This window comes from Diadema antillarum, unplaced genomic scaffold (assembly GCF_040938485.1).
Source record: "Diadema antillarum isolate AM-2024a unplaced genomic scaffold, OU_Dant_1.0 seq00001018_RagTag, whole genome shotgun sequence".
Classification (NCBI taxonomy): Eukaryota; Metazoa; Echinodermata; class Echinoidea; order Diadematoida; family Diadematidae; genus Diadema; species Diadema antillarum.
The window spans coordinates 531,618-603,706 of record NW_027271853.1 but is presented as its reverse complement, the minus strand read 5'-3'; the positions used below and the strand labels follow the sequence as shown (position 1 = coordinate 603,706).

Here is a 72,089-nt window from a genome sequence, read left to right as displayed (position 1 = left end):
CACATTGTATCATATTATGATGCCTCAAGACAAACACGTTCCCTATTACCAGCCATTCTACTCTCTCTTTCCACATCATCCTCGTACAGTGTGTCCAAACGTAAACATCTCACTCATCTTCTGTCGGCCGGGTTGCTTTTAGACATAATCACCTTCTTGTCGCCGGTAGTTTGTTCGGCTCATCAGTCTTTCAATTCCGAAATCCACATTCGTTTTACGGTTGAAATTTGATTTCTCACCTATAGGACATCACCCCTCTGCCTTTCATTAAAGGGTACCTCTCTCATATCACTCTCACAATCGACTATTATGTCTCAGCACATTTTACTTCTCTCGTTTAATCCATTCCTCCTGCCCCCCCCCCCTCTCTCCCAACCGACTGAAAGCGTTATACAAAAGTGTATTTCATCTATCCACACTGCATCTATTTCCCAGCGCATCAAACTTCTCTCTCTCTCTCTCTCTCCTTCTCTGTCTCTCTTATGAACGAATAATGCGATTTTATTTTTTTTTTACAAAATGAAAAATAATTTGGAAAAACAGGAATTTTTGCTTTATTTGTACAGTGTACTACCAACCAGATGAATCTCTTTTATATGTTTTTATGTTATAACGAAGTCCTCGGGACGGGTAGTTGTCTTTTGTTATATCAAATTTTCGTTGTAACCAAACAAACAATAGAGACAAAACTAGAAATGTCGCTATGGCGACTGGTATGCCTCCGCCATAATGTATGATTCTCCTAATAGGTCTAGATAGTACATGTGGACAATGTGTGATTACATTTTCACAAAATTGGCAAAATAATAAAATGACAAGTTTGTCACAAATGTGTTGAATGTTCACCTTTCTTGACCTAGGTTTAATTGAATGAATAGGAGAGCATGTATTTTGGATTTAAGGATTTTAACTTGACTTTGACCCATTCATACATTTATGCATTGAGTAATTTTCAAGGTATGGAGAAAAAGTGCAATTTCTATATTGAATAGTAAATTGTTACCATTTTCATCCGGCCTTTGACCCTAAAATTCATAAGATAATCACTGTCAGGCAGAACATGCATAAATATGAACAAGTAGTACGTTTCAAGAGAACTTAAGCCACTTCCAAGATATGGAGGAAAAAATTAGTTCAGCACTTTCACTTGATCTTTGACCTTTGACCTTTGAGGCAAAAACAAAAGAAAAAAAAAACCTTTCCAGAGAATCTCTATTAGGTTATACATTCACACATCAAGTGTAAAAAAAAACCAATAATCCTATAAATGCTTTGCATAAACATGAGGGAAATAGTTAAATTTTGAAGTGTTGCCCTTGACCTTTGACCCCTGACCTTTGACCCCATGAACCCTAAATTCTCTAAATAATCACTGCCAGTCAGTATACTATGTTCCATAAAGATACCTTGAACAATTTCCAAGGTACAGAGAAAAAAGGTCAAGTTTTAATATTCTTACTTGACCTTTTGACCTTTGACTTCATGACCCAAACTTTCACCGGAGAATCTTAATTGGGTAATACATTTATACACTAAGTTTCAAGAAAATATCTTCAGGCATTGCACAGATATGGTGGAAATAGTGAAATTTTATGTATATGACCTTAACCTTTTGACCTTTGACCTTGAGCATGTGCACCCAAAAGTTGATAGGCACAACTTCACCCCCTAATACACATACATGCCAAGTTTCATTAGGATACCTCAAAAGGTTTTGATACTTACCCTGTCCACAAAATTCATTACGGACGGACGGACAACCCGAAAACATAATGCCTCCGGCACCACTTTGTGGCGGAGGCATAAAAAGAGATAGGGAGCGGATAACATTGGGGCCTGAATTTTTCCTTCATTATAACCGGAATTTTGTCGTAACCGTGTTCACTAACAGGAGTGCACCTTAATATGAGGAAATTTCAATAGTCCCAAGCAGCTCATTATAACGAGGTTCTCTTGTACAAGTGATACAGTGGATTCCCGTTATGACGAAGTCCTCAGGACTGGCCGTTTTCTTTCGTTATATCTATCAAAATTTCATTACAACCAAACAGATTAAATCTAACAAATGTTGCGGCCTGAATTTTTGCTTCGTTGTATAAACTGGAATTTCGTTATAACCATGTTCGTTGTAACAGGGGTGCACTCACTGTATACTGACTGTACATACACTTCTCTTGTACCTCTTCGATTCTCTGTCTCTCTCACCACATCTGTCACCCCCTTCAAAAAACAAACAAACAAACACACACACACACACACACACACACACACACACACACACACATCTTTCATACACCACACATTCTCACATCAACTATAGTACTAATAATGACAACCTTGTATAAAACCAGAAAGGTACCAATGTACAAGCAAAAGTCTATTCATTATATTCATCTCATCCTTTGCAATATCACAATTCAACTCTGTACACATTAACGCATATGGACCTGGAGATTCTATTGTAGATGTGCACAGTCCAGTACAGGTACACTTTTGTGTAGCGAGTGCCTCATACACTGCATACAGCACACCATCATAGGCACTAAACTGTTTCAATTCTTATTGTAGTACAATGTACTAGAACACTGTATTACTATTAACATCATTATCAGGGACATAACAAATCATGTGTTTGATATGACTATGGAAGTGCTATTCTCTTTTATGAATCATATCCAATCAAGTTTTACACATAACATAGTGTATAAAAAAAAGAAAATACAGTGGAGATCCAGGTATATACTTCTCAATGCAAAAACAAATCCAACTACATTGTATAATTAATATCACAAACAGCAGAAGGCAAATATAAAAAGTAGCAATAGAGTTTAAGTATGAGGTTAAAACATATGCAAAGAAATGAATTACAGTGTACCATGCAGTAGGCCTACATGGCAATACATTGTACACTGTACATTCTACAAATAAACATGGGGGTGAAACATGTACGTACTTTATGCTCTAGCATAATGAATGAAGCCAATTACATGCACAGTTGTATACCATTTACTTTCTTTGGGTTTGATTGCTTAAAACATGAGCAAATCTGAAGGCCAGTCTGAAAAACAAAATCAGTTCCATTAAACACCTATGGTATTAGCCAATCAGAATACTCCAAATGCTGGACTCGCATTATCTGTCATTTCCGGCCACTATCTATCACAATCGTGACTGCAATGCGCCCCCCTGCTTTGTTGGAATTGTGGGCAACTTCTTGGATTCCAATTGAAATGCAGGCTGAAAAATAGGATGACATTAATTTGGATTACACAATATCTTGTAGCCTCAATTTGCAAGCAGCTGCTGCCTTCCAAACCTTGATTTCCCCCTTTCCATCATGTGCTTGTCTTATTCAGCTTTTCCCTATACAGAGTGAATTCAATGCCACAGCTTTCCTCCAAAATAACGTTTCTCCCTTTTAATTCCTTTGTCTATCAAATAGAAACACTCATGACTGCCAAAACATATTTACAGTACATGTATTTTTGTATAGTGCCGCTTCTTCGAAAAACTCATATCACATTTGCTTATCCATGAAGCTGGTTTTAAACTGAATTGTATTTGTAATTAGCAGTTCTGGAGAAAGCTTAACAGCATCAGCTGTTAAAAGTACTGGATAATTTCTGAGAATAGAGTGATCGGAATGTTTGTTTTGTTGAATTCAAGGTGAGAACAGCACTAATCAGATTATCTGATCTTGCAGAAGCAGGGCTATCAAGGAAAATGATTGTCCTCTAGGCATCAAATCTTTGTTTGGTGTTCATATTTAGCCAAGTGTGAATTAAGGCCACCGCACACTTACACGACTTTGCCACGACTCACTGGTCGTAAAACCTTATAAAGATCGGAAGTGTGACATCACCAGTCTTGCCAGAAACCAGTTGTGCGACTGGGTCTTCATGACAGTCGTAGAGATTTGCAATGTCAAATTTTTACGACTGGTCATGGGCTTTCAGCCAATCAGGCTACAGTATCATGTACAGAAATCAGTATGGTCGGAAGCCAGTAGTGTGCAGTGTCGAGTCGCACAACTGGTCATGATGACCCAGTTCACCTCTCTTGGGCAACCCAGTCTAATTGTGTGGTGTACGGTGGGCTTTATGTGTCTTACAAGTGAAAGTATACTTTAATGTAATGTTACATATCTAATAGGCACATAACATGTGTTGGTTAATCAGAATCAATCTGCATACTACAAAGTGCACACTTTCAAGGGGAATACGTCCAATTTGAAAAAAAAAAAAATCAAAGAAGTAGAAATTTAAAAAAAGTTTTAGATAAAAGGCTCATGGTGTGCTTCTTATGCACACATTTAGGTATGGCACAATAAAAGCCAATTTGACCACTGCATACAGCAACGAAACGTAATGAGAACAGCTGTCTACATTCAAAGCTATAGCTTGATTGTACCCAGTGCTGATGTCTGCGATACACTGTACAATCACTGTCAATCAATGTCAGAAAACCAGGGGGAGTGGGGGAGGCTATTGAGAAACGATCCAATAGCAATGAATTTCCCACATGATGGAACAGCAAGTAGAGCAACAGAGGAGTAAGCAAAGGATATCGTATAAACAGACAAAAAAAAAATAGTAATAAAACAAACCAACAGCAACAACAAAATATGCAGCTTGGAGTAGATCTTAAACATCTGGTCAGCATGGCACCACGTCCTTCAAAGTTAGAGTTACAAGTCACATAAGAATTGTTTTAAACCTGCCAGTCTGCGAGTGAGTAAACTGTTTCAAAAAGACACTTGGGCTACTTTAGTTTGACTTAAAAACTGTTGATGTCATTTTTCCAATACACATTGTAATATAGTCTACAATTTTGTGTGCATAAAAAAAGAAAAGAAAGAAATAAGCACAATACAAAATAACTTGGATAGCTTCGTAATTTTCTGAAGTCTGTCTTGGTGCTGGTAATATGTGGTGTGGACAATCTTCAGAAATTTGTTTGGTACGTTTGCATTGTTCAAAGTTTACAAATTCTGCACTCAAAATAGAAAGTGAACCAGATATATTATCTACTACCTGCTTGTGCCATTTGGACTATTATCCATCTTATCTCATGGACCAAAATTTTCATGAGCAGTAACTACACTGAGTCTAAACTGGGGTTTTAAAAAATTCATAATTTTTTACATCCGTAAGTGCTTGAAGGGACAGGATGTTATCCAGGTGTTACAAACTTGTTTTATTTCCTTCCCACTGCGTGGCACATGTGCATACGCAGACCACGGCTTCATAATTCGCAGACCACCAGGAAGTGAGCTGCACAGTTATGCATGTAATCTCAGGTCACTCGTCTGATATATCTGTGCGTACAGTACAACACTCAGAGAGAGGTCTACAAACTTTGCTTTTCTAGCATGTGCATGAAGACGTCTGATTCACCTGTTTCTGTCATTTACGTGCACATGCATGCATTACTGCACATTCCTTTTTAAGTGTACTGTTGATGAATATACAGTACAACCTGTACATTATCTATCGATTCCTTGATGTAGAGATTTTCTTCTTTTTTTTTTGGTACATCATATCTCCTTCACTATGATGCTTAAATATTGTAGGTGAAAATGACAAGAGCTGGGAATCCCTCATCGACTTGTACTAATGATCACACAATGGCAAAGTTTATAGCACAAATGGGTGTAGTGTGCATGAGTAGACAGGATATTCATAAACATTAAACTGCAACATACTGTACATAGTGCCAAATTCAGGTTTGCACTATCAGCACAAGACTGTATACACTGTATCAATAAATGTTTGATGTCAATTAAATGTAGAGATCGACTAGTACCGGGAATTAAGAAAGTATTCCAATCATGTACACAGCACACTTGCCTGCCTCAGTAAATGTTGCTTGACACTGTCAGCAAAAAAGCGTTGCTGTGTAAGTCACTCTCTTAGTCATACATACAGAGTGAAAGCACATTCATTTTCAATTATGTTATCAGATAAAAATCTACTCACAGCCACCATACACGTATGACTCTGTCTGCACAATAAAGACATGACATCACATCGTGTCCAAATAGAACCTACTGTCTACATCATTCTTTTAGCAAAGTGTGATGACCTAAACGAGGCCAACACTAATGACTCTCTGGCGGTAAACTGACCAATGCCACAAGTTCCCAATGCTCTCTATTAAATGTCACACATGCATTGAATGTATGCATAACACTTTCTGTCTCCACCCGTCCTCATCAGACAGGAAAAGGCTGGTATCACCCTGTAGATCGCAAGCAATTACCTCTAATGATCCCATATGCTTACAAGTATTCAAATGAGTGTGAACAGGGTTTCAATCTCTAGACTCCAGCTGAGACATGAAAGCGTGCTTATATCTTTTTATCAAATGAGTGTGAACAGGGTTTTGATCTAGACTTCAACTGTGATACATGAAAGTGTGCTCATGCTCACATGAAATGACTGCGAACTGGGTGCCAACAGACTTCAATAGTAATATGAAAGTATGCTCATTTATATGGGTGTGAATAGGGCTTTAATATAAACAGTTGAAGCCTGCTCATGTCATGAGTGTGAACAGGACTTTTAATAGACTGCAACAGTGATATGAAGCACACACTAACTACTTCTTGCTGTGTATTAAAAAGTGTGGTAAAAGCATCAGTGTTTTAATGACCTTCCCTGTCTTCAACTCTCGACAAGGAAGTTAATTGAGGGGTCCACCATCGACTTTCAGACAGTACACTGTACATTACAAGTAGCTGCTATAGCATGATCACAAACTCATTCGAAATGCCTCTTTAAAATGCTTGCGAAATAGAGGACATTGTGCTTGCAAGAAAGACTGTAATAAGGCCATAGGATATGAAGTACATTGTAAAAGTGGGGAAAAAAAGAGAGAGTGGGTAGGGGTATCAGTTGTGCACACTACTGTATTAGAGAAGGATTTAGCCTGCCTACCAAAGCACTCCAATTTTCACAACACACTACTACAGGGGAAACTCGGTATAACGAACACTGCTATAACGAGATATCGGTTATAACGAGGAAATTTTCTCGGTCCAAAATTTCCTTCCACACAAGTCTATGTAAAATGCTACTCTTATAGCGAGATCGGCTATAACGAAATAACTGCTATAACGAGATAAATTTTGTGACTTCCAAACAAAGAAAAACATAGTAAATCAAACCTGTTATAGCGAGGTAAAGCAAAATGCCTTCGGTAAAGCTTTACTTTGCCTGTGCTATCATCTTCCGAGATTGTAAAGCTTGATGCGCCAAAAACTGTCTTGTACACACATAATCATTTTCTTCAGTGCACTCCAGCTAGCACTGCATGTTGTACGTGTGAAGTGTGTGTGTGCACGCACACTGATACATGCAGAAAATGTGGTGGGACGGCCATATGTATACATGACATCATCATGACGTTTAGCAGGTGTGAGGCAATCTGATGCTGTGATTGGCCTTCTACTTAGGGAATTTCCCGTCTTCACACACAATTACACACAGTCATAATGTACATACAGAATGTATCACATACACACACAGCATTGTGCAGACCATAGCTTTCCACACAACACACACCCATACGATAACCACATACCAATCCACAGACGATCTTGATACAATCGCAAGCTACGGTATATAAATTTACAAATTCAAACATCTACAATTAATAAGAAACACATTCTTGATATTGGATTTCCTTGGCGAAAAAACATCTTCTTACCCATAAAGGTGAGTAATTCCCTCACACACAATATCAAGTTATCAGTATTGATTGAAATATGATGGGTAGTCCCACATGTGCAAATTAATGTCTTTATTTTATGCCTTCTTTTATGCCTACTGATATAACGAGATATCGGCTATAACGAGGAAAATGACTCGGTCCCGACCATCTCGTTATATCGAGTTTCCACTGTATTTCCCTATTCTAATATTATGCAATGAAAGTGACATCATTATCAAGGCACTATTGTACACCTACACGTACATTACAACTTTGTTTTAATAGAAAAAAAAATAATAATAATAACACCTTTTTCACTCAAGATCTGGGCCCTGTTCCCATAAAAGAGTTCTGGTTGATATAAAACGAGACTCTCCTTCCTTTCCATTAGAAGTCCCTTTTCTACAGTATGATTCATATTCTTCAAATAAAGATATTTGAAAGTACATTGGAGTTCCAATGGTTTCTTTTCCACAAGATGGTACCTGAAATGCATACACCTTGCAACATTTGAGGATGTGCAAAACTTTGTACAATGTGCTGCAAATGTACTGATTAACAATTACACAGAGAATACTGTGATATCTACCAAGTTAAAATTATCCACAAAAGAACCACACTCTGCAAGATATGATATTACAATGAGTCACCCGTTCCCATGACAACACCATGACTCGATTCTCTGACTCATACACCTGATAATGCCACATTCCTGGCTCAAACAATACATGTACAACAATTTGTACTGTATTGCATTGTATATTACAAGGACTGAATCCATAAGTGGGAATAGTAATTCTCAAGAAAAGGGAAACTCTACATTTTAAAACAAAAATACATGATTATACTTGATGCATTGTACAACACGCTTTTCCCTGTTAAACACCCCATAAAAAGCAAGTTGTACTGTGTACCCTATAAAGTTACTTCAAAATCTCCAGAGGGGTATTACAATGTAATGTACTGTATTCAATACCCATTGCTTGTTGAGCCTGGTGAGTCTTGAACAAAACAAGAATTTCAGAATCTCCCAAGACATGGGTCGAAAAGAAAACGTAGATCAAAAGTGAACATGACCATGGCTTAAATTTCACTGGATCACCAGATTCTGCCATATAATGAGCCCTGATTTTTCGTGTCATAAAATTGTACACTCCTGCTTACAGTCGGGAATATCATGTCCTGGGTCTGATGTATGGCAGAAGATCAAAATGATATTAAAATACTGTGTATAAATGCAGACACTTCACAATCTTCACAACCGTCTTTGACCTTTTACCAGATTTAGCTGAGATAAAATGCTGAATTATCTTGTCACATCAAGTCATGATCATCCACAGAGTAGGGAGGTGGGTAGATCTACTTTACAAGGCCTTTAATCATGCTACATCAACTCTATAGCTATCAGTATTTCATGAAGGTTAATCACGAAGGATTTCAATTCCATCCTCTGAGGACAGCCATCTCAAAATGGCACTGACATTATCTACATTTTATGTTTTGCTGAATCAATGAGAGTCAAAGCAGTAAACAGTGCAATCAAGGTATCAGTTTTAGGGACTCTTTTGATAGCACTTTTATATCTTGAGTGGAGAGACACTCTCATGACTTGGTTGCTGTTTGCAATGTGTACAAAATTACAGTGAACTTTCTCTGTTTCAACCCATACCATCAATAGTTGTACATCCCTCAGTGACATGGAGTACGTGTACATGTATTTTCACCTACTAAAGTAAACTATTGTATGGGACACTGCTACCAACGTCTTTGGAAATGTACAGAGTATGAAAAGAACAAGCAGTGTGAACACTAACGCACATTTATTGTATCTAGATGATTCTTATCAGCAACAAAAACTTCTGATGCACGCAAGTCAGTTCATCAAACCAGACACCAATGGAAATTGAGCTCTACAAAATGTATGAAATGAGCCTGAGAGTCATTTTCTACAGCACACAAATTAATGCACATCTCACAGTCAACCAATCTGCTTATAGATGGATCGGATGACAAGTACCAGTTGATTGTGTTGATATGGCGACAACACCACTCAGATGATGTTTCATGACTGCACACAGTAGTCGTCACACAGCACATCCTGTATTATTAAATACATGTATATAAAAAAAACAATTTGTACACTGTACAAGTCTATACAGTGAAGTGTCGTGTTCTTGTGGATGATGTTCAAAGTGTCACATTCACACTTTTTTCGGATTATACAATTTTGTATGCAAATCATAAGTACAGTTGTATCCACAGAATCATGATGAAACAACTAGACAATGCCTCTGGCAGCCATTTTGGATGAAGCTGTCCAGTTGTCTAGTCTCTGTCTCTGTCTCTATAGATATTGGCTGCCAAAATGACGGAGTCTCTGGAATTCCACTCAGAAATCAACAGTTTTCTTTGTCCAGTACTGGCTGGTATCTCCCCACCACTCGGACAGGATGTGACCGCGGCCTGTCTGCCTTTGACAGGTGTCCCGCCCCTGGCCTCTGGAAGGCCACACCTACTTTGCGAGAAGTTGTCCCCTCCCGTTTCCGGACAGCGGTCGTCCTCTCGGTGGGGTCCGGCGAATCCTGGATGAGATTTCTGGTGGCGAGCGGGGAGCGCTGGTGGGAGGAGGACGAAGACTGGAATTTCTCCTTGAGGGAGCGACGGAAGCCGGATTTCTTGGCCTTACTGGAGACGGGAGAGGGCGGAAGTTCTGTCAGGAAGACCATCTCTGCAAGAACCAACATGCAATACCGGAGTTAAATTAAAGAAAGCTCGCATAGATTCATCAATACATTGTGTGATTCTGCACATGGTAAATCTGCAACATTGCATACAAATGTACTAGTACACTACTTAGCCCTCGCTCACTAGCCCTTGTTTCTGCATTAATAACAATCTTTCCAATCACCAGAGATTGATCTGGTGTACAAAGGCAAGGCTGCCATCTCAAAATCTTTAGTCTCCCAATAATTCACAGCTACAGTACCTCATGATGCCACAAAGCCTGCTTTTCGCTAGGCTTTGCTCTATACCCCAAACAGCAAACATAAGATGCTATTCAACACTGATACACTGTATTCCCTCTACAAATAAGGGTCAGTCAAGTCTGACTGAAACTCATCAAGGATTCAATGCTTCACTGGGCAGCGGCATAAACACCTACAAGTGCAGTTGAAGTGGATTTAATGAAAAGGCCACGGTTAAAGGAGAAGTCCGGACGATTTTGAAAAAAATCAACCAAAATCTACATAAATAAAGGACCATAATGACTAAGTTTCATTGAAAAAGACCCTCCCAACTCGCCACAATCGATTTTTTAGCATCACTAATTTTGAATCGTAACCGTTCGATTTCTGTACGCTGGCGAGAAAGATCACGTGACAGCGTGACGTTTCCTCCTCACATTGCTTTTTGCTTGGAGCGTCAGCTGGCTCGGGGGAGCCCTGCTTGAGCAACGGTGATACGGGCCAAGCAAGCGGTAGTAGCGTACCGCTCAACAGTCTCTGACCACACAGCGGATGCACGCGGCATGATCTATTGCTTCATTAAACAAGAGACCCGCGGGTCTAGCGCTCACCTGAGTATCGCAAGTTCACCTTTCACGCAGTCACTAATCTAAATTATTTACAGCTCCACCAAAATTTGACCAGGCATTCTCAAGTAGAAGATGAAAATGTACAATAAAGGCCCAATTTTTTAAAGATTCCTTAATTTGGGGGGATTGGGGCCCCCTGGGGCCCTCTGGGTGGGGCATGGTGCCCATTTTGATAAATTGAGATCCTGACCCCCTAGGGATGCTACGTGCCAAGTTTGACAAAAATCCATCATGAGGTTTTCAGGAAGAAGATGAAAATGTACAATTCAGGCCCCCATTTGGACCCTTCCAACCACCCCCCCCCCCCCCACCCAAGAGGGGCACCCCTGGATCTCCTATGAACAAATTTGAAACTACAGTCATTAATGTACTCACTCATAGTATTATCTCAGCTCTATAACTTCTGATTCTAGAGAAGATTTATAAAGATTCCTTCATTTGGGGGGTTTGGGACCCCTGGGGGCCCCCTGGGTGGGGCATGGTGCCCATTTTAACAAATTGAGATCCTAACCCCCTAGGGATGCTACCTGCCAAGTTTGGTGAAAATGGGTCATGGGGTTCTCAAGACGACGATAAAAATGTACAATTTAGGCCCCATTAGGACCCCTCCTCACCCCCTCCCCTGGGTCCCAAGGGGGGCACCCCTGATTCTGCCATGAACAAACTTGAAACTACAGTCATCAATGTACTAACTCATAGTATTAACTAAGCACTATCACTTCTGGTTCTAGAGAAGAAGATTTTTGCAGAATCCTTAATTTTGGGGGGCTTGGGCCCCCTGAGGGCCCCCTGGGTGGGGCATGGTGCCCATTTTAACAAATTGAGTTCCTAACCCCCTAGGGATGCTACCTGCCAAGTTTGGTGAAAATGGGTCATGGGGTTCTCAAGAAGAAGATGAAAATGTACAATTTAGGCCCCATTAGAACCCTTCCCCACCCCCCTCCCCTGGGTCCCAAGGGGGGCACCCCTGATTCTGCCATGAACAAACTTGAAACTACAGTCATCAATGTACTAACTCATAGTATTAACTTAGCTCTATCACTTCTGGTTCTAGAGAAGAAGATTTTTACAGATTCCTTAATTTTGGGGGGTTTGGGCCCCCCTGGGGGCCCCCTGGGCGGGGCATGGTGCCCATTTTAACAAATTGAGTTCCTAACCCCCTAGGGATGCTACCTGCCAAGTTTGATGAAAATCGGTCTTGGGGTTTTCAAGAAGAAGATGAAAATGTAAAAAGTTTACGCACGACGCACGACGGACGACGGACGACGGACGACGGACGACGCACGACGGACGACGGACGCCGGACGAAGGGCGATCGCAATAGCTCACTTGAGCCTTTGGCTCAGGTGAGCTAAAAAATGCCCATGTGTCAAGTGTTAGGGTGTTGTCAATACTTCAACTTTACTAGTAAGTCTTCAAATTGAAGAAATATTTCGATTTTAAATTGATATCTATCCACGATACTACCTTTACATGATCCTGAATGCTACAACACGCAGCCCGATTACGCTGTGTGTATTGGGCTGCTGGTCGTAGTTATCGGCGCGGCGCGGCGGCGGTACCAAGCTGGCGCTGGCGTTTCTTCCTCGCTTCAAGTTACATGTATACTGTCGTATTTTATCACCGTCAGACACACTTTTCAACAGTCTCGGACAACAAAAGAGGCAATAATTCTGACATTGACAGACTGATTTCAGATTGTTCACACTCAGAAGTCGAAAAAACGATCGCGGATTGTGATAGCACTTGGCAGCAGCAGACGTAAATGTATGCCTGCACAGCCCGACAACAGCTAATGCATTGTAAGTGATGGGGTGGACACTAATAAGTACGGCAGTATTATAATACATACATATTTCAATTTAAACGAAAATGTTATAGCATTGCAACTATTTTACATTAATCTTTGGAGATTTTATATAGATATATAACGAAGATTATTTGAATAAAGGAATACAGCGTTTGGCAACAGCACTCCTAAATCGGTGTACGGTCTCCTGCAGTAGCGCCGACAAGGCACACCTATGCAGGCATGCAGATACCGCCCGCAGTCAGCAGTGCAATGGGAGATCGATGCGTAGCTGGGCTTCGCTCGCGGTGCTCTCAGCTGAGGAAACTGCGCCCGATACGTCACGCGCAATGCATCCTGGGACAGATAGTACGAAGGGCAGCTCGCGACGGATTCGAACATGAAGAATTACCTTATTTAAAAAAAAAATCATAGTAAATGTATCTGATGGTCTTTTCTCGTCGGGAAAAGGGTAATAGGTTCATGAAATATTGTTCTTTACACACGAAACGGCTGATAATCGTCCGGACTTCCCCTTTAACAAGCCACGAGTATCTCAAGAGTCTTGTCCATGTGAGTGAGTATTCCCCAGCATCCCCTTGAGTGCTCTTGGGAATGAATTCAGTTACAGCAAAATATAACACTGGAATCAAAAAAGAATTTCAAACAAAATCCCCTATATTTCTTGATTCCCAAAGCCAAAGGTCATACAGGAGCATTAAGAAAAAAAAAAAAAACCACTTTGAATTTCCAAGATTGTTCAATTTTTTCCCCCCAACAAATCTCGTTTTTATCCAAAGACACAAATTCATAGAACAGTACGTACTGTACAATGTACATGTACAACTTGTACATAATAAGAATATTCCAAAAGTGGACACTCATGACCAATCAAGAGAACATTGTGGTGAAATACAGTGAAATCAGACTGCATATCTAAAAACTTTTGTGTAATAATCATGCAGAACATCACTGAATATGACATGGTGATGAAAAATCTATCAGATAACGACATTGACGTAAAGTGCTGTACTTATGATTTGAACATCAGTACAGTACACTGTATTTCCGCAATCAGAACATTACAGTGTACCACTGACCACTTTAAAGTCAAACACCATCAATAACGACAGCTCTAGCATCAACTGAACGCACGATGTCCTCCACATTTGCCTCTAACAACGATTCAAACAAGCTATAGCATGTACAAGTATTCTTTTCTGAGTTTGCATCCAAGCTTTAAACACATCCTTTGTCCAAGAAGTAGGTGCACATTATACAGTATAGTGTATACAGTAATGTACAGTATACAATGTACAGAAATATCCCCTAATTTATGACTGTTTCCATCCATCACGTCAAGTGGGTTGTAAAGTTTTGCATTGACATCAAGCATACTTTTTATGCCGTACACTTTCCCTAGATGTACAATGTATAATCTTCTCACACTTTTTTATCGTTCACTCTCGTTGCCGTCATTTCCATATGAGACGATGAATTTCAGTGCTGCAGAATTTAAACTAGAAATGTCGCTGTATGGTTATACCCCCACCAAACATTTCATAAGCTTTGGTCAAAAAACTGAGGAAGTAGTTAAATCCGCAAGATCTTTCCTTGATCTTCTGCCATTAATATGCCGTTACCATGGCAACGTACTTTCGGGTACTGTCGAAAAATGCGTCTTGCACATCTACAACCAAAGGCACACATCTGTACCAAGTTTCATGGAAATTGGGCAAAAACTGAGGAAGTAGTTTGCAACACAAAATTTTCCATCATTTTGGCTCATAATATGTGAGCTGTTACCATGGCAACAAACTTTTTGTCACTGTCAAGAAATGTGTCATGCTGACCTATATCCTAAGACAAACATTCAATATGAATTCCATGAGAATTGGAAGAACACTGATGAAGCAGTTTTGCCATGAAGCATTTTGCCCTGTATTTTACCAATAACATGCCGTTACCATGGCAACGCACTTTTTGCCACTGCGGAAATATGTGTCTTGCACATTAACATATTCAGATGAAGGGCAATTCCGCAGTTAGGTGGACATGACATGGATAAAAGAAATGTGCCTCTTTACCTTACTCTTTGATTTAGGTATCAACTAATGCCATGGATGTTCACCAATCACTAAGGTCTTTCAAATTCAGTAGATTTTATTTTTCGTATTCATTGATTTTGCAAGATCTCAAACCATCATCTAAAATGTACATGTGGGACTGGGGATGCTGAAATTCACTTAAATGCAAATTACAGTGGGTTCCTTTGAAATTTTTTCCTAAAAGCTTTGCTAAAGGGTAAAAGATGAATACATTTAAATACTCCAGAAGTCATGTGACATTTTGTCGATTACAAAAGGGTGAAATGACCTGCGGAATTACTCCGGACAAATGTAACGTTACTAACCGTAACGTTACTAACCATGCTTTTGGGGGTCTAGCTAAAAAATTATCGGTCGAACTGTTAAAAAAATTTGCATGAACATTTGTCATGATGCAATAATTGAAATTAATGCAACACTTTGTTTGAAGTAACTTGAATTTTTGCACACTTTTCGTTACAAGACATTGATTTTTTTGTCATGTCCTTTTTTCGTAACGTTACTAACCAGCCCTTTAAGTTGCCATAGCAATTCTAATATTTCTTGGATTGTATTCATTCTTTTCTGTATCATAAACATGGGAAGGATGAATATGTTTTTGACATAATTTTGACTTGAAATGAATAAATGGTAATTTTGTAGTAAAAACAAATATCTAAATTTGTTCAAATGTAACGTTACTAACCGCGGAATTGCCCTGAATATCTGTACCTAATTTCATAAAAATTGATCAAAAACTGTGGGAGGAGTTCGCGACGCAAGATTTGTACCCATTTTTGCCCATAATATGCCATTACCATGGCAACGTACTTTTGGGTACTGTCAAAAAATACGTCTTGCACATCTACAACCCAAGGCACACATCTGTGCCAAGTTTTATGGGAATCAGTTGAAAACTGAGGAAGTAGTTCGCGACGCAAGATTTGCAATGGACCGACCGACCGCCCGACCGACCGCCCGACCGACCGCCCGACCGACCGTCCGCTGATTCCTATATACCCCCTTCAAACTTCGTTTGGCAGGGGTATAAAAACACACACAAGGAAGAAAAGAGTATACATTCTGTAGTCTGCGCAAGTGTGAATTGTAACGAGACAGATTGTCATAATTTGAAAACAGAAGAAGGCGTCAACATTTAACAGTTGTGTTGTAGATTATCATTTGCCAGGGACTGTAAGAGCTTGAGAACTCCCCAAGCGCGGCAGTGGAGGATTAATCACGCATGGAACTGATTCAACAATGATGGGAATGTCGCAACCTGCCCAATGAATCAAGGTTCCTCGGAAGAGTGTGAAACCGTCTGCAAAAGCCCACTATTGTCATGCAAAGGCTTTGTGTGCGATACCAGGAAAGCTTGACAGTAGAAAGCGGATTCTTTGTTTTTGTTTACAGCTTGAGAGTTGTTGTTTTTCTTTTATTTCTGCTGTTTTCATTTTCTTCCCCTGATGCAGTTTCTCTGGTTCTAATAATCCTTGAATGCCGGGACCAACCTTCAAGTTAATACAAAGAAATGGATTCAAGATTTTAGAAATCGTTGCTGCAGGTGTTGGGGGGGGGGGGGGGGGAGATGCATGTACAGTTATAATGTTTAGAGGAATGATCTGGACGCACACACAGCACTCATCTCCCAGAAGCATATCCTTCCAATACACGACCAACAGAATGGCATGGAAAGACTTCACTCAGAAACAGAGTCACTTTTAAGCCATATTTTCACCCACACTACGTGTACACTGTCTATATCTAACTTTCATACTGGTACAATGGCACAATGTACACTGTATATTAAACACGTTTACAATTAGAACCGAGAAGTGAAAGTTTGCACAAGTGAGCAAACTGTCCGCTATTATGAATGGTTTGCATGTTTACTCACAGTTGCTACACTGTACAATGTATCAATGCCTGATAAATAAACACAACATCTGCTTTTGTCTGAAAAAAGTAAAATTTTCACCATGAATACAGAACATGAAAATTCTATGAAACATAAAAAGCAACAATGTACTAATGCTTGTCCCATAACAAGCCAGTAACTACTTTTCGATACTACAAGATTGTACATGTAAGCCTACTGTGGGGCGGCACCAGAGAAATCTAATTACGGCTACCTGTAACCATCCCATATTCACACAAAGCCGTATGAGATGACGAATCTACTAGGCTCTCTACTGTGTTATTCAATTACACACGTGATTGTTGTGCTTTATGTCACATGTACATTGTATCCTAAAATAACTCTTTGCTGTTATAATGACTACAGTGCACAGCATATCTTTTTGTTTTTAATCGTCATCATCGTGGTTTCACTCAGCATTTCCCTACAAAAGAAAATGAAAGTGAAAGATACTCATAATTGATGTCACTCCCACGCTAAATGTGTGTGTGTAAAATTCAGCTCCAAACTTGTAAACTTGTATTAAGGCACACTCTTGGACTGTACTGCAGCGGGATGCCCCATGTGTGTCATTGATGAGTCAACTTTTTACAATTTTTGTAATTTTAGAGATATGAGGAAGTGCTTGAGTACACTATCTGGTGATGAGAATAGCATCATACTGTGCACTGACAGATTTTTAGTGTCCTTTGTGAAATGGAAGAGATGGTATGTTGACATATGATTTGCATTGAAAATGCATCCCACATACCTGTACACTGACTGTTTGTACAGTACGTACAGTACAAATGGTACGTCAATCAATACCAAACAAGTGAGTAGGCTATGCTGTGGTTACTGAGCTCTCTGAATACACTGTACAGTATGTCATCTGATGAATTGATGGTATTCAAGGAAAGAAATGAACAAAATGAAACAACACACACAGTGACACACACACGCACACACATACGGGAGTGCAATTCCGTTTTTCTTTCATGAGCCTGTTTCCTTCAACAATGACTTGTAGAGCCTGGTAACTACAATGTGTACAACGTAGCTGTTCAAGAGACAGGTTTGTAAACTGCTTGAATGATTGATTAATACTCTACATCACAATTTGTAATTGGAACCATTGTGGAACATTTTAGATTTTACATTGGTGCCTGTGACACACTCAAGCCATGCTCACAGTGTTCAATGAGTAGCCAATGTCCAACTTCGATAAGACTTCGGTCACTTGCATTCATTCAGCTTGTTACTTGACAGCGGGTTAAAACATCAATTTGGCTCAATATTATTATCCTCAAAACAATGAAAATATCTGTTTTTAACAAAGAAAATTCCGCACAAATAAAGTGTAATATAGGAGTTTGTAACAAAGAAAATTTCTTGGTAAGCTGCAAATTTTCAGAATACCGGTACACGTGTACATAATGCAGTAGACGAAGAATATTAATTTTAATTTATTTTTTTGAGATGGATAGATGTACACTGTATACATTGCATCTTTAGATCAACACTTTGTAAATTCTGTACAGCCCCAACAGCAGTGAGAGACAACACACCAGACAGAATTAAAATTGTAAACATTGGGGACAATCCATGCAAGCAACTATAAGTTCATTTTTTTACTACGTGTACAATGTATGTGTATTAGACAGAGCTGATCACATGGCTACACTTGTACATATAGCACTGGAACTGAAGCACATCACGATTAAAACTAATTTCAAAACTTTGTTGACTGCTTGCTTTGCAAGTTCTCAACCAAAAGTGAATCTACAACCAATGCTCAATGTTTGATGTCAACATGTGATCAGATAACCGCATGCTACAATAGACTACTTCATAAAGAGTTTTATCTCGAAAAGCCTTGATACACATGGCAGTTTGTACCTATGTATAGAGTATTCACCTCATTACATAGCCTTCATGACTAACGTTCAATATTACAGACCATGATTAAGTCAATTAATTTGATGTCAAGCATGCGGCTAGCTACAAAATTAATGACGTCAACATAATCTGCACAAAGGCGGACAGTGTGCTATTCTTAATCATGTGACTTGATTAGTCCCAACAAGACTTGATGAAACACTGTACAGTTCATGGATTGAGTTCATAATACACTGTAAGTCCATGAATGAATAATTTCTGAACTTCTGATGTTGGAAATACAAGTATTTCTGTTGTATGCAGATTTAAGATGAGACGAGTTGCTTTGAATTTCATCCAAGACAATAAATTGTAATTTCCACTCTCTATTATCACTGTCCAAGTACATTGTATACTACATGTGGCATGTTACTAGTAGTTTGCTCAATTCTGCTTTTAGATTTCAAAATCAACCTGGAGATTCGTACGCTTACAGTGTAGCAAGCAATACACTATGTTCAGATAATACAAGTTGCTTGTAAATTGTAATGTACAAAGTGTCTCATACGAATTGTACAGTGTACACCTGCTGACCTGTAGCTGGGTAATTCCATGAAGTTGGGGCAGTGTCCATGTAGCATCGTGATATTTGAAAAATACATTTCAGCATAACTCAATATTAATTATGCTATACATTTATTGTTTGTAGGCTTTACATTTGCATTGAGGCCACACATTTTCCTGGAAATTTTGTGCCATTCAGACTCAATTTTGATGAAGTTATTAAACAATATGTAACGGTGTCCTGTAGCATCGTGACGTGTCCATGTAGCATCGTGAAATTTTAACATTTGGTCCTAAGAGACAAATTATGGCAATTAGCTTGACCAAAATTTGATGCAATATGCATATTTACTAGATTAGTCAGATAGCTAAATATCCCAAATTTCCTGTACACAGTTTTAATTTTAAAAGAAAATTACAAAATGTATCACGATGCTACGCGGTGTCCTTTTTTGTTACATTTGGTAGGACACCGTGTAGCATAGTGACACATTGTGTAATTTTCTTGTAAAAGTAAAACTGTGGAAAGGAGAGTTAAGATATTTAGCTATCTGACTAATCTAGTAATTATGTATATTATATCAAATTTTGGTCAAGCTTATTGCATTAATTTGTCTTTTAGGACCGGATTTTAACTATCACGATGCTACATGGACACGTCACGATGCTACAGGACACCGTTACTTTTTTTTTTGAATAACTTCATCAAAATTGAGTCTGAATGAAACAAAATTTCCAGGAAAATGCATGGTCTCAATACAAATGTAAAGCCTATAAAGAATATATGTATAGCATAATTACTATTGAGTTATGCTAAAATGTAACACTTTGTGCCCCAACTTCATGGAATTACCCACCTACAATTGTACTACACAGTAGTGTCACAATGAATTCAGAAATAACTAATATTGTTTAACCATACAGTAATTACAGACTGTATTTGCAAAAATCTGAACTGTGTCACCTACAAGTTCCAAAGTGCTTTCAACTGATAACAAAGAGATATTTTGAGACAAGGAGATTGCTAGAGAGAGTATGATACAACAATGGATATTTGTACAAAATAGTGTGGGTAGATAGAGAGAGAGAAAGAGATATTTTGTAGTGTAGAGATGCAATGAAGATAAATAGATACAGTACACTGTACAGACAGGAGACAGACAGAGTGGAAAGGACAGAAAGAAGGGAACTTATGTCTAAAATTCTTTCGCTTTGTATTCAATTACAATGAGAACCTTTCAGTGAATGACTGAGGCCCCACTCTGGTGGACAATGTATACATTACACTGTACGCACACACACGTGCATTGCACACATCTGCAAGCTCCTGTAGGCAAGTGAACAGAACACCAGGGGGAGGTGGGAAGAGAACACTGTATGCATTGCAGTCTCTTCATTTGCAATTCTCTAATGTACTGAGTGTTAAAAGGGATCGTACAGTTTTGGTTGACACCTAATTTCAGGTTTCTAAACATTTTTTGGTGAGATGAGAAACCTCTTATGAAATATGAAAGAGCATGTAATTCTTTAGACGAGGAATTCAACGTTTATTTGATGAAAATTGGCTTTGAAATGGCTGAGATGTCCAAAAAAGAGCGATTCTAATGAAGTGTGGGACCCACACTTTATTACAATGGCTTTGTTTTACAAAGTTGTTTTTGGATGTTTCAGTCATTCCAAACCTGATTTTCATCAAATAAACTTTGAATTCCTCTTAAGATGGTACACTGTATGCTCTGTACTATATCAGTAATGTTTTCTTGGTATCTTGCAAAAAGTTATAAGCCCAATTCTCATCTCCACCAATACTGTACCATCCCTTTAATGTGTACAACAGAGCCATTTTCCACTGACTCAGTGGCCACCATACAACTTGTACATGTGTGGTGTGTAGCTAATAGACAGGGCATGCATTTTTGTGTTCCAATAGCTATTGCATTTAACCAAGTCCTTTTAGATGCTTTTTAATATCAAAAATCCTTTTTACATTTAAAAAAAAAAAAGTTCAGTCAGAGTCTCTGTTTCAATCTCAATGAACATTGTTTGTTTGTTTGCCAGTATGTTTACAGTACAACGGAAGCAAATTAAATTAAATTTTGCATTGGGATACCGGTACAGGAAGTTATTTATTCACTCTTGTGTGAGAATGTACCTTTCGCATTCAATCTTAAATCGCAAAGCTCAATGTGTCCATGAATGTTGATGGCATGTACGTGTATACTGCACAGAGCAGAAGACAGGGAGTATATCATGCAGTGAGGAATGTAAGAATCTGAAAATCCCCACAAATTTCCCAGCTGTGAATATGAGCTTCAAAGCCTTGGGGAAAGTGAAATCTCAATACTATGTTGCAAAATGTCATGTTTAACTTGCTGGTACAATGAGGTGTCCAGAGAGGCGGCAGATTGAATTTACCCTTTGATTCGCATCCCTGGAACATTTTGCAGGGACCCTCTTAAATTACAAAAACAATTACTACTGTATCACAGCAGCAAGGCCATGCCCCTGACCAGTTTCAATTTCTTTTGAGATAGAGACATTGGAATATCACATGAACACATGTTTTCTTTCAGTGGTCACATTGTATACATTGTACAGGTTACGTGTATAAATTTAACTGTGCGGGAGTCAGTGCCCTGTATTGAATTTATTACGGGCTGAAGGTGTTTCTGAAGAATTGATGATTAACCTTGCATCTGTACAGCAGTAAAATTCACACCTCTTCACAAAAATGTAAAACTACCCAACATTGCATAGATCCGGGCTATAAAGTACGTTGTGTATGTAGTTTGTAGAGATCACAGTACAATGGAATTTATAAGGGAAAGCCTGACACTTCATGCTAACTTTTGTGTAGCAGTTTTCTTCGATAGTAGTGTACAGGATTTAGGATACCATTTGAAATATTGTTCATCAGCTGAAATTGCTGATCAAATTTGAGTTGGAAAATTATTCCAAGCATTTTAATTAAAAAAGTACAGCACAGTGTACACGCAGTTCAAGTACACCATGCAAGTTTGATAAAATGACTGCAGAAGGCGTACTTTCTGTATCAATAGGACCATCCATGGCCAAATGGTGTTGCACAGATTACTATTCAATCTATAAAAAAAAAAGAATATTACAAGATTCAAATAATTTGAGCTTCAAGTTCCTGCACTTCAAAGGCATCAATGACTATTTCTATTACAAATGTACACTGTATTGCAAGTCTGCATTCTGGACACGTGAACATTGTTCTTGCACACTATAACAATTTTGGCACAGCGAGGCACAGTGGACTTGCACTGTGCATCATCACAAAATGTACATTTTGGAGCTCGGGGCTTGGAGCATGATTACCCAATTATGCATCCATGTGTGAGGAAGGTCACATGAGGTAATGTGGCATTGTAGTAAACTTGTACATAATATTAATACTGCACTGCATCCATTGGCACCGTCAGTGGCAAAATCTTGCTCTTTGCCATCCATGCTATTTATGGACGATACCGGAAGAAAAGTGGTGATAGTTATCAACCCACTAGACGCTTCTACAATATTATCACTCTCTTCCTTTCACCCCCCCCCCCCCATCTCCTTCCACCTTCATGTTTCCGTCTCAATCTTTCTTTCTTTCAAGTAGTCTCCCGTGGCTGAACCGGGCGGGAAGAGAGTGGATGGGCAAAGTGGCCATCAATGCGGAAGGTCTTCTTCCATCAATTTCCTGAGCCACTTCCTGTAGAGACATGCTGTAGGGTACACTGTAGTCAACAGGTTTCTTTCTCTTTTTTGTTTTGTTTTGTTTGTTCTCCTCATTCTTCAAGTATATAAACAAAACAACAACAAAAACCTACTTTAACCTGTATTTCTGCAGGCTAGAAGAAAAACATGTTTCAGTTGGGGTTTAAAGACCAAAAGAAGAAGAAAAAAAAAGTCAGAAATGTACGTAGAAGTGTACTGATTAAAAGGGAAGGACACCATTAAAATATTTTTCATTCGAACCATTTGGGACAAAGCCCTGTAATATAAAGACTGACAGATTGCCTTTAATAAGAAAGAACTACAAGTGCAGCATGATGTCTGAATTACAGTAAATAGAACGAATTTGAACAGTCTGTGTAATAAACTCAATGCTTAGAACTGTACTTGTGTGTACATATAATATTAAATGATTTAATATCATAGTCAAAATCAATACATCAGATTACTCAAGGAATTGCAATGTCGTATCTATCACTTTCACTCTAGCTCAAGAATGAATCCTCGCCACGCATTATGTCATCAGCCGTGGCATTCAGCTTCCACTGCCCTCCCGTCTGAGAAAACAAATCAAATCAATCAAACTCTCATTCAACCAGCTGAGGCCTTCGGATGAGAAGCCTTACTGTGTACGTCCGGATCAAGGCGGTCTTATGAAACCCGAGCAGTCACAACACTGGGAACCATTTCCACTGATGCATCACGCTGGATTTGAAGAATCGTGCGTAAGCCGGCATAATTGGATTTATATGAATGTGGGGAATCTTGGGGTAGGCGACTTCAGCGAAAGGGAAGCATGATCGCTGATGACAACTTTGCTCAGTCTAAGGAATGTGTCTTAATCATACTATGTTCCAGGATATGTTTGTCTCAATGCAGTTCATCATCGAAGTGTAAAGCCTCATCCCATATTCTTGTGAACTACAATGTTCATACAGTATTACAATGTAAATGTTTTGACTATAACAAGCTACACAATACAGCTGTAAAATTCATTTTTCACAAACATAGATGCTCTCAAACAATGTCATTTCAGTCTTGGGTCTTCGTGTACAATGTACTTGTGTAAAGCATTATTCCTTGCAGCCATATAATTACAGTAAACCTCGCATGAGTCGAAGCTCTCGGGACTGGCAAAAATGCGTCGACTTAAGTGAAATTCGACTCTCGCGAGAGTCGATTTTTTTTTCGACTCACAGTTATGTACATGTATTATAGTACATTTGCATGCACGTGTGTGTGTGTGTGTGTGTGTGTGCGTGCGTGTGTGTGTGTTTGCATTCAAATTTGTCTGTTCTTGAAGATAATGTTCTTATTTTGTTCTAAATTGAACATGGAATTTGTATCAATACTAGTAGTTAAACGTAGTTCTGAGAATGTCTGCGCTAATGTGGCAATGTGCATATGCTATGTCTATGGTGCAACATAGGTAGCCATCTCTGTCAACCTACCCTGAGACAAACACTCTCCCAGGCCCATCCCACCTCCACTGAACAAAACTATACAGCCAGCCGGGCACGCACAAACAAGCTCCGCCCACTTGGCCTGTCACTAAAATATTAAAGCAGCGATTGGTTGACCAAGGAGTTCTGGCTTGACATGGATAAAGTATGGATGTGCTGTGTGTATTGATAAAGTATATGGATCGATGTGCTGTGTGTATACCCTACATGTATACATGTGTACGTATTCGACATGCGTGCATACCGGTACGGTGAGTGTGCATGCTTACCTGCAGCATGCAGGCCAGGGACGGGGTTCTGCGACATGCCGATTTTTTTGTTCTCCTCTAAATGTCATGAGAATGCCAGACAAATCTTCTTCGGCTCAAGTGATGTAAACTACGTGTATTTTGTACAAAAGGGACTGAATGTTTTACTTCGACACAGCCGAAATTCGACTCTCGTACTTCGGCTTATCCAAATATTTCTTAGAGAAAATGCATAGGGAAAAATCGGGACTTTTTATTTTGCTTCGAGTTAAGTGATTTTCGACTCACTCGACGTCGACTTATCCGAGGTTTACTGTATTATTATTATTTTTTTTTAATTTTTACTAAGGAGAGCTTGAAAGTAATTCTCTACTTTGTATTTCCTCTTCTTTCCAATGCAATGGAAGTATGTTAATTTTCCCATAATGTCTCCCCCCCCCCCCCCACACCATTACTCTTGACCCTGGACATGATTCTTTAATCTGGTTTCCTACTATGTACTATACTTGTATTAAAAGGGCTTCATCAAAACTAAATTAATCAATAACATTCACTAGGATGTCTGAAAGACAAATCACTGAAATAATTAATGGCAACAGCTCCATCTTGTTATAAACTAGCTGCCTATAGTATATTTTATTTTCATACAGCTGTATATGGTATATCTTTTTTAAAGGAAACATCAGGTTTCACTCTTTAAAGAACACCATGAGGATCACCAAATCCGGTTTGTGTGGTTTTGTTTGTTTGTTTTTGTGTTTTTGCTATAATAGCCTCTACTACTCATATCCAAATGATGATCTCACATACTCACATGCATCCAAGTCAGTTGACTCTTATAGCACACATCACATAACTCATTCACAAAGTTACATTTTTGTATTTTGTGCTTTGAGCAGTAACTCGCTTGTTTGAAATTCCTCTCATTTATTATTTGTAACTATTTTTCTTCACCCCCCCTCCCCCAATATGTACAATACAATTAATCCAATTAAATCGGTTATATAAATATTGTCTGTGACATCATGCAGTGGAAATGAAACAAAAATTGTATGATGTCTTGATAGATACCTGCTAATGTATCACATCACGAGGATGTCTCCTTACCCCTGTCGGACAGAACCAAAGTGGCATGGTCCCGGTCTCCATCCTCCTCATTGGCTATCGTTTGCTTCTTCACCATGTCGGACAGTTCCATTTCATATTCTGGGGTATAATTTGCTTGATTTCGTCCCTCTTGTCCCTCTGCCTCACTGGCACACTTCTCGATTTCATTGTCTTCATCATCTGCCACCAATTTGACACTGTCCGTTTCAACCTTGAATACTTCCGAATCCGCTTCCTGCGAAGGGGAATGATCCCCAGCTGGGCATTCCTGCGAGTCGTTGTTATTGCTGGCGTTTTCTGCGCTGTCACCACCCTCGGGCTGATGTACTTGAACCTCTTCAACACTCACATCTGAAGAGAGAAAACAAAATACAATACAACTTTACGTTATACAGCGCAATTGCTGCCCTGAAGGCAAATTTAAAGTTAGAGAAAAAAATATCCTTTCAAGAAGTAATAATATCAACAAAAATACGTAACTTTGTCTGTCTTTGCTACTGCAAGGAACACGAAGAACATCTAGCTTACTCTTCCCATATAACATATTAAATGGTGATTAGGATTAGATTACAGACTACAAGGAGAACTACAATGTACCTCACTTTCTGAATGAATGCATCTTTCGTCAGCAAATCCCCCACCCACCTCCCCCCCAGTAAAAAAGATGATGTCACTTTAAAGCTGGTGACTACATCATCTAGTACCAAAGAAATGAATCCAAAATAAACTTCCTCACTTTTTGGCGCATCTTTGGTGAGCGGCGTCCTTGCGATGATGCGAGACGGTGAGCGCGGATCTTCTGAGGCGTTCGGGAAAACAAAGGGTCCAACTTCTCTTCCAGCGGATGGAGACCTGGGATCAGAATCGTCAGGAATGGGCGTCCTGGCGATTTTGGTGGTCGGAGACCGCGGGTCTTCAAAATCCACAGTCTCCCTTTGGAGCGGTGTACGATTGATGTCGTCTGTTGGAGACCGAGGGTCAATGAGCTTCTGCACCCGCCGGTTCGTCACCGGGGTATGAAACTCGTCCTCCCCTTCTTCTGGTCTGTCACCGTTCGCTGCTGATTTTGAGCCTGACAGTCCCATTGTGAGGCGCAGATTTGGGCGCTTTATCTGTACAGTTTCATGGAAAATGGGATAAAGTAACAGAATATTGACATTTTCATCGATGGGAGGCCCTACTTTGTACATTTGTACATCACATGCACAAGTTATATTATGAAGTTTACAAACAATTTCGCTACATTGATGTATTTCTAGATAGCCAGTTAACATACCTATGTAGGTCACCCCAGCAAATTAATACAATTTACAAACAGCAACACTTGCCTTTGACTGAATAAATCAATCAATAAATAAACCAAGTTTAGTGGCTATCGAGCTATCACTTGCACATATTGCTTTGGATATTGATAAATGGGTAAATCGTAAAAAAAGGTGTTAAAAATGTCGAAGTGAGAACTTTTCATACAAAATCAAATACAGTAGATGCAGTGTAGATCTTTCATTCAAGACTGACACAACTTGGGCAGTTGGGGCATGACAAACAGAACAAAATATCAGAAAATATCATTCCGACATTCACACAAAAACACACACACACAAAAAAGCAAAAAAAAAAAAAACCATAACCATTCGGCATTGTACCATCTCATCTGGCATTTCTTGAAACCCAACTTCTGTTAGCAAAAAAAAACACAAAAAACCATTAAATTCACTTAAAAATTAAAAAATACAAATGTCTAGTCTAGAGTCTAGCTGTGCAGCCTGTGGCTTTATTTTCGTATTTAATTACCTTTGTGAATCCTAGGTTAGGCATTGCGTCTCATCAAATCAACTCGAGTGTGAAAGAGAATATCTAATAAAGGAAAACTATAATATAAAGAGCAATGGAACGTGGACGTTCACTCAACAACGACGGTCAACGTGTCCACATGAGCACAGAAACCAGTCAGAGCATGAAAGGCAGCTCGCGGCGCACTCCTTATGCTGAGCAGCTACGCCTAAACTTCTGGGCAGACAAAGCAATCAATGCATGGAAGGCCGCAAAAACCAAACACGAACTACCAGCTTCATGCAGTAGGAGGAGAAATCTAATTGCGCAGTGCGGTGAGTGGAGAAAAGAAAGAAACGGAGGGCTCTTGTCCAGTAGAGCTACCGCAGCCAGAATGTGAGGTGACCCTCGTACCATTCATTCATAAGAGAATATAGTATTACTCACTCGTCTAGATGAACAAGGTCGTCTTTGTCATGCAGTAGGCGTAATTCTAGAAACATTTTACCGCACCTGTAAACCAACAGTCAACAGTGGGCAGGGAGAACATAATCAAGTTGTGAGTCATTGCATTACGCGCGCACACTACACACAATTTTGTATGCTCTACACGCCAACACTAACAAACACAACACAGGTTTTTCGACGTTCGTTCTATTCGTTATGTAGGTTAGGTGGTTTTACTCACTCAACCGAAATGAAGACGAAAAGAAGCGATGTCTGGATTGGAACTTGATGATCTCCTCAGCTTCATGAATCAACCGGCATGCCAGTCAATCAACCGACTTGCTGATGATTCCAGGGGATGTGTTTTTTTCTCTGTTTTGGTGCAGTGGAGAACACCAGCGTACGTCAACTCAACACACAGAAAGAGAAAATTTGCATATTACCGTTCAAAAGTATTTTATCCAATCAAAGAGCAGTAAAGTGAAAAGTGAATATCAAATGAGTAAACGTCATCAGAGAACAACGTTGTGGTGACATATTATTAACGCGTATTGCGAGATTTCAGACCAGCTCATACGAGATCAGAGAATCAAGATGGCAGCCTCCAAGTTCCACGGGCTCACTGATCGAATCCGCATACCCCAGGGTGGGGAGAAGGTATACAAAGACGAATGTGCATACTGCTTCGACAATCCGGTGAGTTATCTCTGGATATGCATGTTAGATTAAATTTGTTAACATCGCAAAAGTAGAAACTGTCGTTATTGTGTAGTAATTTCATGTAGCTCCGATCGCCGCTGTACACACATGTAGTAACAGCTAAAACTACACATGTAGTGAGGTGCCCGCACCTCGTCAGGCCGCACACGTCTTTTACGTGCTAAGTCTATGGGAGCGCTGGTGACGAGTTGCGGGCCCCTTCATAGCGCACAACTATTCCGCATCGTTCGCGTTTGACGACGATAGCTGCAAATTTTCGATATCGATCAGTGAACTTGTGATTCCATTGGAATTTTCAGTATTTTTCCTGTATGTGAGTTGGATTTCAAAGAATTTCAGTGGCGAAAAATGTGATTCAAATGTGCCCAAACATTAACTATGACGAGGTGCGGGTACGCGGGTAACCCAAGTATACTGGTACAGTGTAGACCACGCACTATATCCACACAGCTACTGTACCACTACCAGCCAGCTGCAGCTGCACACACATCTGCACACACATCATCACACTATTCGCAGTTTTTTTTTACAATCTTTACGTACAGTTCATGTGGGTCTGCAATGTAAAATGGAGACCGTGGTATTGTTTACTACACTAGCTTATAGAACCAGGGCCCTTTTGCATAAACAGATGCAATCAAACATAATAATAATAATAATGATAATAATAGTGAGACTCTTATAAAGCGCACATTTCTACCTAAAAAAGAAAAAGGAAATTTTTTATTTACTGTCTTTCACCAGTGAAAGACAGAAAATCTTGTCTTTCACTGACATACATGTTTGTAAGTCAGAAAATCAATTGTAGGGAAAAGTGTTGATATTGGCGACAGTGACGTAGTATATGAACTTAGTTTTGCACCACCTTTGTCAAATCAAATGATTTCTCAACTTCACAAACTCGTCTTACCTAGAGGACCCTACATCCAGAGTTCTGGACTCTACAATAGTTTATTCACTCAGACAGTGACCTGAAACATATCTGAGTCTCCGAAGTCGGATAGAAATTACTTTTTAACACTTTTACAAGTACAAGTGACAGAAAATCTTGATCGCTTGAAATGCTGCTCTGCACACAAGCAGTCGGTACCTTACAAATACGTTCAGTGCATGCCGTTAATTTTAATGCCAATGGTTAATTAATTGTTTGATCTTAATATTTTTAGCAATCACAGCATTTTTTTCTGTGGTGTCTTTTAAAAGCTAAAATTTATTTTCCCCTTTTCTTCAGCCAAGTCTTGTGGTGGCAGTTGTATACACAGCGGCTGAACATGTGTGTGTGCATCCCCTTTACAATGTCGTCTCTTTCTTTTACTATTTTTCCTTCTTTCCTTCCTGTCATTTTAAGGTATTCCTAACTTTTCCTTTCCAGGTTTCCTCTTGTTTAACTTTGCTCAATTTCCTATCCAATTTCATTTTCTGCCATCTGTTCATTGTTTCCTTCTGGTTATCTAAAGTTCCCTCCATTTACCTTTTTTCTTTCTTTTCTTTCCTCTCCAATATCTTTTTCTTATGTTTCCTTCTGACATTTTTTTTTTTTTGCTTTTTATCTCTCTTCAACCTGTCGATCTTTTTCTTTCCTTCCTATTCATATTTCCTTTCATCCAGTGTTGTTTTATACAAGCTCATGTCTGTTTTTTTTTTAATTTTCAATATCTATTCTTTTTTTGGCTAATGAGATCTTTGTATTCTTTCCTTGGCTAATGAGATCTTTCTTTCATTTATGTTTGTATGTTTTTGCACTTTCTTTTCAGGCAAGAAAAATTCATGCTTGGGCAAATGTTTTGCAATTTGAAAATCTGTTTGCCCAACCGAGCAGAAAAGAAGTTAATGACCAGTACATATAGAGTTGTGTGCATCTCATTTCAACCATGAAAATTAAATTCTTTTCATAAGCTGGTATATTGTAGAGGTAGAGATTCAGACCTTTCCTCAGAAGAATAAAACTGGAAACTTCTTTATGATGGGGAGGGGGGGGGGGGAGGACAGAGCTTGTACATTCCAGATTTGTATTATTTGTAGTGAATTAATTTGAAATAAAAAAAAAGACTTCTACATGTAGCTGTCTTTTTCAGTGCAAAGGAGGTGTATGAGTAACATGGGGCTAGTTCTTCATTTCTTTTATAAACACTTTGAGGTGTAAATACTGTAAGATTTCAAGTAAGATTTTGGGAGACATTATTCTTCAACCATGCAGAATTGTGTGACATTGAAAAAGGAATACATTGGGAGAATAATGAAATATGGCTTAGGTTAACAATGTACCATTGTATGTTTTTATTTTTTTCTTGTGTATGACATCATCCTTGTCCTGGTCTTGTGAAATGTATCTTGCCATCTATTCTTTTATGTTTAATCTGACTGTAATTCTCTGTGTGTTTGTCTGTCTGTTTATTTCAGGAGTGTGAGACAGGCTTGTATGTGTGCATGAATACTTTTCTTGGCTTTGGGAAGGACTACGTTTACAGATACTATGAACACACCAAAAACCGTGTTTTCCTACATCTGAAGACAATCAAGAAAAAGGTAGGACATATCCTGTCTCCTGTCTTTTTTTTTTATTGTGTTTTTTTTTTTCTTTTCCACAACACGTACTGTGTAACACTGGCAATAGTCTGACAGTCCCAGATGGGTAAAAATCACTTTTGGGCCAGTAACTTTTCAGGAATTGCGAAATTTTCTGGTCTAACATGAAAAAAAAATGACATTGTCTGGGCCAGTCAGAAAAAAAAAAAAAAAAATCAGGTGAATTTTTTTATTGCAATGGATTGACAAATTGCCCTATACAGCAATCTAGATAAGCACCAAATTAATCAGTGTTCATCAACTCAACACTGAAAATTTCATGAATTTGAAGGGCCAGTAAATTTTAGGTTCAGAACAGTAAAAGTGGAAAACTGGGTACATGCACTGGTCTTACAGGGACAGGTCAAACCAGAAGAAGAAGAAGAAGAAGAAAGAGATAGGGTTTGTGTGCAGCCCTGTTTTCCATTATCCAAAAAATTAATTGAGCCTCTCCGTAGTATGATTGTCGCTGGAGTGAATTTTTTTTTCTTTGTTGTCTACCTGTAATCTGTAGGTGCCATCAAGATTTAAATTTCAAGGTGCTTAACTTTTTTTAGCACTTGGCAGAGTAAGATCAGTTTTGCCACTTTCGAATTTTGGAGAGGGTCAAGGCATGATCTCAGCAGAGATTGGAAAAAGAAGAATGAAAAATAAATGAATTGAATTGAAATTGAAATTGAACACGGACCATCAAACCCAAGTTTCACATTGTAAGAGATGGGAAATATGATACTCATGATCATTGTAATGAGACATACTGTATCTACAGCAGTGTTAATGCTAAAATTTGATGAAGTACCACATAAAGTGCCCTGATTGTTTATGCAAACATAGAAAATTCATGGTTATGATAGTGTTTGCAGATCTTTTTCTGCGATGTACATGGAAACTAAAGAAACACACTACTTCATTTCTAGTATTAATATTCAGTAAGGACATTCATAAATATATTTAGTTAGGATGTGCTTGTTACTACCAGATGGTCCTTTTAGACTACAGTGTAACAATAATGAGGGCTTAATCTGTATGTAATGTGTTGTTGTTTTGCTGTTTTATTGTTCTTTATCTTTCTGCATTTGTTCTTGAATTTTGTAGAAACCTAAGACTGAGGAAGAAAAGGAAAAAGAGAAACCAACAAGACTTGCCATTGGTAAGACAAAATGAAGTCATATAGAAGGCATGATTCTATGCATTTTCTTACATTAGGCACCAAATTACATTGTATGCCAAATGCTTGCTTGATAGCTTCCAATGAACTCTATTTTTAACCTCATTTTCAATTTCTCGTCTCATGCAATGTGCTGGCTCATCAAAGTGTTGTCAATGCATTCTCTTTCAAGTTCAAATACCATTGCTCATTGTCAGCTGGTTTATTCACTGTATACAAGGGAATATAGTGGTAATTTTGTTTGCCAGTTGAGATTACATTATGCACAGAGCTACCAAGTCTCACACATTCTGTGTGAGACTCAAGAATTTAGGGGCCATCTCACGATCTCACGCATGACACCCATTTTTCGCACGCATAGGGCGAAGTCGGCAACTTAGGCCTATAATAATGAGCATAGCTCAAAAGATTAAAGTGATAGTTGCAATGGAAGGTACATTTCCCTTCTGTCTTTCAAAATAAGTAAAAAATAATCACTGAAGTGTGCACCTGATCGCACCATTAAAGGGACTGGGGAGGAGTGTTGGAACCCAAAATGCAAAAGTGTTATTTCATGAAGTGAAACACGCAAAAACAAGGACCAATGCCTAAGAAAGGACTAAGCAATGAAAAAGAATCGATGAAAAATACGGCATTATGAAGATATCTATGATTTTGTGAAGAGCGTTACATGTAACGCTTGTCAAAATCACGGGGGGTCGGCTTAGAGGCTCTCCGTTCAAGTGTTGTTTTTGCCTCCCTCTTTTGTCCGATTTTGGCACAGCGTTGATGTATTGCCTTCTCCTCGGCGAAAAGCAAGCCCAAGATACATCGCCGCGATCGCGAGGCAAAACGCGTGTGCCTGTTCACTGGCTAGCGAGCGTTATCGGTGCATTTCCCGGGATCCGTCCGGCAGCTAGCCAGCACGGGTCCACTCGAACTCTCAGCTGGCTGCCTACTTACCGTACCACTCCATCCACACAACAATGGAGCCGCAGGAGGAGAGCGAGAGATCTGTCTCCAAGAAGAGGAAGACCATGAAAACCAGTGTGGCAGTGACAGAGTATGGAGATGGCGACAGAAAAATAAAATGAAGTCAGTCCCAATCCCCCTCAAGACACTAGACGTCTAGAAGATAAGGGGCTGCACGACAGAGATGTCATTTCACTTCTGCAGCTGGATCGGTAATAAATTTGTGAAGCTCGGAAGACTTCATTCAGTTCAGTGACAGTGTGAGTAGGACCTGCTGTTGGTGTAACATTGCTGATAGAGATGTCACTTAGAGGATCTACACACACTTTACTATTATTAGTAGGCCTAACGTTAGATTAGTAGTTTAGGTGTCCTAGGCTATAGATATGCCACACCCTAACATTTTTCTATTACGGTAAACTAAAAAGATATATCAAAATTTGCCTGAGATTTTACTCACATGTGAAGAAAGGCTACGACATGCAGATTCACAAAGGTGTACCAGTATTCAGAATGCGATTGAGGTATAGAGTCTAGTCTAGACCTACATTTTTATGGTAGGTATCCTAGACCTATGTTCTACCACTCCCAGTCCGAGGCCCTTTTTCTCTGCCAATATTAGATAACTGGAAATTTTTTTGCCTAATGACATCCCAAATTTGGCTCAACATTTCTCCTTTTTGAAATGTGCTTCTGGCAATTGCACATAAAATCGCTGTTCACATTAAGATATGGCACGCTAGCCCGACCAGATGCTGTTACTGCGCTGTCGCTACGTATCTACGTACAGCGACTGGGCTGTGTATAGTTAATGGCACGCTAAAGTGTTTTGCATGTAAATACGCGAATTCCTATTTTACCATATTCTGGATTATGTTGCCCTATTCTACCTTCATGTCAAATTATGGGTCTCAAAATGTAGAAATAAGAAAGTTACGACACTCATCAGAGCTGATGTTTGTTACAAATCGGCGATACGGGAGAAATCCAATTTTACGAAACGACACTGAATGAGTGAAAGTGTCAGCGAAGAGCTGCGTAGAGTGATCATCTGGTCACTCTCGGTTTTTACAAATAGTTTGTGGAGAGTCAGCAGTGTCTATGTTGTCACCGCAGCTACGATTGGACCAAAAACGTGAATTCACATGTTTGGTAAGGTACCTAATTATTGTCTCCGGTACACATGGCATTGCAAAAATGTTGATTGAAGTGTATCTATTGTGCGTATACATAAGTGGCTAATGGCGTATATGCATTGTAGCGCAGTTCACTCAGTCCCTAGTGTAGTGGTTAATGGTGTATGCTTTGTAACACAGTAGGTGCTATAGTTGTTGAGAAAGGTCTGTCAGATATTATTGTGGGTATCTTTTGTAGGGCAGCAGCCAGCATCACATTCAAGGACCATCCTGACTAGGCAGCTCAGTGAAGCCAGTGACATCCCCTCTCGTCAGTTGAGGTCAGCCCTCCCAGCTACCCAGCTTGATGAAGCCAGTGAAATTCCCTCCCGTCAGTTTCGACCGGATACCCAGCTCGGTGAAGCCAGTGACATCCCCTCTCATCAATTGAGACCAGCCCTCCTAGCTAACCAGCTTGATGAAGCCAGTGACATTCCCTCTCGTCAGTTTCGACCAGCTATACCCAGCTTGGTGAAGCCAGTGATGTCCCCTCTCATCAGTCGAGACCAGCCCTCCCAGCTACCCAGCTTGATGAAGCCAGTGACATCCCCTCTTGCCCATTGAAACCAGCTCTTGCACTGGTACAAAAGGTTTGTACAAACTAACTTTAATTACCTGGTACTATATTTGTTTTAATACACCTAGATCCAACAACTGTTTTGAACCTACAAATGAAAATTAATGTTGATATTTAGTACTGGTAAACAAAACATCAATAAATTGTTCGATTTAACTCTGTGTTCTCAAACGATGCTGTTATTATTCTTGCTGTAATAATTGATAACATTTTTTTTTTAACCCATAGCTGTGGTAGTAGTTAATAAGATTATGGTTGTCTTTATCATTACTTTTAGGGTTACAAGTTACATACATTAGTTTGTACATTGCAGCCACGTATAGGCCTACTGTATGATTGTATGTGGAATTACAGACCCCCAAATCCCATGCATGTGGCTGGATATAAAGACATAGGCCCTATATGAGTTTGTATACACAACATATAAATAGGGCCTACTTTGTATGTAGATGCACAATGAGAGGCTGAGGTCATCCCGACGTCATGTGCAGTGTCAACTCATCAAAAATTTGGCTAGGGTCTGAAGGTCTTATTTTCCTTTTTGCTATTTAACTTCTACAGTAGACAGTCTATTTCTAACATATTTCATGGAGTTTTCTCTGTTGCATATATGTGAGCACTACAAGATATAGCTACCTGGTAGACTCTACACTGAAATAAATGGGATAGCAAGTTCTGTGACTAAATTTACAGATTGGTGAAGAACTAATGGGACTATCCTAATTGTAAGTCAGTGTTAATGCCTTTCATTGTGTCTGATATACAGATGAACTCGGAACAGTCCAGATGCCCCTGTGAAATGGAAAAAGGACAAGTTCGTGAATGCCGTTGCCTTCTCCAATTAGTTGTGGAGGAAAATGCTACTTTGAGCAAAGGACTTGGGTCAGATTGAAGTGGATCAAAACCTGGTGAGAGTGCCGACAGATATTGATTTTATCAGAGCCTGGGCAGATGTTAGAAGATAACGGGTTAGATGATGAAGAAGTCCCTTTGGCATGCATATTTGGGAATTTTTATGTAAATATCATAAATAAAGTGGGCTTTTTTCATTGGACTTTCAGCATCTAACATAATTACTTTCATTAGTACTGAAATTGTCATTGCTTGAATGATAGTCATTAAAGAGAATATTTACTATGTGTAATACTGAATAGTTAATTGAGTCTATATGAGTAGTAAAGTAATTTTTCATTGTAAATGTGTAGTAGTTAGTATATTACCAACAGTCAGTCATTAGGTGAGAGATCAATAGAATGTGCTTGTTGGCCTCTATTGCAGTGGAACAGCTAGCATCACATCCAAGTGCCATCCCAGATATCCAGGTTGTTGAAGCCAGTGACACCCCCTCTCGCCAAATAGGCTACGCAGCTCGGTGAGACCTGTGACATCCATCTCGCCAGTGGAGACCAGCCCTCTCTGCCACCAAGCTCAGTGAAACCAGTGACATCCTCTCTCATCAATCAGAACCAGCCCTCCCAGCTACTTAGCTCCATGAAGCCAGTGACATCCCCTCTCATGTTCTTCTTTGTGGCTGGCAAATGTTTGAAAACTGAACTTGGATGACTTCAGTATCATAATTATGTTGAGTGCATCCAAGTGATGGCAATGATAATACGTGTAGCTCTGACACCAGCTCTTCCTGTAGGCCTACTGTCAATTTATGCCTTCATTGTGTATAATAGCAAAAGACATGTTAGTAATGAAAAAGCTGCACCTTTGTACCAGGATTGTTGGGGATTCTGATAAATGCACATTGAACATGAATAACATCAATTCCAATCATAGACTACATTCACGTGATGGCAATGATAACTGATTTGACACTACATTTATATCTCTGAACTCTCTATTTCTGTCTTTTCTGTGAGGTAACAACAAACATGTTAGTACTCAAATGTGTGAATCAGAATGAAACAGTGAATTGATTGCATAGAAAATTTGTTCTTGCCCCATGTGGCAAGTAGGGAATATAAATCCTGTAAACTCCAAAATTGCATGTGCTTAAACTGTTACTGGAAACTGAAAGGGCTGCAATATCCAGGCACAAAGTGTTTTGTCCTTTTTTTATGCCTCCGCCAACGAAGTGGCCGGAGGCGTTATGTTTTCGGGTCGTCCGTCCGTCCATCCGTACAACCGTCCCGTTTTGTTTTTGTCGATATCTCAAGAACCGTGTGGTGGTTTTACATCAAACTTGGTATGAGGGTATATCCTGGGGTGATTATACTTTGTTTGGATTTTAGGGTCACGGGGTTAAAGGTCAAAGGTCACAGGTTATTTTGTGAAAAAATAGGTTGAAATTTCATGTTTTTCTCCATATCTCGAAAATGGTTCAAGGTATCTTCATGGAACTTAGTAGAAATTATATGCATGTACCGATGGGCAGTGATTATCTAGGGAAGTTGGGGATTATGGGTCAAAGGTCAGGGGGTGAAAGGTCAAGGTCAACTCCTCAAAATATCACTACTTTCCTTATATTTATGCAGTGCCTGAAGGATTTTTTTTTTTTTACTTGATGTATGCATGTATTACCCAATATATATTCTGTGGGAAGTTTCTTGCCAAAAGGTCAAAGGTCAAAGGGTCAAAGGTCAAGTGGAAGTGCTAAATTGCACTTTTTCCTCCATATCTCGAAAGTAACTCAAGGTATCATCATGAAACTTACATATTTATGCATGTTCTACCTAACAGTGATTCTCTTTGGAACTGTGAGGTCAAAGGTCAAAGGCCAGGTTTAGATAATACTATTTTACCATTAATTTTGATACTGAAATTATACTTTTTCTCAATACCTTGAAAATTACTCAATGCATAAACTTATAAAAGGGTCAAAAGTCAAGTAAAAATCATCAGTTCCCCAAATACCTGCACTCTGACGTTTTAATCATTCATCCAATTGAACCTAGTTCTAGGAAAGTGAACATTCAGCACATTTGTGGCCAACCTGTCATTTTAATATTTTGCCAATTGTGTGAAACTGTCATCACACATTGTCCAGACATTGTACTATAGACCTATTAGGAGAACCATGCATTATGGCGGAAGCATACCAGTCGCCGTAGCGACATTTCTAGTTTTTTCATTTGGTCTTTTTTCCCCCTGTGTTTCCCAGGTGTTTCAGTGGTGAAAAGCTACAATTACTCCGTTACGATAGAATATTGCATCAGTGTTTTAAAGTGAAACACAAATGGCACAGCAGTGTACATCACTGGAAGGGCCTTTCACACATTTCATTATTGCTCTAATTGTTATTATCATTATTATTATTATTATTACTATTGTCGTTGCTGATGTTTTTATTACTATCATCATCTTCATAATCATTATTATCCTCATCATCATTTATGTGATCACTGATATCATGCCATGTGTTACATTCAAGTAGCACAGCAGGTCCTACACAGTAGCATTGTCCATCAGCATTTTGGGAGACACTTTTTCAGCACATAATTTTGTGATAACTCTATCGAATCACATTATTATGAGGACAATATTTTTGTGGTAAATGGAGTTTGTGCCCTTGTAATATTCATTGCATCTATATTTCATAGCAAAAAAAAAAAAAGTATGAATTTTGATGTGTTGGAAGTACTTCAAACAAGATGTTCAGTTTTCATTCGCATAGATATAAAAATACATTGTAATATACATTTTGGTAAGTCCCTACACGATTTTCTACTGATATGGCCCGAATTCACGAAGGTGGTACAAATGAAACCATGGTTTAAACCATGGACAAAAACCATGGAGCGCCAAGTGTCGCACGGAATATTTTGTTACGAAATTGGTCATTTCTTCGACAAAATGACCATTTCGTTAACGAAATTATCATATCTTGGACGAAATGTTCATTTAATTACAAAATGTCATTTCATTACAAAATAATCATTTCATCAACCAAATGACTGATTTCGTAACGAAATATTCCATACAACACTTGGTGCTCCATGGTTTTTGTTCATGGTTTAAACCATGGTTTCATTTGTACCACCTTCGTGAATTGGGGCCAATGTGTTTTGGCAATGCAATAATATGTAGAAGGTCTCCACACTGAAATATTATAGTGTTCTTTGTACTTGAAGTCATTAACCATGTGACATTGATTCTTGGACTTTCACTTCAATATTTCTTCCCTGCAAATGTGCAAGTTATTTGAAAGTGGTTGCATTTGTTAGGTTTTTTTTAATTTACATGTTATAGTATTAGTATCATAATTGTTCAATATGATAGGAGTATAATGTGTAGATGCCAAAATTGACTAATGACAGAATGCTGAGCAGTTTCTTATTTTTTTCAAATGATTACCTTACCTGTGTAAATTGGAAATCTTTGCTATACAACTATTTTTATTATGACATTTCATATTTAAAAGATATAGGCCTACATGCAAGTCTTCAGCACAGATTTGTTATCTCTACATTGTATATCACATCACATTACTGTGAGAGCAGTTTCTAAATACATGTAGCACATTTGCAATTAGAACCTGTGCTCACGATGCAACACCAAATGCAGATATACATGCAAAAATAAAAGAAAATGTAAGGTCAGTGTACCCTGGTACACATAACTTTTAATGTAGGTCCCATGTACACATGCAATTTACATGTACACATGAAATTTGTATGTATGCATGGTAGTATAACGTAAGTGTAGAGATTTATTTTGAACCATTTATTATAAGTGTATCCCCCCTTCTGTTATAACAGGTACCACCCCTCTACACATAAATACGTCAACCCACACATACACACATCCACATGCATCCACGCACCCCACCTATCACAGACGCACCACATATCACATGACATTTTCCACTCTTTCACTTCTCACCCATTGTTCTCTATAATATTGAAATCATGCCTAAATCACCAAAGCTTACACATCATTTACATATTATGAATATTTAGTTTTAACCTTTGTTTCCTTATTTGCATGTTTTGTTATGTTGATTTTGTGTATGAATATCAAACCCATGCGAAATTATGTGAAGAATAAATTGGCTACAAGTTAGTTAGCCAGGGGACTCCTTCCAAGTAACACATGTGTGCTGCCCAAGTTTGCTTTTAGTGTGATGAGTGCTAGAGAGCTAAGCGAACCCGAGCCCTACATAAGTAATGTGTTTGATTTTTATTCACTGAAATATCAGAACAAGATATTACCTGTGTATAGGCCTAATTGTTAAAGGACAAGTTCACCTTCATAAACATAAGGATTGAGAGAATGCAACAATATTAGAAGAACACATCAATGAAAGTTTTAGGAAAATTGGGCAATCGATGCAAAAGTTATGAATTCTTAAAATTTTTGTGTTGGAACCGCTGGATGAGGAGACTACTACAGCTTGTGAGTCATATGCGTACAACAGTATAAAGAAAATGTAAAGAAAATTCAACATATTTTCACTTTTTTTCGCATAATAATAGAGCACTTGAATTGCCTCTTTCTAAAGGCAGGGGGAATAATATTACCCATAACATTTGTCGGTAACGAGTCCGGGGAATGTGTACTTTTTTCAAAAGATGAAATTTTGGGAAATTCTCTTTATATTTTCCTTATATTGTTGTACGCATGTGACATCTAAGTTATTCACACACTACAGTAGTCTTCTCATCCAGCGGTTACTGCACAAAAACTTCAAAAATTCATAACTTTTGAACGGATTGTCCGATTTTCCTCAAACTTTCAATGATGTGTTCTACTAATATTGCTACATTCTCTCAATCATTATGTTTATGAAGGTGAACCTGTCCTTTAAGCATCAATTTACCACTGAGAAAAAAAAAAAATGTGTTCTATTGATAGAAACCTAATCAGGGTTCTAGATAAAACTGAGTGAATGTTGTTGGCCTATGTGGAAATAATTGACTTTAACAGATTATTCCTTGTGTCTTTTCTCCTTGTAGGTGAACAAGACATTGCATCATGCATGGTGCACTGTATATGATAAATAAGAAAATGTATAAGATAGCCTCAGAAATTGTTGGATTATAGTTATTAGACTATTACAGGTGTCACATTATCCAGTCTAGAAGACTGAAAATGATGTGATTCCCAACATTTTGTGTGTATCTGTGAAATAATTCCAATTAACCCTATTCATACAGAAAATAGGTATAGGCCTAAGCCATACCAATGAAATGACCAACTTTCTAACCTATTAGTATTCAGTGCATCTGCATGTGTCTGTTGTGAAGAAAATCATCCACAATAAATGTTACAACTAAGTCACATTTGAAATTACGAATGCATGACAAGTTGTACCGGTATGGTACCGGGTACTAAAAATGAACTATTGGTTAGATCCAATGCAAGTTTAGATATAACATGGTACTTCTCTATCCATAGCCTATTTCTTGTGTTTCAAGCTAGTCTTTGAAGACCTTGCTATTTAGTATCAGTATTTAAAAAAAAAAAAAAAAAAAAAAAAAAAAAAGGGTTTGCCATGAAGATTGCATTTCTTGACAATGACATGTGCATGAAAAGTTTAAGATATGTAAATAACATGTACATGTAATAACACAACCCGTTTGTGTTTCATGTAATTGTAATCAATAATTGAGATTTTTTTGATTTTTTTTTTTTTTTTTTTTGCTACGTAGCCCGACCAGACGCCATGCGAAGCACGGTACTGTAGCTACTGCGTACTGGGCTGTGTCCTTACCCGGAAAAGTACGTACAATGTACATTGTACACGCACAGCAAAGTCGCTGTATAAATAGCCAGGCGTCTGGTCGGGCTACGTATAGTACCGTACCACGCGTTAACCTATCCCGCTTTCGGTACTTCTCAATGAAGAATCTTGTATTCTAAATGGAGTTCGATGGCTTTTAGGATACGTAGCCTACCGAATCTTCCGACGATAGAACTAGCTCTCATAGTATCTTGGAAGAAGGACATGTGAATCAGAATCGGTGGAGTCCTTTGATTTTAGGTTAGCGCTCTCATCAAATGAAAACACAACGCGAACTCTGTACACTAACGTTGTGTACGTGTGTACGTGTACACATGTAGTCACAGCATGCAAGATCGTACATGTAGTTACAGCATGCGAGATATGGCAAGTGAAGTGCGGCCAGCGCTCGCCGCGACCATAGGCACAGCCAGAGCCGTAAAGCTAGCTTGCTCTACGTATACTAGTAGTTTCGCAGCTCACTCGGCATTTTGGCTTGATTTCGCTGTAAGTTGGCTTGATGTTCGCAGTCAACAAGCAGTGCTCCGCAATTGAAATACGTATCGCCATCGTATCGAAGGATCTTTTTCCAAAAAAGTATGTTTTGTTTTTCGCTTTTTAAAACATTTGAGAAGATTCCGATTTCCAAGATATTTTGACACATGTTAAGTTACATATCTACCTTTCATTTTATACCCAAAACACCTTCTCTTTCGCATGTTTTGCACAACCGAACACTCATCCCCAGTCCCTTTAAGAGCTAAAAATTGAAAAAGCTCCCTACCGTGGGAGGCCACAGGGGGGAAAACCCCTCCCACACCCTCGCTCGCACGCACATTCGAGCGCCGAGATGCCGAGTCATGAAAATCTCACTCATAAAAATTTTTTGAACTTGGCATCCCTGTATGCAGATCATCCAGTCTTACATGAGGAATATGATCAAGTTTCCTACCGTATTCAGGTTTACTGATATATTTTTTGTGTGTGTTTTGATGGTGAACAGACTTTCCCATCCCTTTACTATGCATTCATGTCGGAGCTTAGACCCAAGTTTGTGTGCATTATTTGTTACTTTTGTCAGGAACCACCATTGTTATTAGACTTGAATATGATTGGCCTCAAGAAGGGGCTACATGTACCTGTAATTAATATTATTGTCATAAATTATGCTAGTAGTCACATAAAGATAATTCTTATCTTTATTATTATCATCATAATTTTTATTATCATTACTATTATCTTTATAAAGATGATGATGATGATGATGATGATGGTGATGATTATTAACCCGTTGAGGACGGACTGATTTTGCTACAACACGCATTTCCCATAGACATCTGCCCGAGTATACTCGGGACTTGTCCTCAACGGGTTAGTAGTATTAGTAGTAGTAGTAGTAGTAGTAGTAGTAGAAGTAGTAGTAGTAGAAATCTTGGAATTTATAACGTACCAACTCTACCTATAGTATAAAAAATTGAAAGCACAGGAATGTACTATCTGCACACAGTTCAAGAAAAAAATAGACAACCAGAGAAAACATGAATGTATTCAAAATTGACAGTGACTGATTACACACATTTGTATACCTCCGAGATGGACCTTGGAATATTCTACAGATAAGATACGTACAGTAATGTTGTATTTTGACTTGTTTTGGGAATTCATTCCATTGTGTAAAACAGCCCTTTGATATTGTATGCTGAGGCCCCATCAGCCTATGAAATTTCACTGTCAAGCAAACTCCTTGAAAGTCAGGGTTCAATGATTATAGAGAGATTGTAGTAAGGGATGCTATCATTCACCATGCCGTGAATGTAAAATATGTATTTAATCGCATGGAGTAAAACTTGTCTGCCATTTTCGTGATATCTTTTTTTTCTGCCTTTTCTTGAAGGTGTCGCGGGAGGCTTTGATGTGGAAGATGAGAATCAGTACGAGTACGAGGAGCATAACTCGGTTGTCATCCTCCCCGAGTTCACCACGTTCCCGCTGCCAAATGCAGAGCTCCCGCTCCAGGTAGATGCATGCTACATTTTGTTGTAATACGTATCAATTTAATTTCAGTTTGGTTACTCCGCGTACACACACACACACACACACACACACACACACCAAAAGACGCAAGATAACAACAACAACAACAAAAAAAAACCCTGCACAAAACATTATTTGAACTGATTTTATTGTATCAAAAACAATCACAAACCTTGGAGGAATACGCACAGCTGTCGGTACATGTACAAATACAATACATGGGGGAATGCAGGTCTTGTATTATGGCATGGAGACGACCTGGTGGTGACTTAGTCGTGCTCGTCACAAAAATGTCTCCACGATATCTTGAGATTATTTGGGTCTCCAGGGAGTCGTGAGAGAATTGAATGTGTTCAATATTTTTGGAGACTTTTTCCAGTCTGCAGATGGTTTGAGAGACATTCTGTGACGTCTATGCGACATCTCTTTTAGCATGGCCACATTGTGGAGACGAATTTTGTCTGCAAAATCTCCAGAATATTTCCGTGACCTTGTGGAGACCAACAGTGACCTGCGACCCAAGGATGGATATGTTGTGACCCTTTTTGGAGGCAACCCAGATATCAGCCTGGAGTTACCTTCTTGGTGAGAGCACAAGCCATTGGTCTTGTGTTGCACTAGTCATGATGACGTCTCCTTCAGCGAGATATGCTCGTTACCCTCCAAGTCTGCAACATCATTCAAACAGAAATGTATCAGTTCTAGGCGCAGCTGCAAATGATTTCTCATGAACAGACCTGTTTGGCATTCATAAGCTAACCATTAGTCAGCATTTGTTCATAGCCAAACACAGACTAACGCAGTGTTCTATTGTGTTGTTACAATATTTCGCCTGCACCTTGAATACCTTGCCACTGTCTCTGCCTGCCTGTTGCCATTCAGTGCATGTTTAAGTATGTTGGCACCTTGCCACAGTGCATTTTACATGGAGACAGGCTTTATGGTCCACTGCAAGTTGGTCATGCAGAGCTGATACAAATATGGTATTTATTGCTGACATAGTCTTGAAAGTAGAGAATATATACCCCTCCCCCCAACACCACCACCACCCACCAGCATCAACTTTGCAAATAAAGGCTGTCATGCTGGTTATGCTGTGAGATGCTGATCCTAACAGGATGTGACGCTGCGCCCGTATCCTGCCTGGATTTCCGCCGTGGCTCGCTGGGTGACAGTGGATTGACCTCGCAGGGCGGATATCTAGTATGCAATGCCGCTATGATCTAAAATCCGCCTCTCCTGCCATGGGGCAAAATTTGAGGAGTATGTGAACGTGATCGATAAACCGGAGTGTCACCTGAATTTTCCACGTGCAGGAAGACAAAAGTAATTAAAACCTAACTTTCCAGCTTGACCCAGTTACGCGACCACTGCCTCAGCAAATTGCAGACTCATGACTCACGCTATGAAACAATGCAGTTTTTCTTGAATGCTTGACGGAACAGACAGAACACTACAAGTTTCAAATTGAGTATTTAGTCTGAAATGAAAGCAAGAGATTATTAAGAAGAGGGGTAAGATATGATGTAAGAGTTCTTCTTCAAGCTGTCTGCCGTCTGTACAAGTGAAATTTAAGATTGCAACTGCTGATCTACATGTTTTTTAACCCGTTGAGGATGGACTGATTTTGCTACAACAGGCATTTCCCATAGACACCTGCCCAAGTATACTTCGGACTCATTTTCAAGGGGTTAATAAAACATGTCAGAAACGGAACCAGCAGGAATCGAACCTGTCATCTACTGCTTTCCAGGCAGCGACACTACCACCAGGCTATACCTTGTTGCCGTCAGTAACATAATGAACATGGAACAAATACCCAAGCTCCGTAATTCTGACATTCTTATGTTAAAATATGTAGATCAGCAGTTACAGTCCTACAAGTTTCATTTGTACAGAGGGCAGACAACTTGAAGAAAAACTCATACATCATAAGATTAATATTTTCATACTATCGAATAGAAGATCAGTTAAAAAATTATTTAATCTGAAAACACTGAACTACACATCAGCTGTGTGAGTATACTCCAAGGAGGTTCTCGCAGTATCGGAAGAATACAAAGAAGAAGATTTGTTCCAATTTTTAATTGCCAATCTGCAGGGCACACTTAAGAAGTGGATCTCCATAGATCTTACATTATCTCAGAATCATTTACATTCCAGTATGTAATTAGGTAAGAGTGGTTAAAGGCTGGGAGAAAAAGGGCATAGATTGCAACAGGTTGCAGGTTACTCTTGTGGTACCCCTTTATAAAATCTCTCTTCATGGCTTCAAAAATTTTAAAGTGCTATGCCACACCATGGTCAAGGTTCTGTAAGCCCTTTCTGTGCCACGGACATCAGACAGGGTGTACAATGCTGTTGAGTTTTTTGTGCCAATTGGCACTCAAACACACAAATAGTTCATGAATAGAGTAAATTCATACAGAGTGGCAAAGATTTCATTTTGAACCTAAAATACGAAACATATGGAATTGAAAGATTTTACTTTTTTCCACGATAAAGCAGTGATATCAGTCACATATGCAAATGAGATGAGGCACTGATGTCACAGCCTCACAAAACTTCCCATTGACCCACATGCAAATCTTTACTGATTTCCTTATATGGACATGAGAACAAAAAGGACAATTCATATCCTCCTCATCAAACTTTAGTTGTGTTGTAATAACCTAATAATAATCACTTTAAAGGGGTAAGAGTTACAGTTGCTCTGTTGGAAACAAAAATCCAGAGATTTATTTAATAGTTGATAACTAACATTATTCCCTCAGCTAATGGGCTTGTGCCGAAAGGGTGGGTTGGGTGGTGGCGCGTCGCGTTAATGGGAACACCACCCTTCGTCCAAAGCCCCCCGGTTTTGCCGAAAGGGTGCGTTGGGAGCGTTGGGTCGCGTCGCGTTGACTGGAACCCCACCCTTCGTCCAAAGCCCCCCCGGTTTTGCCGAAAGGGTGCGTTGGTACTTTTTCTCATGTAATAATAAAAGACGAGTTTTGAATTTATATTTAACCTTCAAACAACCATTTCAAAGAGGCTATCGTCCGGATCGGTTCACACTCTATTATCACTTGGTCTACAGCCAGTTGGTCTGGCACCGTGGGGGAGGGGCGAGGGACCCTGAACTTTACCCTAATCTTATTTGATGTGTATGAACATCTGTTTTCTCCCTCAATGCAGGGTCAGAGGGTAGTCCGTAGTCGTAGAAAAAGGCCACCCCCCCCCCAAAAAAAAAGAAAGAGATAGCCCAGTTGTTCATATAGACGAAACGATGATTGGACCAAATGGTACCTGATTAGACCAGAAGGCTGGCTATTAGACCAAATGACAATAAGATCAATGGTTATTAGACTAAATGGGTGTAGACTAAATGATGATACACATGTAGACAGAGGCTAGACCAACTGATGGGCAATGGACCAAAATTAATGATGTGTACACCAAATTTATATTGGACAAATTTGGTTTTATTTTAGACCATTTGATGATTAGACGAAATGGAATTAGACCAACTCATAATAGACCAAATCGGTATTTGATGATATAAATTGGTGTTAGACCAAAAATAGACCAAATGGCTATTATTAGACGAATTGACTGTAGACCAAATAGTAATTAAACCAAATAACAATTGGACCAAACAGTAATTGGACAAAATGATGACTAGACCAACTGGTTATTAGACCAACTGATATTAAACAGTCTATTAGACCAACTGGCTGTAGACCAAGTGATAATAGAGTGTGAACCGATCCGGACGATAGCCTCTTTGAAATGGTTGTTTGTAGGTTGAATATAAATTCAAAAACTCGTCTTTTAATATTACATGAGAAAAAGTACCAACGCACCCTTTCGGCAAAACCGGGGGGGCTTTGGACGAAGGGTGGGGTTCCAGTCAACGCGACGCGACCCAACGCTCCCAACGCACCCTTTCGGCAAAACCGGGGGGCTTTGGACGAAGGGTGGTGTTACCGTTAATGCGACGCGCCACCACCCAACCCACCCTTTCGGCACAAGCCCAGCTAATGTACAATTGTGGTTGCAACTGTTACCACTATGTGGTGACTCAGGAGAAGGTCTAAAATTTTGCATCTCTCTTCTTTCAAGTCCAAACGGGATGAAACTCTATGCTTTATTATACTCCATTTTTGAATTCAACTTCAACATGCAGTGGCATTGCAATTTTACTGATCAATTGATTCTGTTTTCCAGGTGCAACTTTCAGTCGCAGGAATCCTGGCAGCAAACTCTGCCTCCAAGACAGAACAGATCCAGGCCTGGGAGGGGGATGCAAAGGTCGTCTCAAAGTAAGTGGGGTCAAAGGTCAGATTTGGCAGCAGGCGACTGTCTACATTGTAGTTTTCAGCCGAGGGTGATAGCTTTAAAGCTTGTAATTGTTCACAAAAGTAGGAAAGACTTTCAGCTAAATGAAAGCTTTCAATGTCTGTATATATATGATTTAGGTCAGATTATTGTTGCTTCTATTATTTGTGTTCATAGACAGTGTATGGTGTTGTATTTGTGCGTTTGTGTGCACATTAGATGGTAATATCTTAATAGATTTTTAAAAAAAAAATTATCTAAATCTCATTTGGGATTTTCACCAAACAAAATATTATGCTCAGTTTTAGTGCTCATTTGAAAGTATGAATTCATGTTGGTGGAAGTCAACATTAGGTCCATCAATTGAACATTGCCATCTGTTCTTTCCATAAGATGATTTTTAACTCATCCCAGAATACAGCAAATTAGAATGGACCAATGCACGGATACATGAACAATACATGTATATGTTTAAAAACAAATCGATTGCTATTAGATAGTTACAGATCCTCGTGATATATAGAAAAGAACATGCATGGCAGTTATTATTGTTGTTGTTGTTGTTGTTGTTATTATTATTGCTATTATTTTGCATAGCTCATTAGAAGCAGGAATCTGCTACTGTAAGATCAGAAAAATTCAGGACATGAAACTTTCTCAAATTGGAACTGACAGCCTTGTTCGCCGCAGGAGATTTTTGCCTATTGCCACAGGCATTCAATACAAGGTGTAGACAAAACCTTTTGCATGCATGCTCTTTGCTTTCGCAATTCTTGCTCGGCTCCTTGCCAAATTCGCGAAAGTTTCGCGGAATGCACGCAAAAAATTTCTGGTTTTACAGTATTTCAGGTAAGAAGCCACAATTTGAATGTTTCGTAATCGGATTCAGTGCTGAGATTAGCCATAGGGTAGGACTGGAAGAATGCATTTAGTGATGTGAAAACACACACACACACACATACGTACAGACACACACTCATTTGATGAAAAAATGTTCAAGTCATATGTCTTTCACATCATTGGCTAAAAATAGCACAACATTTTGAGAGTGTGATGGCATGATGAGATAATCAGATTTGGATCTGCAAAAGCTGTAATTCTCTGGGCTCACGTACCAGACAGTGATTTGTCCACATGGGCAAGGGTTGAAAGCGCACTAACAAGTCTCCAGTGTGAGACATTATCGGAAATTACAATTCGGGGTTTGTGCACCAGTAGAATATCTACACGTAGGAGTCCCAGCTGGAAATACCAAAGGTCATTTTGTTTGGCAAACTTTTCAGTCATTTTTGCCCAACTATTGGCTCACAGCTGATGTCAGTTTGATCCTTCAGTGCAGCTATTTAGATCTTTTACATGGTCAATTAAGTTATTTGAGTTACATGGTACCCTACTGCAGTGCCCAAGTAAACATGGAGCTACTGTAGCTCCATGCTTAAAATGAGACAGACCTCTGTGGTGAGAGATAAAACATCAATCATATGAAATGAAAGGAACAACAAAAAGCAGCACTTTTTCTTCTTCTTCACATGGTACAATATATATCAGATTGATACCACTTCGGTAATTACAAAAAATGTATCTATTTCCAGTTGCAGGGATGTACAATGTGATGCAGATGTCATTTTCAGACAGCCTACAAAATGTAGCTGGTCTTTAAAATCGGAGTGGTCGTAAAGGAGAGAAGTTTACAAACCATACAAACTATAGCTTGCCATTGTAATCAGCCACACAAGCAAACCAATGCTGATTTAATCCAAACTGTAATCAGGTTGTAAAGAAACTATGATATAGATCAAGATATCTTTGCCATGGACTGTTCACTCCAGGCACGCAGCCAACTTGCTCCAGTTGGACAATGGGGTGAAGGTGCCCCCTAAGGGCTGGAAGTGCTGCATGTGCGACCTCCGAGACAACCTTTGGATGAACTTGACCGACGGAATGATCCTCTGCGGTCGTCGCTACTTTGACGGCACCGGCGGCAACAACCACGCGGTCGAGCACTACGAAAAGACCAAGTACCCCCTCGCAGTCAAGCTGGGGACAATCACGGCGAATGGAGCCGGTAATAAGCGGCAGACCATTTCATGCTTTTCTGTGTAAACAGTTGTTGATGTTCAACAGCAATCAACTCTGTAAGATGATATACACATAATCCCAATCATACAGGCTATTAGTAGAATTATCCACTCGAGAGCAGCTTTGGAATAGTCATAACCACATAAAGTGAAGCTGAGTGTGTTTTGAATTGATAAAAAAGTTGCAGAGAGTGGATAATTTGAGTAAATCCTGACTAAGTATTGTGCATCATTTGGTTTATAAAATGTTGACATGATTTAGATTTTATGGCATTCTTTTTTTGCAAGATTCCCATGCCAGCATCAGCTTCAAACTATTAAACTGAACTGCTCATTAAAACATTGCAAAACATTATTTTGTAATATGCAGGCAATACAGCTACAGACGAGCGGTCGTTAGTACCTGTCAGTAGTATACTGTAAAAGTGGTTTCTTTCACGTAGAGAAACTTTCACGGTTTCCATCGGTGCCGACTTTTTCGCGTGTGTTTAAATTCGCGGTCGGTAATGATAGCGTTGTAACAAGCGACGAGTTCAAAATATTTTCGCATAATGTTAAATTCGCGGTTCAACCTCAAAGCGCGAAAAGCGCGAAAATAAAACCACCGCGAAAGAAACCACTTTTACAGTACTAATGCCCAGTGAAAGGTGAAGTTTGGCCTATAGACAATGAAAGACCAATGACATGATACCTCTCATCCAATCGTTCTATTAGGGTCCACATTACCTTTTATAACACTATGTATTAACTGGGCTTGTATTTCTACCTAATGCATTCAGACAGAGGTAGTAGCCCTATACTCTTCTTTTTTTCTTCTTTTTTTGGTCATGATTTATTCTGCATCATAGAAAGCTGCTAGTGGCTTTTCTTTCTAATGTATCATCAAAAGGCCACTATACATAACTTCATTAATTAGAAGTGTGTGCTGTGTCTTACCCCCAAAATGCATTGAAATTCATTTTGAAATACCTCTTTTAACCCTTTTAGCCCCACAAGCTCAAAATGGCATTAGAGTAATATACATTTCATCCATGTTACTAGCAAAGTTAACTGTGTGTTTGTGTTTGTGCTTTGTTTGTTTGTTTGGTTTTGGTTTTTTGCAGATGTGTACTCATACGACGAAGACGACATGGTAGAGGACCCTTTCTTGGCAAAGCACCTCGCACACTTTGGCATCAACATGATGATGATGGAAAAGGTAATAGCACTGCCCCAGTGCTTCATCTATTAAACCTCTTACCCTGTACCCTTTTCTCAGCAAGCAGATCATTTATCTGGCAAGACCCCTTCCTCCTCCCTCTGCCCCCTCCCCCCTCCCCCCTCGAAACAGAGTCCAGAGTGTCGATGATGGTGCACAATGATGCTGCTATAGGATGGTGTTATAATAAAATCCTGCCTATTTATTTCCATATTTCATTCTCTCCTTTTCCGACGGACCCCAGACTGACAAGACCATGACAGAACTGGAGATAGACCTGAACATGAGGGTTGCAGAGTGGGACACTATCCAGGAATCCGGCTCCCAGCTCAAACCTCTCTTTGGACCTGGACTAACTGGTCTCAAGAACCTCGGCAACAGGTGAGTGGTGTAGACTACTATGGCCATATGGCAATGCCAGTATTGCAACCGATTGACAAAGTGCCCTTCATCGACGTAACTAAACAAATAGTCAATTAGTCACATTTATAAAACAACTCAACTCGACGACTTGATCACCTGTCTTGGTTGGTGCACAATTTATTTAATGAACCCGTTGAGGACGAGTCCTGAGTATACTCGGGCAGGTGTCTATGGGAAATGTGTGTTGTAGCAAAATCATTCTGTCCTTAATGGGTTAAATCAAAAAAGAGTATTAAAAGAGAGCAAAGACCACTTATCATGTCAGTTCCTGTAGAGGAGGCTCTTTCTTGTGCTTCTGAGCAGTGCACCAATATTTTAGATCGCAAGAAACAGAGAATTTGATAATTGGAGACAGATGAAAAAATTCCTGCATGTCGTACTCTTCTGCTCCATCATGTTTTATGAACTGGTCATGCACAGAATATTTTGCTGTGTGTTTGTTTATTAGTTTGTTTGTTTTTTGTTGTTGCAAATTTTGTGAGTCGACAGGTACAATGTATACGGACAATTATCAGCTTGCAGACATTGCCTCTCATTACACAAATGAGCTGTACCTCTCCTAGGTGGGAAATCACAAATTTTTCTCTTCAAAAGGATAGATATTTAAAACAATGTTTATCTCTCATTCCATCATTCTTGATTGCGAATTTTAAAGATAATAAAAAGTTTTGGTACCTCAAAAGTTTCCTTGAATTTCCTTGTCTTAGTTTGTGTTTCAGGTTAAAGTACCTTTCATATAACTAACACTGTGAGACTTACTCGCCCCAAAGTGCACTCATGTCTTAGTAATCATGCAATTAACTGCGACCAGCAGTCCCTTACGCATAGCGTAATCGGGCTTCGCATTGTAGCATTCAGGATCATGACAGATTTAGTATCGCAGGATAAATGTCAACTTTAATAAATCCCAAAAATTCTTCAATTTGAAGACTTACCAATTAAGGTGAAGTATTGAAAACAGGCTTCGGGCAACGTTTGGTTCTGCCTATAGTCCCTTTCTGTTCGAATTGATGACTGAATGTGACTCGGTCGAGAGGACCTTGGGAGAGCTACCATACACTGAATACTACAGCCAGTGCATGCGAACACATCACATGCGCACAAATTTCAAATCCATCAACGGATAAGATGTTTGTGTGCGCATGCGCTGGCCGTAGTAGTCAGTGTAGTAGCTCTCCCAAGGTCCTCTCGACCGAGTCACATTCAGTCATCAATTCGAAAAGAAAGGGACTATTGGCAGAACCAAACGTTGTTCCAAGCCTGTTTTCAATACTTCAACTTAATTGGTAAGTCTTCAAATCGAATAAATTTTTGGATTTTAAGTTGCCATTTACTCGTGTTACTAATTCTGTCATGATCCTGAATGCTACAATGCGAAGCCCCATTACGCTATGCGTATGGGGCTGCTGGTCGCAGTTAGCTATGCGTACAATGGGCTGCACGCTACTGGTCGCAGTCAGTGGTTTCGTACAATATTTATCGACGCCGTACGGCGACGGCTCTGTTACGAAACCATTATTGCATGATTACTATTACATGAGAGCACTTTGGTATAAACTCTCACAGACAACGTACTTTAACGTGAAACACAAACCAAGACAAGGAAATTCAGGGAAACTTTTGAGGTACCAAAACTTTTTATTATCTTTAACCACCTGTGAATTTGTCTGACAAGTTTCCATTGGCAAAACATTATATATGCGAATTTACTGGCATATGCAGTACTCTTTGCTGTGAAGTCTGCATTGATCCACTGTGAGATTCTGCCCTGTTGCCTTCCTATTAGTTGCAGTGATATATTGCTAGATATGATCTCCATTGCATTTTCTCCTGCCTTGATAGATTTTGTACATGTTGTGTGATGTAATCATTATTTGTATGTGTATTCTGCAAGCACATCATAAATGATATATTTACATCTCTCAATTTTCTTTTCATTTTTTTTTTTTTTTTGGCAGCTGCTACTTAAATTCTGTGATGCAAGTCCTTTTCAGTGTTCCAGACTTCATCAGTAGGTAAGATAATCATGACTTCTTCATGTGCATTTACTTTTCATTATTGGTGTATTCCTGTAACAGTGAGTCCTGTCAGATTTGGGTTGTTTCAAAGGTGAAAAGCGCCTCAATTTGTCTTCTGGCATGCCTTAATTTATTACAAAATGCACCATTTCTGGAGTGTTAAACATGTGCTGCATCTAACAAGTTGATATGCTAATGTTGATATACATCATTAATCCTCATCCTCTACCTCAATGGATTTTGAAAGATACTAAAAATATCAATTTGAAAAATGCCACTCTTTGCTGGTACATATGTATCATTGCTTGATCTATGGAGTAGGCCCTACATGACCTTGGTATCACAAATTTCATGTACTGTATGAGAAAATTGATTCATTTGGTTCTGCCTTGTCTCGTTAAAGTCACTATATCAGTTATCCAGGCACATCATGTTTAGCAAAAGAATTAGATCTTTTTTATTGCCTGCAAACAAAAGGTAACCCTATGAGGTACCACGTGTACATAGGCCAAATTTTTCATAAGGTTTTAATTTTTGCGCATTTTGCGAGTCAGGTGCTATTCACAACATTAAAGGACAAGTCCGCCTTCATATACATGTGGATTGAGTGAAGGCAACAATGTTAGAAGAACACATCAGTGAAAGTTTGAGGGAAATCGGACAATCCGTAAAAAAGTTATGAATTTTTGAAGTATCTGTGCAGTCACTGCTGGATGAGTAGACTACTACAGTGTGTTATGTCACATGCGTACAACAATATAAGGAAAATAAAAAGAGAGTTTCACAAAACTTTACTTTTTGAATAAAGTGCACATTTCTTCGACTTGTTACTGACGTATGATGAGGGTAATATTATTCCCCCTGCCTTCTGAAAGAGAGAAGTCGAGTGTTCTTTTGTTATGCGAGAAAAATGGAAATATGTTGAATTTTCTTTATTCTTTCTTTATATCGTTGTAGTCATGTGACATCACAAGCTATAGTAGTCTTCTCATCCAGCCTGGAGTGAGCAGAAACTTCAAAAATTCATAATTTTTGAACGGATTGTCGGATTTTCCTCAAACTCTCAATGATGTGTTCTACTAATATTGCTGCATTCACTCAACCCACGTGTCTGTAAAGGTGAACTTGTCCTTTAAAGACAGGCAAAAAAAGTGACTCTGATCCCAACATGAATGTGAAGTGCATGCATGCATTTCTCCATTCAGTAACTACTCCACGATCATGAATTTAACCACTCAGGAATTATCAGGAAGTTCTGATTCATGAAAGCTTAGACGAGTCGCTTACTCAGTGTTTTGGGTATCTTGTTCCTTCCAGATACGCAGCAGCATCAGAACAAATATTTGCATCGGGAGCTTCTACCAGAGATCCAACTGGTGACTTCAACACACAAATGTAAGTTCAAGATAATATGAAGTTTAGGTACCTCAAAAGTTTCCCTGAGTTTCCTTGTCTTAGCTTGTGTTTCAGGTTAAAGTACCTTTCATATAACTAACACTGTGAGACTTACTCGCCCCAGAGTGCTCTCATGTCTTAGTAATCATGCAATAATTGTTTCATACTAGAGCAGAGCGGGCTCTGAAAAATTAGAATGAGCAGTTAGTTTGACTCGACGCGGTACCGCGAGAATCAATATACAGGTATTGTACGAAACCATTATTGCATGATTACTAAGACATGAGAGCACTTTGGGGCGAGTAAGTCTCACAGTGTTAGTTATATGAAAGGTACTTTAACCTGAAACACAAACTAAGACAAGGAAACTCAGGGAAACTTTTGAGGTATCAAAACTTTATATTATATTTAAACGTGAATTAGGTTTGTCTTTTTTTACCTGCGACAAGTTGTGAAATCTCTGTTCAAAGCAGCAATATCTGTCCAAGTTCTCTATCTCTACAACCTAGGTACTTAATATCATCTTCTTCTTTTTTTCTTCTTCTTCTTTTTATGTCTCCTCCACCGAAGTGTCGCTGGAGGCATTTTGTTCTGAAATCTTTTGAAGACCTGGGGACCGTTTCATGAAACTTTTTGTCGGTGATTTACACTGACAACTGTTAAAAGCTACTGAAATCCTTGCGTCTGATTGGCTGATAGCAAATTTGTCGGTGAAAACCTCCGACGAACTCGTTGATGAAACGCCCCCCCCCCCCCCCCCCCCCCCCCCCCCCTTATAGTGTGGGGATTTTGATTCCATGGAGTGGGAAGGCAAGTTCGGCTCGGATGTATTTGAGAATCCCTGTAAAGAATTGTGTACAGTGTGTTATCCCTGATCTCTATGTAAGTATTGTACACACACAGCCATAGAATCTCAACTGGAGTTGACTGTTGGCAATTAACACACGCTTCAATGTACATATTCGCTGATGGGCATTATTTGTGATTTTGGAATGTATCCCGGTGGGCAGCGAATTAAGATTTAATCAGGCCACCCATGTCTCCCCACACTCACATTTTTAAGAAGCCATGTAGCATTTTATGCTGTATGAATATGCTGTGTTTTTATGTTTGACAAGTTGTATGTACAGGGGTATGAGTCTGCCTTCTTGTATAAATTAGTACATTTACTCTTGCATGCACTGATTTCATGGCCATTTAGGCACAGGAGATGCAGTATGGTTTATTTTTACAGAAATTATATGTTTCTATTGTCTTTTGATAATCTGGTGCTTGAAGGCATTCTCTAGTGAACTTTGTTTTCTTGTGTGAATTGCCTTCAGGGCCAAGCTTGGCTTTGCCTTAATATCAGGGGAATATTCAAGAGAGCCAAAGACTGAAGAGGGTGGGGACCAGACAGCACCCAAGGTGAGACCCATTTCACACTTAGAAATTGATAATTTAAAAAAATTTTAAGACATTATCTTGTAGATTACAACATGGGTGTTGTGCGTGCCAAACTTCGTCGCGATCGCACCACTAATGGCCAAGATGGGGGGGGGGGGGGGGATGTGGAATCAACCCCCCCGATTTAGCATAGCCAAAAATGCCGACCTGTTTAGGGTTAATTCTCTCATGATCACTTTCTCAAAAATGCTAATGCTGTGGTGCATGATAAATGTGGCTTGTAAATTTGATAGGGTTAAAACATCCAGATTTCAATACTAAGGACAAGTTGTCTTTAAGTTCTGTCATTGAGTTCCTCTTGGTGCTAGTGTTTGTGTTTGTGTTGACCTTAGGGTCAAAAGGGCATTGCCCCCAGGATGTTCAAGAGCCTCGTGGGAAGGGGTCACCCAGAGTTCGCCACTAACAGACAACAGGATGCTCAGGAGTTTCTACTACATCTCTTCAGCATAATTGAGGTAAGGAAGATCTATGCTGTCTGTGAAAAATCCAACTTGGAGCCCACCATTTCAAAGGATACATATCTGTTACGGCTTATCAACATGGAGTGTACATTGTATTTTTATTGGACCCTTATTGTAACCTTGTCACCAGCATAGGCTGCATCACCTCATACATTGTATTTTACCACTACCTGAACTGTTTCTACTGTGCAATGAAATACACAGTAATGGAGGGTAGAGCAAGGGAACTTGCAAAATGCAATGAACTAGGATCAATTAAATAATTATCAATTTAAGAAAGTGCTGAATCTTCTGGTAAGAATTTGAGACTTCCAGCATATCACAAATTCTGTTACTCTCTCTGTTTCTACCGCAAATTGTTCCTCGCATTACCTCACTTTAACCACCGGAAACAGTGGAAGAAAAATCTCCTCGCATCACCTGGCAAACAAAACTGGGAGGGGGAGGGAGGAAAATTTGGTTTGTGTTTTGATTCTGAATGGGATCTCCTGGTTTTCCTCTCTCAAGAGAAACAGTAGAGGGCAGGAGAACCCTTGCGACAGTGTTCAGTTTGAAATGGAGGAGCGCGTCCAGTGTTCGCAGTCCGGTCAGGTCTCCTACAAGAAGAGGAAGGACTACCTCCTGGCTCTACCGGTCCCCCTGGAGGCTGCCACAAATCTAGGTGGGTTTAGAAAGGGACCTCATCACACGAAATTTCCCATGTTCATGTATGAGAAGTGGTATGCTTTTCAACATCATGAATACAACTTATTGTACTTTAAAACACAATATTATCGCGGCATGAAATTTTGCGAATTGGAGCCGATGGCCTTTTTAATGGCATGAAATTTTCGCGAGTTGCCTCTAACATTCAGTGCATTGATAGTGTAGACGAGAACTTTCGCGTGCATTTTAATTTTGCAAATCTTGGCTCGCGAAATTCATGAAATTAAAAACACACGCAAACATTCCTCGTTTTGCAGTAATATAGGGCTACGAATGCCTAGAGCACGCTGTTTATTATGACATCAAATTTGCTCTTGAAAAATAAACGTTGCATTGTCTCTAATATCTCTATTAACTGAACAATTATTAACAAGACATTGCAGTAAGCTGCTTATAACATATAATACGTAATTCTCGCTATCGCCAATGACGTAAAAAATACCCAGATTTTGATTTAAGCGTCATTTACTGTGCATTATGGGATAGTTCGGGAGCCAAGTCACTTCCGTTCATACGTGTGTGATAATACGCGAATGCTCTTTACATACTACGTTTACAGAGTACGCATGTACTTACTGTTTCCTCGACTAGAATTTTAGCGTTCATATGATTTGAAATTTCTCCATTCTAGAGAAATTGCTGTAAATACGACTATGGGTCGTTACTACAAAGCTGCCATATATTGATCGCACGACAATAAACGAACAAATCTACAGAATATCCCTGGCATGCGAGGCGCGACGTGGGTGAAGTGTCCGGGTGACTCTACAGCGCGTGCGACTTGCTTGGAAGAAATTGCTTCAGAGACAGGATAAGTTCGAGATCACGGTTCGTTCTCAATTGTGTTCGCGGCACTTCGACAGAGAACAAACAAAAAAGATGGGCATTCCATGACGATATCCAGGTTGGTGAATATTTTCCAGTATTATTTTCAGCGTATGCAGAGATGACTGATGTCCAAGTCGATCGCAGTGATCAAGCAGTACCGGTATGTCTGCATGCTATATGCAAAGCTAGCTGGCTTAGGGCAATGCGTGGGCTATAGCTATTTGTACAGTATGTATCACAGGCCTGGCTGGCTCGGGTACAGCTGCCTATCAGTGGCCGGCGCGGCACTAGGTAGGTACATGTACATGTACGCGCATGCTAGCGCTGTGCGAAATATGCCCCGCACTGGAAGTGCCCGAGTCCCAGAAGTGCAGTAAATCTTGACGAAAAAGCCACATCCGGGTAGTTTTTACGTCATTGGCGATAGCGAGTATCGGATGTGTATGAAAGTGAAGTCGCAAAGTGTACAGAAAATGAATGTAACTGCTCAGATTGTAAGGTTCTTTGTTAGGCAAGCATGTAACAAAGGAATGTACACCATTGTGAGCAGCTGAAACCAAGTTAAACAAACTATACGAAAGCCAACTACACTGTATATGTTGGCTGAACTATGTATAGATGGCTTCAGGATCAATAACTGTAGCCTGCCCTCACTGACTCCCCTCTCCTTACAGCCGAGGTGACGGCGTACGAGGCCAAGAAGGCCGAGAAGGAGGCGAAGAAGGAGAGGGTGGACCCCAAGGAGATCGTTCGTCCCATCATCAGTCTTCAGTCGTGTCTAGAGAACTTCACGGCCGAGGAGCGAGTGGAAGACTTCTACAGCTCGGCCATCAAGGCCAAGACTACTGCACTCAGGTGAGGGCGTGGTGTGGGATCAGTCACCTCAAGGAACAACTCCAAACCATGCTTTATTTGACTGTACCAACAAGAGTTCAATCTTACAAGAGTACAATCATACAATAGTTCAATCATTCAATTTAATTCAATTCAATTTAATTCAATTCAATTTAATTCAGTTCAATTCAATTCAATTCAATTCAATTCAATTCAATTCAATTCAGTTCAATTCAATTCAATTCAATTCAATTCAATTCAATTCGATTTTATTGTCCGTTTCTGGAAATTTGTTTTGTTTGCATGCAAACAAGTTACATCGATACATATACAAAGCACACGTATAACATAGCTCAGGGTGGTCCACAACTTGAAAATTTAGCATGTTGCAAGCTCAGAATCTGAGAATATTGCAGAAATTGAATATGCGCAGAGCGCACACGATGAGTACGTACATTGTAGTTTGCAATATTTTGCTGCTTATCTCTCTTTGTGCTGCTTACATTCAATGTTCTCTCTCATGTTTTGCACAAAAATATTTAAAGTACCTGGAAGTTTGATGTTTCTTATGTTATGCACATGTTTTGCACATTTTTTAATACTTTTACTTTGAGCTTGGTGCAAATTCTTGAGGATGTTGCATAGCATGTTGCTGGCTTTCTAGGATGTTGCACAAGAATTTTAGCATGTTGCAGCGACATGCTAAAACCCCTCGTGGACCACCCTGTAGCTACATAGATATGATAGACACACAATCATACCAACAGAACAGTAGAAAGTCCCAATGAAATCAGACTTGGTATAGAATGTTGAGGTTTGATGTGTTTAATCTTTTGATTGTCAAACCTTAACAAGAAATGCAAAGCTGGTATTTTGAAATTTAAAAACTAACCTTGCATGTCTTACCCATATATAACATTTTCTTTCAGTTGTGTATGTTCGAGCAATTTCTGTCTCAAGTTGTATTTTATACATACGTGCATAGTGCTGTGGTCTGTGGTAGAATCTTTATGCTAACTGTAGACAGAGTATTCTGTTATGTAGACGTACATAGAAAGATTTTTATCAAGATTAAGATTATACCCATTCCTCAAAAAGTCTAATTAATCTTTGCGTAGCATGCTTTCGGAAATAAGATTGTCTTTTCATCGTCTGAGATTGTGTGTCAGCCTGTCGGTCCTCATGTCACAGACTCCATAGCAGTGAGCCTCCGTGATACAGGATGAGACAGAGAGAAACAGTAGACTGGTGGGCACACGCCCGCTGGTCTCATGGCTACATTTGGGTTGCCTGTCTCCAAGATTAAGAGACGGTCAGTTAAGGCGTAGCCAGACATTCCCAGACATTCCCATCATTTGTCATAAGTTTGTCTTGCACAATTGGTATGTGGTTATGGGTGTGTGTGAGATATGTGTAGCTAGATAGCTGGATAGAGCTAGATAGATAGATAGATTGATGGATGGTTGGATGGATGGATGGATGGATGGATGGATGGATGGATGGATGGATGGATAGATAGATAAGACAGGTAGAGTGATAGATAAGCAGGTAAGCAGAAAGAGGTAGATAGAGTCACAGAAAGGTGGATAGATAGAAAGAGAGAAAGAAAGAGAGATATGTAGACAAACCTCTGGGTGTATTTTGTTTGGACATTTTCAGATTACATCACAATTCCAAGTATTAAACTGAATTGCCCAGGACTGCATAATCGTGTTGAAATCATGATCTCAAAATAAAAATTAAAAAAAACCCTCCTTCACCTCATTTGAGACATAATTTTTAGATTGCCGTATTATGTACTATACAAATGTGCCTTAACTTGTACATCACGTCACCACAGCACGAAAGAGAAAGGAAATTGTATGTTGTACTGTACGTTATTTATGGTAACCTTTGACCTTAGCTTTCATCCTGTCGTGCAAAAAAAAAAAATGCCTCTTCACAATCTGTCAAAACTGTATTCTGTGAATCCAGATGGTTCCTATACAAAGCCTATGGGTTATTTGAGAGATTTGCAGGGAATAGGTTAAACCCATCTGCCAACCTACTCCCCTTCCCGTCCTTGATACCAACCTGATGGATCTGAAAAACTACCATAGCAATTTCCTCACCACCTTTTGAATCTGTCTCCTTTTCCTTCTGACAGGTCAACCAAATTAGCCTCATTTCCAGACTTTCTCATTATTCAACTCAAGAAATTCATGCTCGGGGATGACTGGGTGCCTAAGAAATTAGGTAAGATGCAAACTAAGTTTGGTTGATCTCAAACATAGAATTGTTGTCATGAAATCAGAGCATTTGCTTGAGAACTATTTTCTCACCCAGAGTTTAAAAAGAAAAAGGAACCCAACTTTATAATTGTTTACTGCATGTAGCTTTTATTGTGATATTCATGATATTGTATAAATTTCTTTTATAATATCATAATCAAGTTCATTCCAACTGTCTGTGAGCTTCTGCTAAAGTGCACCTTTTGTCTCTCCTAAGTGGTGTATGCAACCAAAGGAAAGAATTGTGAAATCATTTCAATCAATTTTTTTAAATGAAATTATTAATCAAATTTTTAAAATCAAATTATAGCATTTAATAGTGTATTTCTTCCAAGATCTTGTTGGTGTTCTGTCTTAGTTCAGTCATTACTGCCTGTATGACATTGATTGGCATCATGTGTTATTGTCTGTTGACCCCTGCTTCCGGGTTGTGTAGATGTATCGGTTGACATGCCTGACGTACTAGATCTGACAGGGTACCGGGGGTCGGGACTGCAACCCAACGAGAAAGAACTACCGGAGGAAGCAGCCGCTCCAGAACCAGGTACTTCTCAGAGAAAAAAAATGAGATGATTATGTCTAAAACAGAAAAAGCAGCAATACTTTTGAATGTTAGTGCTAATGGGGTGTACCCAGACCAGTGGGAAGTGGAGACATTTTAGTCATGGAACATTACCTTCATCTATCTGACTCAACTTCTAGCTCCCGATGCATGCCCTTGTGAATCATCCTCTGATATGTCCACCTGATGTTGAATAAAGATGTTAGAGATGCTGTTTTTGGTAAGGGGGGTTATTGTATACTTTTTGTTGCTTCTTATTTATTCCATTAGATAAGAGGACACATTATTTGTTTGCCTTGGCTTTGTCTTTTTATACCATTGTGACACACACACAAAAATGAAAAGAAATAAAGAAAAGAAAAGGAACAACTTTTATTTGTGACAATGTTCCTAGCAAGTGAACAATAATATCCTTGCAAGTTTGTGTGTTTTTCTTGGGAAATCAAACAAGATCGTACAATACATATATATGAGATTCAGGTGATTAGAAACAAAATCAAAGAGCAAAATTGTTAAGTACCATGTACAAGTTTTGTCATGAGTGAATGTTATATATTTCCTGACAAATAATTCTAAAATTCTACTGATGTTTAGTAACAGGCTGCTAGAACTCATTTCAAATCCAATTAATTTAACTGTCTCTCTTTCAATCTGTTTGTCCATCTGTCCATCTGTCCATCTATCTGTCTATATGTGACCCTGCATCACAAAACCAACAAAAAGTCACCGGACATGGATTTTTAGTTAAGAGCAGACTCTAAGCTTTAAAATGATGTATAACTCAAATAAACTGGACTGTCCTATTTATCTAAATATTGAAAGAAAAGCACACACTCAGGAAAAGTGTTAACTGAGAAAAGAGGCTCTGAAGTAGCACAGGATCTATTCAAGCGCTTAATCTTTACCAAGCCGTGCTAGCTGTGCGTTGAATTGGACAAAAACAGGATGTAAACCTCTGGAGTAACAACAATGAAGGGATTATCAGATTAAGCTGAAATTGAACATGCTTTATCTCCACATTGTGTCCATAATTAATGCCAAGTTTCAAAGCAGTGAGCATCATCCTTTCAAAAGTTATCAGAGTTGAAAGTGAAGAGTGTGTACCGGGTTTTTAAGAAATGAAAAGGGGACTCTAAAGACACACGTAATCACACTATCAAAAAAAAAAGTGCACAAGATAAACTGCTAATAAACACACTTTCCTGTTCGTTTTATGATCCCAAATTTTAGGATAATGTGGAAGAAGACTTGCTCTTTCAGAAAATATGAAAAAGTTAAGATTAGCTAGGTTGACCCATTTCACATCTTTTCAGTCCTCACTCAAAATCGGTGTGTGCGACTTTTAGTTCGTTTTGTGATGCACGGTCACATATTACTTGTCTACGTATCTATCATTCTGGCAAATGTCTCTCTTTACTTCAACAGAGCCTTTCATAGATGAACAAATAGTGAGCATGCTCCTTGACATGGGTTTTCCCCTGGAGGCGTGCAGGAGAGCAGTCTACAAGACCAACAACTCGGGGGCAGAAGCTGCCATGAACTGGATCTTTGAACATTCTAACGATCCCGGTAAGGACACCTGCGGGAATATGTCCAAATTTATGAGTTGGAAAGGGTCTAGGGTGATTACCCCCTGGGCAATTACCCCAGACTCTTCCCCTGACCCTAACCCTTATCCTAATCCTGAACCTAATCCTAACCCTAACCCCAACTCTAACCCTAAACCGAACCCTAACCTCAACTCTAATCTTATCATTAAACCAGTATTTAGCCGGGGGATACTTGTCCTCCCGGGGTAATTGCCCTGATTCGATTGGAAATATTGTGTAATGGAGTGCAATGTACAATTAGCCAGTCCAAAGTTCCACATGAGCATGATTCACTCTTCGATATGTAAGCCTCCTGTCAGTGCATTCAGAGTCACCGTGTATTACCTCCCCCTCTTCCCCCCCCCCCCCTTAGAGTTAAAAATTTGTATTTTACTCAGAAGAACATCTCTGAATAAAAATACCATTACCATTTAAATCCAGTTCATCTTACAAGCTTGTACGTTTAGTAATGTTGAGTTCCTGTGAAATCTTTATCTGCTTGGTGAAACAGACTTTGCCGCGCCACTCCAGTTTGGCCAGAAGCAGAAGGCAGACCAGCCGGTGAACGAGGAGAGTGTCGCCATGATCACAGCGATGGGATTCACCAGGGACCAGGCCCTTCGTGCACTCAGGGAAACGGTAGGTTGAGGGCTGGCATTGGACCTTATTCGTGCACTCAGGGAAACGGTAGGTTGAGGGCTGGCATTGGACCTTACCAGTCGCAGCTGCTACAAATTCATATCTAGTATTAAAGTCATTAGCCGTGGTCACACTGGCAAAAGATCAAGAAGTTCTAAGATCACGATCTTTTACCAGTGTGACTGCAAACTTCCTGCTCAACCCAGGGATATTTCCCCCACCCCACCAAACTTTTTGATCTTTTACCGGTGTGAAGGCTAGTGTGACCATGCCTGCAGTTGTTTTATATTTTCTTTGGCAGTAGCTATGAACATCTCTGCCATGAAAGACGAGGGTGGTTGATGGCTGTCAGTTTTAGCTAGGTGTAGGTTTAGGCGGTCACATGTTGCTCTACTGTGTAGGAGATATCTTGTTTCCACAGTAATGATTATTTCAGAGCGTCGCTGAGACAATTGGTGTGCATGTAATTGACTGTACATGAATGACAATTTTGTGTCTTCCTTAGGGTTTAGCTAAAGATCAATATCAACATCAATATAAAGAAAATGAAAATGATGATGGCACTGGTAGAGAATCGAGTAAAGATAATAGTATTTGTGATGATGGTAGTAATGATTATAAAGATAATGATAATGATAAAAATGATATCTATGATATCAATAGTATTGATAATTTTAGCAATAATGATATTTCTGATAATACTTGGTATAATAATATTTGTGTATTAATCCAATCTCGATGTCAATTTTTGTCGAGCCCACCGGAGGTGAGGGGAGACTAAGGGATCGCCTGCGGCGTCTGTCTGTCCGTCGTCCGTCTGTCTGTCCGTAACGCTACAAAAACTTGAATAACTCTCTACTGAGGATTTCAATTTTAGTCAAACGTGGAGGGAAGAGTATCTATACAAAGTTACACATTTTATCAAACATGAAGGTCACCTCAAGGTCAAAGGTCGCAGACAGGGGTCAATGAACTTGAGGGCTCAATGTTAAGTTTTTATGGCACATTTTGATTATGGCTCATAACTTTTGATGTATATATCTGTTTGTGACCAAACTTGGATGGTAGATGTCCCTTGGGGAGTTGAAGGTCATTACAAATTTGAAGGTCACAGACGGGTCGACAAATTTTTAGGGCCCAATGTTAAAGTTTTTACGGCGCGTTTCGATTATGGCTCGTAACTTTTGATCCCTATGTCCGTTTGTGACCAAACTTGGATGGTGAATATCCCTTGGGGAGTTGAAGGTCACCACAAGATCAAAGATCATAGGCAGGGCCAATGAACTTCTGGGAGTTAGATAAACATTAATTTCTTCTACGCCAATGGGTGAGACACATTTTGGCACTTGCCTTGTGTGTTACTAGTGATAGTCTCAAAAAATGTGTTTTTGTCCTCGTCAATCTTTGCCTGACAGAACTCTAGTCTAGAGAGGGCAGCAGAGTGGTTATTCAGCCATCCAGAGGAGCTGGAATCCCCCATGGATACGGGGCCAGGGGATGGAGCTCAGACGGGAGAGCCAAAATGCCGTGACGGCTGTGGAAGTAAGCCAACAAATTACGCTGATGTGATGGCTGGACCTGTTCGTCTTATACAGAATTAGTTTCATGTTCCATTTTTTTAAACAAACTATACTTGGGTTGATGTGGAGACGAGTATAGAGTACAGGAACCCAAGATGCCATGAGCAGACAAATCAAGAGTGTACGGTATATGTCTCCAGGACCATGAGTTAGCTCAGTTGGTAGCGTGTCTGCCTACAATCCAAAGGACCCCGATTTGATTCCTGGGTCCCACTGAGCAATGTTGTGTGTAATCATACCATCCCCTCTAGTAAGAGTCAAAACACTCAGTCCCTCGGATAAGACATAAAATGGAGGTCCCGTATATGAGAGAGTCACAACTCATTCATGTAAAAGATCCCGTTTCATCCATTCATCACAAAGAGCAGGGTGTTTAACCCGGTGAAGTGGTTCTGCCTTTACATCCAACTGGACCCCATTGAAGACCAGCTATTGCAGCTGAATATGGGCTATCCATCCATCTTCTCTAATGGATGGCACCAGAAAAATGTGGTTAAAGACACTCAGTCGTGGCGAGTGGTTTGTGCGGCACGGAGACGAACGCAACACGCTGCCTCCCCCATTCTGTATCAAACGTAGTGACCCCCGAATGAGAATAGCGCTGGCTCAATGGGTCAGCGAAAATACGGTAGGCTACAAGAGAGCTCCCTGTGCTTATCTCCCAACCCAAAATGGCTGTCCCAGCGAGCCACGAGAGCTTCCGAATGGACGCACACTCTCAGTGCGCATGCACATGAAGAGAGGCCGAAAGAGCCACGCGTCTTCTGGCCTCTCTCCTCCAATCACCGCAGCTCGCGGTGACAATATTTGTGTATGATGCTACACACACACGCACACACGCACACACACACACACACACACACACACACACACACACACACACACACACGCCGCAGCGTCTTCTGGCCTCTCTCCTCTAATCACCGCAGCTCGCGATGACATTGTTTGTGTATGATGCGTACACACACACGCACACACACACACTTGTCTCAGTGGTAGCATTGCGCAATTGCATGCACAAACTTCGGTCGTTCGGAGTTTACGTACCATTACGGATGGTGATCGGCTGCCTTTAAGGTTTTATGAGGTTTATCATTCAAGCCGATTAAGAAAATAGAAAATTGCCGCCTACTGTGTTGGTTCCCTAGTGACTCTCTGTGAATTTCTGATTTGCAGTGTGTATCCTTGGATCTTGCATCAATGTGATGATATGGAACTTTCTTATTTTTTTTTTCTTATTTTTTTTCTTATTTTTACAGAGTATGAGCTGTACGGGTTCATCAGCCACATGGGGACATCCACATCATGTGGTCACTATGTGTGCCATATCAAAAAGGATGGAAGGTGAGTCATTCTGTACTTTTTACAGTATGACATTTTCTGGTACTTTTTCTTTCTCTTATAGGAGAGAGAGAGAGAGAGAAAGAAAAAATAAAACATATTATGGAGCATGTTGAAAAAAAGTCTTTTCTCTGAAATTCATGTTTTGATCATACTACAACTTGTATCAACCATCATAACCCTTATATCGTCGGGTGCCCGTGCATTGGCCGCTAACGCAATACAATTTGTATTGCGTTAGCGGCCAATGCACAGGCACCCGACGATATGATGGGAAAACTCACATAACTTCAAGGGACGCTGAAAATGATTATGTTTGAAATATTACACATCTGAAATATTTACAGTTTCCCAAAGTTGGCAACTATAGATTATTTAGATCAGAAAGAGATATAAGTGCTTTGTCAAAGGACAGATGATGGACTTACTGGTAAGAGATGAAAATGTGACCCGCTACAACACAAAGGATCCAAAAGTCAGGGGAGTACAATTTTCTAAAATGTCATGATATTATTCCCTTACTCTTTCACTTTGATTTCATATATAACACGACTCATAAAAGTATTCGGTTGCAGAGATATCAATGATTTTATTAACGCATGTCGAGTGGTGTAGGAAATCAGCGTTTCGAGAAAACCACCTTCAAAGTTTTCCTTCAAGACAGTTTCCACCTCTTGACAATAGAAGGTATGTTCCTAGCAGCATTCATTCAAGCTTAGCGCTGGCGGTCTACTCACGACCAATCAGTAAACAGGATGCCACACACTGACCAATACGATCACTCCCTCCTTGCTATGGGTGGAGTCTAGCTGCAGTGCTAAATCCAAATCTTCAGACACATTTCTGTTCCGTTGAAAGTCGGAAAATCATGTCCAGAAAAACGCTGATTTCTTGCCTTTCCTTTGATCATTTATCTGCGAAATTACGGCAGATGATAGACGATACATTAGACTACAAAGTGATGCCCAAAACAGAAATCCTATTGTTTTGACTGATTTTGATGATATAACTTTAAACTTGATTTTCTCGGCTCAGCCATCAGCGACTTTAGGATCCTTTTGTTGTGGCGGGTCACAAATTGTTAAACTGTCTGTGTAATGCTAGGAGTTAATGCAGTTGTCTTCATTAATGCACTGTCCTATCATTTTCATATCCTTCATACAGGTGGGTGATTTTCAACGATGAGAAAGTGGCACAGTCTGAGAATCCGCCTAGAGACCTCGGCTACCTCTATGTCTACAAGAGGATTTAACGTTCCATTGTTGATGTCGTCCAATGTTTTGAGATACTTTCTGTTGTGCCCCATTGGGGTCACATTTATGCAAAGAACAGATATTCTTGTGCTGAGCTGCCTTACTGGTCTGTGGACAGATATCTATTCCACATCCAGCACTGCGTGGCGCTCTTTTGTAATGTTATAATGTTAGACCAACCTCTCCCCTTTCCTATACAATGCATGATTCTATAGAGAGTCGTAGATTGCAGCGTGGAGGCATTCAGGTTCGCACAACAAATGAGTGCCATTCTAGCATCGCGTAAAGAGCAGGAGAAGATGAGTATCAGGCAGCGCTGATGTCATTAGCGTCCTTCTGCTTTTCACACACTGAGCTTCACCTGTGTAGATACGCGCTAATGTCATTAGCTTCCTTCTGCTTCTGACAGGCTGAGATCCACCTCTGTAGATAAGCACATAAAAAGCACAGAAAATTCTTCCTTGACATCGTACCCCACAGGAGATCCAAGAGGTTCATAAAGTGGCACCCCCCTTTCTAGGTAGATGCTGGGGCTGGACATACGATTTTCTTCAAAGATTGCCTTTGTAACCCATTCTTCAGTAGAAGAAGTGTACATGTACACTGTATGTCTATCTGTGCAAGAAGGTCACTAGTGCAAAGAATGTCATATGTGCAACAGTGTCATCTTTTCATCCATCACTAACAGGTGTTTTGTTCTATTGAAAAAACTTCTAAAACCTTGTCATGAATGAGTAATAGTAAATTTGTGATAAAAGGTTGATCATGGTACAGTGTAGGTAAAAATAGGCATACAGAGAGAAAAAAATGTATGTGTGTGTGCCGGGGGGGGGGGGGGGGGGGGGGGGGGGGGATGGGGGGGTCATGGATTATGGTGTCTGACACAAACCAAACTCAATAAACTACAAACCTGATTGTTTCAAGCTAGATGCTTCTAAACTATGGAAGTGTTAAAGAGGAAATCCAGTCCAAATGTAAGTTAGTCTGATAAAAAAAAGAGTAAAACTTTACGAGTTCAACGGTAAAGATTTGACTGAAATCGGATGAAAAATAAGGAATTTATGAAAATTTAAAGTTTTGATAATTTCTCCAGTTCTTGTGCAGTGGGTATGAATATGCAAATGAGTGAGCTAACCATGTCATACCCTCACAATTTTCCATTGATAGTGTACAAAAAAGTGACGAAAATTTGATATTTCTGTCATGAAACATGACGTTATTCCAGGTTGAATAACGTCAGAATAGTGATCAGTTAGATACGTTGTATATGAGGATTTGAGCCTCGGGCATAATTGCGTTTGAATGAAAAATTGAAAATTTCAACATTTTAGGTACAAACTATATGGTAAGTTTTGAGGGAATGACATGCTCACTTTGCCATTTGCATATTCATATTGACTGTTCAGGAAACTTTTTCCCCAAAAAAGCAAAATTTCAAAATGTCGTAACTTCCTCATTTTTCATCTGATTTCGATCAAATTCATACAGTTGAACTCGTAATATTTTACTCTTTCTTCTCAGACCAACTTATATTTGCGCTGGATTTTCCCCTTTAACCTGTTGAGGATGGGCTGATATTGCTACAACAGGCATTTCCCAAAGACACCTGCCTAAGTAAACTGGGGACTCATCTTCAATGGGTTAATGAATGATGTGTAATGGGTAAACTGTAGAGCATGTGTCTTTCAGCTGCTTGTGGGTTTCAATGTTGCAGGCGAGGCATTCACATGTTTGATATCTATGAACTCCTGTTTGTTTCTAGACAGAATACATCATCTTTTTTCTCTTTTTTTGGGGGGGGGTTGTTGATCAGATTGTCTGAGAATACAACTAAGGCAGGGTACTTTTAACGAACAGCAAAATTGCATTTGTGTTTTACACTGAAATAAAAAGATCAATGTAAAAGTCTGTTGAATGCATGATTAGATGTACATAGAGGAGTAACTTTGTCACCTATAAAAGAATGAAATTAAATTGGAATAAATTGTTAATCCTTTGTTTTCATAGAGGTAAAATGCACAAATTTTCATGTGAAAGCCAAATGTCATCCATATATCAATGCTTGACAGTAACAGCTGTATGGGGGCTCCTCGAACAACTGTGTAATGTTCTTCTTGCATATTCATTAAACATGTACCTCAAGAAGATATCTTGCTTGTAGTCTTTTACAAGTTAATATGCCAAAAAGATATATCATCGAATGAAACTTTCAACAAGACTGTACAAATAAATCATGTCTAAAAGTGTCCAATGTTCTGCCACATTATAAAGGATGCATACTCTTCCAACTTCTGTTGAATGCTTTGTGTGTGTTTTAGGGCAATAATTGCATCATCTTATTTAGCCATCAGATACATGTAGTCATTTTCTTCACATTACACCCCCACATTTCTGCTAAGTATACGAAGATGCCAAGTTCAAGAAATTTTTATGAGTGAGATTTTCATGACTCAGCCTCTCGGCATGCGCGCGCAAACAAGGGAGTGTCCCCCCTCCCATGGTAGGGAGCTTTTTTTAATCATTAGTTCTTAATGATGCGATCGGGTGCATACTTAGTGACTATTATTTACTTATTTTGAAAGACAAAAGGGAAACACACCTTCAATTGCAACTATCACTTGAATCCTTTGAGCTATGCTCCTTATTCTTGACCCAAGTTGCAGACTTCACCCGATGCGTGAGAAAAATGGGTGCCATGCGTGAGATCGTGAGACAGACCCTAAATGCTTGAGTCTCACGCAGAATGCGTGAGTATAGCATTGATACCCATTTGGTTTCAGTGATGCATAGGAGTACATGTTCGTGATTTAGGGATCACACATCTAAAGATGTTTGGTTGCTGATTGCCACTGAATTTTAGACTGAGCGACATGTACCTTGTTCAATTGTAGTTATGTATACATGCAAACACCAATGGCATGAAAACATACAACAAGCCATTTACAGAGAAATATCTGAATGTAGCAAAGTTAAATAAATAAGTGTTA

At 39.5% G+C, this 72,089-nt stretch overlaps 2 protein-coding genes across 2 annotated transcripts; one reads left to right on the top strand and one right to left on the bottom strand.

Annotated features, from left to right (window-relative positions):
• Positions 1–9,985: 9,985 nt before the first annotated feature.
• LOC139742757 (uncharacterized) lies at positions 9,986–27,943 on the bottom strand. Its single transcript, XM_071653279.1, has 4 exons — positions 27,877–27,943; positions 26,819–27,194; positions 26,083–26,433; positions 9,986–10,441 (listed from the first exon to the last, which is right to left on the bottom strand). The coding sequence occupies exons 1-4, from the start codon at positions 27,898–27,900 to the stop codon at positions 10,110–10,112; spliced, it is 1,083 nt and encodes a 360-aa protein (XP_071509380.1). The 5' UTR covers positions 27,901–27,943; the 3' UTR covers positions 9,986–10,109.
• Positions 27,944–28,895: 952 nt separating this feature from the next.
• On the top strand, positions 28,896–69,337 carry LOC139742735 (ubiquitin carboxyl-terminal hydrolase 5-like). Its single transcript, XM_071653259.1, has 21 exons — positions 28,896–28,998; positions 31,423–31,548; positions 32,683–32,737; positions 44,023–44,144; positions 48,372–48,466; positions 50,312–50,547; positions 51,664–51,758; positions 52,003–52,139; positions 54,140–54,196; positions 55,517–55,594; positions 56,917–57,001; positions 57,373–57,495; positions 58,009–58,162; positions 59,709–59,889; positions 62,015–62,103; positions 62,575–62,682; positions 64,126–64,269; positions 64,801–64,928; positions 66,344–66,470; positions 67,768–67,852; positions 69,014–69,337. The coding sequence occupies exons 1-21, from the start codon at positions 28,897–28,899 to the stop codon at positions 69,099–69,101; spliced, it is 2,415 nt and encodes an 804-aa protein (XP_071509360.1). The 5' UTR covers position 28,896; the 3' UTR covers positions 69,102–69,337.
• Positions 69,338–72,089: the final 2,752 nt, after the last annotated feature.

Excerpts from the sequence above, each read along its gene's own strand:
- LOC139742757 (XM_071653279.1), bottom strand. The coding sequence starts at position 27,900 with ATGCCTAACCTAGGATTCACAAAG. Across the intron at positions 27,195-27,876 it reads CTAACCTAGGATTCACAAAG|ATAAAGCGCCCAAATCTGCG; the intron begins GTAATTAAATAC and ends GAAACTGTACAG. Across the intron at positions 10,442-26,082 it reads TTTGGTTCTGTCCGACAGGG|AGATGGTCTTCCTGACAGAA; the intron begins GTAAGGAGACAT and ends TGGTTCTTGCAG.
- LOC139742735 (XM_071653259.1), top strand. The coding sequence starts at position 28,897 with ATGGCAGCCTCCAAGTTCCACGGGCTCACTGATCGAATCCGCATACCC. Across the intron at positions 31,549-32,682 it reads TGAAGACAATCAAGAAAAAG|AAACCTAAGACTGAGGAAGA; the intron begins GTAGGACATATC and ends TGAATTTTGTAG. Across the intron at positions 67,853-69,013 it reads CATATCAAAAAGGATGGAAG|GTGGGTGATTTTCAACGATG; the intron begins GTGAGTCATTCT and ends TCCTTCATACAG.